General features: G+C 35.2%; 2 protein-coding genes and 2 long non-coding RNA genes across 8 annotated transcripts in view; 2 read left to right on the forward strand and 2 right to left on the reverse strand.

Moving 5' to 3' along the window:
- ppil2 (peptidylprolyl isomerase (cyclophilin)-like 2) overlaps window positions 1-6,162 on the forward strand; it is a 72,276-nt gene extending 66,114 nt beyond the window's left edge. The window contains 3 exon segments of the mRNA NM_200991.2: window positions 1,290-1,352; window positions 1,442-1,584; window positions 5,840-6,162. Of these exon segments, the coding sequence (NP_957285.2) occupies window positions 1,290-1,352; window positions 1,442-1,584; window positions 5,840-5,939 (306 nt within the window). The 3' untranslated portion in view covers window positions 5,940-6,162.
- Window positions 6,163-20,729: 14,567 nt separating this feature from the next.
- Window positions 20,730-27,072, forward strand: LOC147843881 (uncharacterized). Of its 5 annotated transcripts, none has more exons than XR_015491005.1 (4): window positions 20,778-21,233; window positions 21,475-21,649; window positions 21,719-22,570; window positions 26,137-27,072. It is a non-coding gene; the product is annotated as an uncharacterized LOC147843881 (long non-coding RNA). The 5 variants fall into 5 exon arrangements; XR_015491008.1 differs by having other exon boundaries at window positions 22,007-22,570; XR_015491006.1 differs by having other exon boundaries at window positions 20,778-20,956.
- Window positions 21,929-26,267, reverse strand: LOC147843882 (uncharacterized). Its single transcript, XM_087253297.1, has 3 exons — window positions 24,470-26,267; window positions 22,625-22,714; window positions 21,929-22,513 (listed from the first exon to the last, which is right to left on the reverse strand). Exons 1-3 carry the CDS (start codon window positions 24,573-24,575, stop codon window positions 22,251-22,253), a joined length of 459 nt encoding a protein of 152 aa, XP_087109423.1. The 5' UTR covers window positions 24,576-26,267; the 3' UTR covers window positions 21,929-22,250.
- A 21,692-nt stretch (window positions 27,073-48,764) lies between the features above and the next one.
- Window positions 48,765-54,153, reverse strand: LOC141385767 (uncharacterized). The gene is made up of 3 exons (XR_015491021.1): window positions 53,911-54,153; window positions 50,254-50,635; window positions 48,765-50,168 (listed from the first exon to the last, which is right to left on the reverse strand). It is a non-coding gene; the product is annotated as an uncharacterized LOC141385767 (long non-coding RNA).
- Between the last annotated feature and the right edge of the window lie 17,936 nt (window positions 54,154-72,089).

Here is a 72,089-nt window from a genome sequence, read left to right on the forward strand (position 1 = left end):
AATTACATGAAACTCTGCAGGAAACACGGATAGCGCGGTGACGCAATGACCTTAATCTAATTATGTGCTATAACATGTTAAACGGGATCATGAAAGAAACATTCAAAAAGCAACTCATGTAAATGCCCTAATCTTAATATTGTATTAATTAGATTAAGGCAAATAATTTGAATTCTGATGTCCGTGTAAACATAGTCAGTATCTGGTGTCGAAAGAAAGGGTCTAATGTGCGCAATGTTTTAAAAAAAGATATATTTGTTACATGTTTAAATTATATTTTAAGCTAAGACAAGCATCAAAAACTACGCCAAGATTGGGCACCTGCGGAGGTGATGATAATTGAAAGCCATCGAATGAAAGCATAAAATTACTACTCTTATTAACATTAGAAGAGGTATTTGTATATGTAAGGGGTATATGTATTTGAGCAAGAGATATTAAATATTAATGCAAAAATGAAGTGCTATAAATGAAAATAGCAGTTATACTAACAAACAGAAACAAACATAAGTATTTCTAACAAAATGTCTGGTGCATTAAGACAGGAGGAGTGTATCCTTCAGGTGGTTTGTCTAGCCCACTCATCTGCATGCAGTACACTCATGCATACTCTTTCTATTGTAATAATCAAGGAACTTTGCAGCTGTACTTTTGCTGCAGCAGCGTCAATGATATTGCACAGTGCCTGAAAACAGCGCCCAACAAGGTAACAGTGCTGTGTAATATCATTGTGCCTGCTGGAGCCATGGTACGGCATCAACGTTCCTTCATTATTATGCAGAGTATAGTTCTTAGCCATATCGGCCTAGAAAAATAGCAATTCTTCATTTACTGTCGGTCATAGTAATTACAGAAGAGCAAAGCTTAACAGGAAAATCATTGAAACTCCTTTTTTATATTTTTGACTGAGATGCTAATGGTCTAATCCTATTTAATGGTTTATGCTACGCTAAGCTAAAAGTCATCCCGCCATCCCGGAGATTAGCTTTCTTGAATTTTTTGGGTTCAAAAATGTGAAACTCAACTGTTTACCTCTAGGAGAATTGTAAAATGAGTGTAGAAATTTAGTTTAAAGTCATCTACTTCTTCAAAAAGGCCTAAGACAAATTTGTTTTTCATTTTCATTTATTTGCATGATTTTATTTTGTTGTGCTTCATGTGAAAAACTTTATTTAATCTTGCAACATTTAGCTTGATATTTCAATGCTTTTTTTCTTAAAAGGTAACCACATGCTAATAGGTAAAGACTGTTTTCTAAGCCTGACTCTGTTTCTCTTTCACATTGTCAGTCTGAGATTAAGATACTGAGCACTTCAGTTTTTGTGGACCCGTATGAAGAAGCAGATGCCCAGGTCAGCATTTTTATGCGTGTATGTTGTCATGTTGTATTTGATGTGTTTGCATGCTGCGCAGCCGATGTAACTGTGTGTGTGTGTGTTAGATTGCAGCGGAGCGAGAGAAGGAAGCTCAGAAAGTGGAGGAAGAGAGAGCACAAACTTCTGCTCTAGTCAACAAGGCAAAAACTGAGGAAAAGCCTAAAGCCTTCAGACCAGGAGTGGGAAAATACATCAACATGACTGCTACGTGAGTTCACACATATTGGTTGTTGAATATGACAACATTGTAATAGTGCAAGACTATTGGGGTTGTTATTTACCAAGTTATTGCATTGATTAAATATTTGATCATTACTAAGGTACTATGAGTCACATTGCCAGAAGCTTTTCTGTGAGCACAGAACTGATTCACACTGAATACATGAAGTCTCGACATTTATTTTGGTAATTCTTATTTTGGTAATCCATCTTTATCAAAACAGTCTGATTATAAGCAATAGTGTTTCATTCTTTGACTTGAAAATATGAAAGTTATTTGTTGTTTATCAAAAAAGGTTATAGGATCATAGCAGTGCTATCAGATTGACTCAGAATCTAAAACATCACAGGACGAGAAATTATTAACCTGGAATTGGTTAAAAGATTCTTAAAAGCTGCAGCAGCGTCAGGAGATCTGTCGTCTGTCTTTTTAATGTTTGTGACAAAACTACCGTCACTAAAAAGACTGACTTATTAAGAATGATGGATGGATATAGGAATAGATAAATGATGGATGGATATATGGATAGATAAATAGATGGATGGATATACAAATTGATAAATGGATGGATGGATATAGGGATTGTTTAATGGATTGATAAATGGATAGAGGTATAGATTGACAAAATGATAGATGCGCCTATATATTGATAATTGGTTTAATGGATTGGTGGGCGGATGGATGTATTTATTGATAAATAGATGGATGTATGTATGGATTTAGAAGTGGATGGATGGATAGATATAGAATGATAAATGGATGGATGATATGTGGAATATGGAATGTATGGATGGATGGATAATCCTATAGATAGATAGATTGATAAATGGATGGATATAGGGTTTGATAAATGGATGGATGTATACAGATTGATGGATTGATAAATGGATGGATGGATGGGTGGATGGATGAATGATATATGGGTTGATAAATGGATGGATGGATGGATATACAGATTGATGGATGGATAGATGGATATATGGATTGATAAATGGATAGATAGGTGAATGGATATAGGGATTGATGAATGGGTAAATATAGGAATTAATGGACGGGTGGATATATAGTTTAACAAAATGATAGATGGATATGTACATTTATAAATGGTTTAATGGATTGGTGGATTGATGGATGGATTGATTTGTTGATAAATGGATGGATATGTAGATTGATAAGCAAAAGGATGGACATGGAATGATAAATGGATTGATGATTATTTGGATTGATAAGTGGATGGATGGATATGTGGATTGATGGATGTATTGATTTATTAATAAATGGATGGAAATGGATTGATAGCTGTATAGATGGATGCATGGATGTGTGTGTGCGTGCGTGCGTGCGTGCGTGCGTGCGTGCGTGCGTGTGTGTATATATATATATACATATATATATATATATATATATAGATAGATAGATAGATAGATAGATAGATAGATAGATAGATAGATAGATAGATAGATAGATAGATAGATAGATAGATAGATAGAATGATTAATAGATAGAAAGACAGACAGATAGAATAATAGATAAAATAGATAGATTGATAGATAGATAGAACAATAGAAAGAATGATAGATAGAACAATTAAGAGATAGAACGACAGATAGAATGAGACAAACAGAAAGATATACGGATGGATAAACAGATGAATAGATGTACAGACGGATATTTTGGTAAATACAGGTGGATGCATCTTTACAGTGTTGACCATATTTATGCTGGATTTAATTCTGGTAATGGCAAATAAGTGTTTGTGGGTGTCAGTTGTGAGGGTTTGTCCTGCACCACAGCAGGGCTCAGGATATGAGCATAGTTTACTGTGAGCAACAGGAGATCGTTCTAATTATCCCTCACAACCCCACTGATTTTCACACGCACACACACTCATCCCCAACACACTGACTGACTGTTAAAGAGACGAGCACACACATGCACAGTAATTTGAACACCTGCTGCTCACACCCAAGGTCTGGATCTCTCTCTCTCTCTCTCTCTCTCTCTCTCTCTCGCACACACAAACACACAGTCACTGCTACCTGATGGGAACAGATCCATCTCTCACATGCACACACTTCATTTGTTTTTATGGCAAAAAATACAATTTTTATATATTTTTTGGACTTATTGTTTATTTGCAAGCACAGGGTTTAATTAAATAAATGATCTGAAATTCTCAGCATAATTGAGTACACCTCCTTTTGAAAATGAATATTTTGGTGCATTTCTCGGTAAATATAACCAATATATTTGGTGCACTTAAACAAATCCTAATTAGTAAGCTGTTATATCCATTAAGAATTTGGTAATTAGGAATAGAAATGTAATATATTTTAAAAAACTGAAAAAAAAACAAAGAATTTAAACACATTTAAATGTTTTTACGTTTCTATCGATTTTTCAACTTTATAAACAATTTGTATATTTTTCTCTAACTTATACTTTTTATTATATTAATTTTTAGACAGTGATCTTAAGTTATTTTTTTAGATTAGTTCTAGTTTTGGCTTTGGTACTGAATAATGTATATATGAGCAATATCACACAAGTAGCAGTCGATATACAGCCACATCACACTGCTACTTGTATGATATTGAGTTTATACAACAGTTCGACAGCATAATCGTGTGTATAAAAAAGAACATCAAACACGAAGACTCTAAAATCCCTTTTGTAAGAGGAACTACTTTCTTCTGCCATTCCTTAACATCTGCAGCTGACGTCAGAACAGAAGAAACCATTGCTCATCCACCAATGTCACTTTAGAGCTAGTGTTTGAATGATTCTCTAGCATAATGTATAAAGTGATGACAAAACAGGTGATTTTGCTCACATTTTAAGATTATAAAGCAAAGAGCATGAATCAGTCTACAGAGATTTCCCAGTATTTCTCTGTTGCAATCGAGAAATCACAATAACTAATCCTGAAAAAGCCAAAGCAGGGCAATCACTACCAGATTACTGTTGTGTTTGCGATAAAGAAAAACGCTAAACACATGCGGGCATTTCTTTTTTCTTTCTTTTTACTGAACTTGTCTGGGCTAATGAAAACAGGAGACGCATTAGAAACAAACAGATGGCCAACAAAAAAGTAACTCAGGGTTATACAAAGAGTGGCTAACACAAAATACACGCGTTCCGCATATGAGTCCCATCTTACACTCAGTACACTACAATTACTATGGTATAAATACAGAACAACAACATACAAAAGAGAGAGCTCGACTTAGAATGTCACATACCAGTTTTATAATGATTTGATCAGCTGTAGTTTGAAATTATGCATAGCTTTTCTCCCCTAAGGACTTAATATACTGTCTCTGTTGCCATCTTGTGGATGTACAGTGTCAACTGTCTTTGCTCTGCTCAGTATGCAGGCTCATGGATGCCGACGTGCTGTCTCTCCAAAATTATAAATATTTAAAAATAGGCACTAACCTTATAAATAAACTGCATGGATGCAATCTAAACAACTACATTCTCCTCTAAAAAAGCCTCAAACACATATTATGTTGTCCAACAGCAGCAATATTTGTCAAACTGTAGTTTAAAGTAGAGTTTGTTGATCTGCTGTCACTATGTGGGCGAAGTAATACAGAATTGTTAAGAGGCTGTACAAGTTCTGATATTGCAGAATATTGCACGGCTATCAGCCAATCAGATTTGAGAACCAGACAGAACTGTTGTATAAACTCAGATATATTAATGTATATCTTCCTAAAGAAAATAATACTTTAAAAGAGAGATCTGTGAGAGGTGTACTCATTTTTGCTTGGTATTATGTATGTATGCATGTTCGTAATGACATTATTATCATATATATGACAATTCTTTAAAAAAAAAGTAACCTAAATAAAAAAGGAGTAATGACTTCTTAAAATGTAGGATTTTATTAATTAAAATTAAATTAAATATTTTGGTTCCATTTATGACCTCTAAACATTGATGCTTTTGCCAGTGTACTGTCAAGACCTCTATATAAACATGTAAAGAGCTTCTATTGTGATGAGCTGACTGGTTTGTGTTTGATGGCAGTAATAATGTTAATGTGGATGCAGATTTGCTGCTTTTTCTTTAATATCAGCAGATACTGCAAAACTGCATTTACATTTTGGCAGATTCAAAAACGTTATGCTTTGAAAGGTGGCAAACAAACTGCTGAGGTCAGCCTCGCATAATCATTAGTGAATCAATTACACAAACCTAATTAACACTGAATGTCTCATTCACTCTCTTTCATCAGGAAACATTCCCATCCTGATGCAGAGAAACCCTCCACTAGTGAAGCTCCGGCCAAAAAACCTAAAGGCAGAACTGGTTTTGGAGACTTCAGCTCCTGGTAGAACAGCTACACCATCCCTCAGCAGATTCTGGGTAACACATGAGATACTGGACTCATATTATTCTGTTTTTTTCCCTTATGTTTCGTCTAAAAGCTTTGTTACTTTTTTCAAGATAAGTGTTGTGTTGTTAGTTTCACATAGCTTCAACAAGTCTATCTCTGTAAATAAGCCCCTATTTTTGCAAATTCAGTGATTTAATCTTGGTGCTAATAAATGTTTTTTTGCTAAAAATGATAATGCTTCACTAATTTTTGTTTTTGTACTTTGTTAAAAAATGTTGCATCGTTAAATTATTTTAGTTGAATCAAACAAACTTTTCTAGTCATCTCAGCATACATTTATCAAACTGGCTAAACATATCAAGTTAACTTAAAAATGCTGTTGAAACCTGATTAACTTATTAAATTAAGTTAAAGAAGCATAAAAACATTTGTTATTACTTTTTGTCATATCATTTGTACAGTGTATCATATGGCTGCTGCACAATATATCATTTGAGCATCGATATCGCAATGTGTGTCCGCAATAGTCACTTCGCAAGATATGCTGTGTTGAGTTGGGATTTATAGATGAGCAGGAGGTCAAAACACATGAGATTTGTGGAGACTCTGCAGAACTTAAGCACAATAGAGTGAAAGTTAATCATCTGCATGTTTCTTTAAGACCTGTGACTGTAAGCATTTTAAAAGGGTTCAAAGCATTTTAATAAAGCATAAATACGTTTAATAAAGATTTATTTTTATTGAATAATTTATATGATGAAGTCTGCATTGTTAATTTACATTTGACTACTCAATTTTTGTACCCGAATACTGTTAGACTTTCTCCATAAAACTATAAATCTGTGTTGATTCCACTTTAATATTTGCTCTATTGTGTTTATGACTCTATTCTGTTTATTATATGTATATTATAAATTACAAAAAATATATATTAATTTTTCTCTTCCCTATAAATTAATCTCAATCAATGTAAAGTCATTGTAAAAAGAGATGATCAGCTGTCTTTGCTAAAATAGATATATCTAAATATCCCTAAAAAATATCCCAATGTATCCCAATATTATGCAGCCCTAGTGTATGGTCATGTGAACTATCATTAAATGTAAATAAATAAATAAAAAGTCCATTTATTTACCTTTTTGTTTTTCCAAGTCTTAATGACTGACCATTGCACTAAAAAATGTTTTAATGTGAAATATAGACATCTTTTTAAAGCGCCCCTGTTATTTTATTTAAAGGTTCCTACGTTTGTTTTGGTCTCCTATATGATATAGGTTTTTAAATCGGCAAAGTAAAAATAAATCAACTAATATGTTCATCAACACATGCTTTCTCATGGCAAACATACTTGAGTACTCAAATATACTATCAAATACCAGATATACTTAATAATCAAACTGTTAAAGCAGTGTCATCTGTTAACATGAAGCTGGTGAGATACAGAACTTATTATAACATGCATTTCTGAATTAGTTGCTAGTTGTTAAAATTAATGGCTCATGCCTATGTAACGATGAATGACTTTTTTATTTAATTTATTTGCTAAAGCACAAATAAACACAAAAATCTTTGACTGCTGTGCTGGAGAAAAATATAAATAAGTATTTTTAAAAATGCATTTTTCGAACTAAATCTTATTTAATCAGATCACAAATGTCTTGCTGCCTTTCCAAGTTTTAGAAACAACAAATAATAATTTGACTTCTAGTTGATCATTTGTCATCAGAAGTGGCTTCTATGAAAGGCAAAGGTCTCTAGATTACGCTTATTTCACCAGAATAAAATACGATCATATCATGATTTTTAATTATTTAATTGGGACAGTAAGCTCTTTCTTTGCTTGGACAAAAGTTTTATTACTTAACAGAAACAATGTACAGTATAGAATATAAAGTCATACTGCAGTGGAAAAAGAGTTAGTATCATGTATGACTCCCATGAGCTTAGAGGACTGCATCCATACATCTGTGCAATGACTTAAATAAGTCATTAATAAAGTCATCTGTTAAGGCAAAGAAAGCATTCTTGCAGGACTCCCAGAGTTCATCAAAATTCTTTGGACTCGTTTTCAATGCCGCCTCCATCTTACCCCACACATGCTCAATAACGTTCAAGTGTGGTGACTGGGGTGGCCAATCCTGGAGTACCTCAACCTTCTTTCCTTTCAGGAAGTTTGACGTGGAGGCTGAAGTATGAGAATTCCAATCCTGCTGAAGAATTTGCCCTCTCCTTTGGTTTGTAATGTAATGTAATCCACTCTGCAGATCTCTTGCACGCCCCCATACTAAATGTAACTCCAAACCATGATTTTTCCTTCACCAGACTTGACTGATTTCTATGAGAATCTTGTGTCCATGTGGGTTCCAATAGGTCTTCTGCAGTATTTGTGGTGATTGGGATGCACTGGGATGGGATTGTGATCAACAGATGATTCATCTAAAAAATCTACCTTTTCCAAATAATCAACTAGAAGTCAAGTTATTTGTTGCTTTTACTACTGGGATCGACGACACATCAGATAGTGTAGAGTTGTCATGTTTGCAGGTATTGTGGGATTGTTTTTGTTTGTCACAGGACTCTTCCAATGGGACATTCTGTTTCGATTCATCCAGCAACTTCCAGAAAGTTGCATGGAAAGTGTTTGTAGTCTCCACAATAGAGCATTTCTGTGTTTGTGTCTGTGGTTTTTCATGTCTTTTCCTGAAAGGAAGTTTCCTGTGTTTTCTTGCTTTGTCCTTGGCTGTTTTTGCTGAGTGTGTGAGGTTTTGGTATTATTTTTTTCTCTCTGTTATGACCCAAGTGTGTTTCATTTGACCCTAGGGGCCAATTACACAAGCTCACGGTTTTCTGAGAGTTACGGCCGCTTTCACTTCCTTCTGTAGCCAAATGAGGATGTAACTCACAGAAGCAGTCAGGTGGAGCACAAAGTTCACCTCACAATAACTTTTGAATTAACTTTATTTTTTGGTAAGATTAGCAACCCTTTAAAATAAGGGTCCATTAGTTAATGCACTTACTAACCTGAACTAAGTATGAACAATGTTGTGCAGCATTTATTATTTGTTGTTGAACATTTACTTATACATTAATATTATTCAGCTATTGTGCTTGCTTACATTAATGGGTCACTTTAGACCAGGGATGGGCAAACTTGATCCTCGAGGGCCGGTGTCCCTGCAGAGTTTTGTTCCAACACTAGTCAAACACACCTGAACAAACTAATCAGTGTCTTCAAGATCACTTGAACTCTATAATGAGGTCTGTTTGAATAGGGTTGGAGCTAAATGCAGGACACTGGCCCTCCAGGATCAAGTTTGCCCACACCTGCTTTAGACCCATGTAGTGCATCAAAGGGTTAAAGCTGAATTTTCAGAATCATTACTCCAACCTTAAGTGAAACATGAATCATGATCCTCCAGAAAAGTCATCATATGATAATCAGCTGATCAATAAATATTTATTATTGTTATTATTATTATTATTATCATCATCATCTTTAATTTTGAAAGCTGTTGAGCTGCTGCTTTTTTCATAAATTACATACATTTATCATAAATGCAATAGAGTATAATTTAAAATGCGTTTACTTTTCAGACACCTTAACTCTTTCATTCAAGTAAAGACGTTTATATTATTTATAATGTATAGGGACCGTTCATTCAAAATTGAACATTTACTAATCATTTACTCACCCATTACTTGTTCTAAACCTATTTTAGTTTTTTTTTCTTGTAAACAGACAAGAATATTATTGGGGTGGAAAAGGTATCTAGCATCCATTGACTTCCATAGTATTTTTTTTCTTTACTATAGAAGTCAAAGGTTTCCATCAATTAGCATTTCTCAAAATATTTTCTTATGTGAGAAACTTTTAAAGGGTTAAAACCACATGAGGGAGAGTAAATGATGAGGTGATTTTTGTGTTTGGGTGAACTGTCTCTTTAAGCCCGAATCCCTCGCTGTGGTGTGTCTGTGTTATGGCAGATGAGGTTTGGGTGTGTAAGTGATACCGGCAGGTGATGTGATCAACAACTTGTTGATCCGTCAGTGGTTTTGCTCCTCGAGCCATTACATAACCTGCATCTGTCTGCTGCCTGACCTGCTCCAGTGTCTGTAGAAGTGATCAGGACTCATTTCTGTCCACTGTGTGTGTGTGTGTGTGTGTGTGTGTGTGTGTTTGTGTGTTTGTCATGGCACAGATGGCAGCTTTACAGCATCGCTTTAGTCTCTTTAGTGTCCGAGTACAGGAGGAAACACACAGAAATCTGTCACTGTTTACCCAAACCTGCCAATGGATTCTTGTTTAAATAATGTGCTCCTCTGACCTCCACAATCCTGCTAAATCATTTTTAGTGTCCTTTGTTTCCCCACAAACTATTTGTGTAATAATGCGCTTTTTGTGTTTTGTTTGAGATTGTCAAAATTTTAATTAAAATGCACATTTCAAAGTCATTCACAGGACCTTTAATGATATTATCTAATGGATATTGAAAAAGATGAAATGGCCAAGCATCCAGCCTGAAATATACTATCTCATTGAAGCTACAAGTGTTTTTACAATAGAGAAGTTAAAGGCCTACAAGTCTTTGAATGCCTACAATTTTGTTCTGTGTGGTCATGTGCGAGAAATAATGTTCCATGATTACCAGATTCAAAACTATGGAGTGCTAAAAACCAAGGTTCTCCCTAGCCAAGGACAAGGAAAGAAGACGTAACTGTACAATTCCTAGGTAATCATCAACAGGCAAAACAACTGCATTCTGACAGTGAACTACACCTGTACGGCAGGGTATGTGAACTTACACTTTTACATTTCATTCTTAGCATTTAGTGTCTGCAGTCTAATTAACTATATTTAACTGCTGAAATCATTGCTGCAATCAAAAATGAGTAATGTGTATGATTCAGCATAGCGTGAACTTTCCTAATATGAAATAAGAAATGCAGAGTCAAGCGATTTTAATTAGGTCCTCACTCCATTCAGCTCCCTGTTACCCAAAGACGTCTGTGGTTAACATGAAAAGCAGTGTGGTGTACGGTAAAATTTAAGTCTTTTTAAGTTTTTATAAGTAATTATTATTATTCAGACGCTAATTTCATCCTCACTGTTAAAATCAAGTGCTTACTCTTTTTCTTTTTTCTTGGCCTTTCTGAAAACTATTAGTTTTAAGCATAGGCGTTTGAGCATAATTGCGTTATGCATAAATACAGTTATATTACTCTACCCAACTCAATATGTGCCGTAATAAAGTTTATGCAGTCTCCTATGAGAATATGCGTTTCTGAATGAACATTATGAGTTGGCATATGGCTCATATTTTCTTCAATTTACTGTAAATGTGTTGTACTCTGTTTGGTTGAAAGTTGATGGGTGAGCAAAAGGCAGCTGTTTAATATGCAGCAGTAGATTTCAGATGATGAAGAACTGTATTAAATGTGTTTAATTGCACATTTTAAGGCATCAGTATATGATTGCTTTGAGGATGGCCAGTGTGGTGAGAGAATCAACTGTGTTTTTCAGAATAACAAGAGAAACATGATGCACATCAACTTTAGATGAATGGATAGATAGTTAGATGTATGGATGGATAAATAACATTGATGGATAGATAGACATTTGGATGGATGGACTGACGGATGGGTTGTTTATAAACAATGGATGGATGGATGGATGGATGGATAAAACAAGGAATTGATGCATAGACCAATCGATGGACGGATAAATGGATGGCCTGACGGATGGATGGATGGATTTATAAACAACAGATGGGTGGATGGATTGAAGGATAAATAGACATATGGATGGATGGGTGCATGGATGGATGGATAGACCAATGGATGTATAGAACAATGAATGGATGCATAGAACGATGGATAGATAGATAGACATGTTGGTGGCTGGATGGATAGACCAAAGGATGGATATATAGACATGGATGGATTGATGGATAGATGAATAGATAGACATATGGATGGATTTACATGTGGATGGATGGATTAATGAATGGATAATTAGACGAATAGATGGGTGGATAGACTGACGGATGTATAGATAAACATGTTGGTGGATGGATGGATAGATGGATAGGCCGAAGGATGAATAGACTGATAGATGGATGGATGGATAGACCAATGGATGGACAAGTGGATAAATGACATCGGAGAAAGATAGATAGATAGATAGATAGATAGATAGATAGATAGATAGATAGATAGATAGATAGATAGATAGATAGATAGATAGATAGATAGATAGATAGATAGATAGATAGATAGATAGATAGATAGATAGATAGATAGATGATTAGACCGATGGATGGATAGACTGATGGTTGTATAGATAGACGTGGGTGGATGGATGGATAAAGACTAGTGCATGGATAGATAGATAGATAGATAGATAGATAGATAGATAGATGGATGGATGGATGGATGGATGGATGGATGGATGGATGGATGGATGGATGGATGTATGGGTAACATCGGTTACAGATGGATAGATGGATGGGTAGATAGACCAATGGATGAACAAGTGGATAAATGACATTGTATACAGATGAATGGATGGGTTGATTGGCAGACCTATGGATGGATTGATACAGATGGATGGATAGACAGACAGATGGGTAGATGGATAGATAGACAGTTGCATAGATGGATGGATAGTATTTGGTTAAAACTAGATTGATAGATCAGTTGATGCATAGAGTGATAGATGTATGGATAGACATAGATGGATGGATGAATGGATAAACCAATGGATGGATGAGTGGTTGGATGACATCGGATAAAGATGGATGCATGGATGGATGGATGGATGGATAGATACAGATGCATGGAAGGATAGATGGATGGATGCATGGATGGATAGATAGACATTTGCATGGATGGATTAATGGTATTTGGTGAAAACCTAATATAAAGCAAAATTATAGTACATTCAATGGTTGAATCAATTTTGACAAAATGATAATTGCTCAAATGATAATAGCTTGAAGTGTCTATCAGTTGTATTTTTAAAAATCAGAAGTGGGCAGTTTTGAATGTTATGCTACTTCAATATGGCGGCCATGATTTTTTTCACTCCGAAGTGTCCTTCAGAGGGCATTTTTATACCATTCGAAACACACTGATTATATGAAGCAGTTGCTTGTTTTATCTGTGACTCATCATCTTGTTCAATCATACCCCTAAAGGTCCCATGAAATTAAAATTAAGTATTTTAGATATTAGTATCAGTATGTTAGTTTTTAGCATCTATAAGCTAGTGCGCACCAAACCAGTGACAAAATTCACGCTTAGAAAATATAAAACTGACATAAATATGTAAAGCTTGTAGTTTGTCACGTCCGCCAAAATTGATAAACGGTTTTATTAACGTCACTTCATACTTCAGTTTCTCATCAAATTTTCTTACCTATCAAACGCTCTCTAGTGTCGACATGCCCCGCCCCCTTCAACACATTTCTCATTGGCTTTTCATTTGATAGACCTGAGCTCAACCACTCTCACTGGCAGAGCTGTAATAAAACAACGCTATTGGTTGCTTTTTTAAAAGAGGAGGAGCTACTCTGTCCTGCCCTCTCTTCAGGTTTTGATTGAGATTACGTCAAACATTGAATAAAAATGCACATTTCAAAGCACTTCCCTGGACCTGTAAGATGGTCACAGTTTGAGTTTCTCAGTGAAAGGTTGAAGATTATATTGTCTCTTAGTTCTATAATTCTGCTGCGCAACGTTTAGTTGTGATTTCTATGATCATGGTGTGTTTATTCCTATAAGACTCTCTTAAAGAGCTTTGAGCTCAGCATTAACCATCTGCTCATCTGAGTATCCAGGAACAGGTCATGTTTTCAGTCATTTCTCTAATGTCTGAATGCCAGAGTCTCTGGATTATGTCTGAACTGTGATGATGGACGGCATGTGACTTGACTTTGGCATTAAGGCAAGTGATTTCACTGATTTAAGGCAGAAACAGCCTTATTGCAGCTTTGAATATATAGTCTTTATGATCTGAAGTGTTGGTTATGCTGTACGGGAAGTGTTAAAAACATTTGATGGCTTAATACACACTTCTTTTTCTTTTTTTTTAAGTCCACTGATTATACATTTTAGTTCGAAGTTCTGTAAGATTAAATTATACTTTTGAATAATATTAATAACAATAAATCCTTATATTTATATAGCATTTTTAGACACTCAAAGTGCTTCACACAATGGGGTGGATCTCCTCATTTACCACCATTTTGCAGCATCCACCTGGATAATGCGATGGCAGCCATATTGCGCCAGACCACACGCGCACACCAGCTGATTAGTGGAGAGGACACAGAGTGATGAAGCCAATTACCAATTATGACCAATTATGATATGGGGATGGTTTGAAGGCCCTAATGGATGGAGGCCAGTGGGCAAATTTGGCCAGGATGCTGGGGTTTATCCCCTACCCTTTTTTTCAAAGCATATTCTGGGATTTTAATGACCACAGAGAGTCGTGACCTTGGTCAATATAGACCAAAAACTCTGAGGAATGTTTCCAGAAACTTTTTGAATTAATGCCACGAAGGATTAAGGCAGTTCTGAAGGCAAAAGCCGGTCCAACCCAGTGCTAGTAAGATGTACCTAATATAGTGGCCGGTGAGTGCATATAGGAGTGTAAGTAAACATGCAACTAAATTAGTTTCATTAAATAAAACTAAAATTTAAAATCAAACATTATTAATAATACTATAAAGAACAGAAAGTGTAAAACTAAATAGTTTAAACAAAATTTCATTTAAATAAAATAAGAAAAAAATCTACAATGCATGGAAAAAGTTAATAAACAAAAATAGAATTACATGTAAATAAATTATCCCTTTTTAACTAAATGAAATAAAGATGTGGTTACTCTCTCTCGTACCCAGTGGTGTCATAATAAAAGCCTCTTCACAAACATGAAATCTGAGCTCGGACAGCAGGCGTCCCATCAGCAGCTCTTTGGCCCAAACATGTATTGTGGTGCAGTGCTGATGGGCCAGAGACTGACCTACTGTCAGCTGCTGCTCCTGCCAAACACACCTATACTGTCAGCAGAACACACATACACACACACTCCACCAATTCCCCATATCAGCTGATTCCCTTAGGTCTGCCAGAACCTACTCTCTTTATGGCAAGCCACATTAATGTTTAACCAACCTTAACATTAACCAACATCTGCAAAATTACGATGGTCAGAGTTTAAAGGGGAAAGTTTATTTGACTTATTTGCCTTCTTAAATGGATATATATTTTATTTTTTTTCTTCACTCCCATCAGGTGAAGTTTTTTTTTTCCCTCTCCGCTGTCGCCACTGCCTCGCATGTTTCAGGATTGGTAGAGCTACGCATCGATGAATTTGCTCTTCAGTGTTTGAACTCTCAGTAATGATTAAATCACACTGAACTGAGCTAAACTGAACTGAACTGAACTTAAACACTAAAACCTGAACCACACTGTTCCAGTTACTATGACCATTTATGTGAAGCTGCTTTGACACAATCTACATTGTAAAAGCGCTATACAAATAAAGCTGAATTGAATTAAATTGAATATTTATCCAAAACTGAAAATTTGACAGTATTTAGGCCCCGTTTACACTTATAGGTTTTAGTTTTGCTACGGTTATGCCATCCGTTCACACTATGCCAATTTTCTAGCACCAAAAACGTAGCGTTTTGGAAACACTGAAGTGTGTGTTTTTATTCTGAAACGCAGCTGCTCTGTGATTGGATGGGGGAAACGGAGACATCTGAAAAAGGAGACAAGGCTGCAGACATTCGCCTCTCTGATTGGGGCTTTTTCCTCAATATTAAGTAGCCTACACACAGTTCAGTCTTGCATCGTCTCCTTGTAAGTTCAAACTTCGCAAATTTGATATGGAAAACAAACTCCCGAGGACACGTCGGGTAAATCTTTAAAGCGAACAATGTACTGTATAACCTCATTCACATCATCCAGCTGTAGATCCTTGATGAACTCACCTGAAACCCTTTTCTTAATCTTTCTGAATGAAATGCCTACTTTACTGCATCCATTCAGCTCGCAGCAGAAAAAACAAGCCACGCCCACTCTTTTCTCTTTTTAGAAACTTTAAAGGTTGACGAAACCCTCGAGTACTTTTTTGAGATTTTAACAGATTTGTGTGTGTTGAGCATTACTTAGGGCAATGTTAGCACATGTCAGCTTTAATTGTGGGAAAACTGGATAATTTTGAGCTTTTGTCAGCTAAATTCAGCTTCCGAGTTTAAAATGATTTTTGGGGCGGGATCAAAATCGTCAACGTATCGCAAATATGCAAGTGCAAAGATGACGCGTCATTTTCTCCTTATTATTCATAGCTGAGTTTTCTTATCCTATGAGAAGAGCTGGCTTCTTAATTATTCATGACTGCATAAGCTTTCTGAAGACAAGGCAGACCGGCCAGTGCCAAGCTGTGAGACCCTATGATGATGACTGAGTGAGTAAGACCCCGTCCACAGGTCCACTGCACACAGTATTTAGCTGTTCATGAAGGGTCGTATGTGTTTGTTTCCATGATCCACGAGGTTTGTTGCATGTTTTTCTTCTCGATGCTGTCAGGGCCGATACAGCAAAGCTGTTTGTGTGCAGCAAGCATTTTTGTCGGGAGAGCAGTACGAGAATTGGAGAATGGCAGACGCTGTGTTTTATCAGTTGAGTTCGTTCACATTTGGACACATCGCCGTGCTGTTGTTTTTGCCTAAATCCTCCAGATTACCAACAGGGCTAATGGTTAAAATAGACAGGGCAAGATACCTGCTGCACTGAGTCTGCATTCAGACCCGGGGATCGAGGGAAAAGTCCTCATTCATTGTGTTTATATGAACACGATTACCTTTATAATGATATAAATTGTGGTTATCTGTATATGGAATTACGAACAACAAATGTAGCAGGGCATTAAATTACTGTTTATTTCTTTGTATTTTAACTTTGTAAACTATAAACTCATGCGCCTACTCATGGTTTGTGTCTCATTTTATGAGCTAACAGACAACAGTTGTTCGCTCCGCTCCTTCTCCCCTGCTCTGCTGGCCACGCCCACTCCTGCCCTTTGCTCGCATAGCTCTACGCCTATTATGATGCATCTTTTGATAAAATTTAGAGGTAGACCTGAACCGAAAGTGGGGGGTGTCATTACCCTTTAATCAATACAGTTGAAGTCAGAATTATTACCCGCTCTTTGAATTTTTTTTTCTCTTTTTTTTAAAATATTAGCCAAATTATGTTTAACAGAGCAAGGAATTTTCACAGTATGTCTGATAATATATTTTTTTTATAAAGAAAGTCTTTTTTGTTTTATTTCAGCTAAAGTAAAAGCAGTTTTTAATTTTTGAAACACCATTTTAAAGACAAAATTTTTAGCCCCTTTAGGCAATTTTTTTTCAATAGTCTACAGAACAAACCATCATTTTACAATCACTTGCCTAATTACCATAACCTGCCTAGTTAACCTAATTAACCTGCCTAAGTTGAGCCTTTAAATGTCACTTTAAGCTGTATAGAAGTGTCTTGAAAAATATCAAGTCAATCCTTTTTGAGTTTCTTTTTGCTGTTGGTCACAAAATAAGATATTTTGAAGAAAGCTGGAAATCTGCAATCATTGGCATCCATAGTTTTAGTTTTTCCCACAATGAAAGTCAATTAAATGTGAAAACAGCATGCCACAGACACACAAACATCACTGACATCTGCTGATCATTTTTCATCGATCCACTGAATGCGCATGATCTAATAAAGGCACAGATGCACTGATGACATCATCAGTCTGACACATCTGACCTGAACAACATGCTACAGAAAACCTGAGATCACCAGTGAAATACAAATGAGCTCAGCGTTTACTCTTCATGCAATTTAAAGGCACACGGATGGAAACATATAAGCTGAAACAAGGAAAAATAATGAATAATATTGCATAGATAAAGATGTGAATAAATTGCTTTTGTAGATTAGATAGACAAATTCAACAACGTACTGGAAATATTTCTTTAGAGATTTTGCTCCATATTGACATGATAGCATCACGCAGTTGCTGCACATCCATGATGCGAATCTCCCATTCCACCACATCCCAAAGGTGCTCTATTGGATGGAGATCTGGTGAATATGGAGGCCATTTAAGTACAGTGAACTCATTGTCATGTTTAAGAATCCAGTCTGAGATGATTCTCGTTCTATGACATGACGCATTATCCTGCTGTAAGTAGCCATCAGAAGATGCATACACTGTGGTCGTAAAGACATGAACATGGTCAGCAACAATACTCAGGTAGGCTGTGGCGTTGACATGATGCTCAATTGGTACTAATGGGCCCAAAGTGTGCCAAGAAAATATTCCCCACACCATTACACCACCACCACCAGCCTGAACCGTTGATACAAGGCAGGATGGATCCATGCTTTCATGTTGTTGACGCCAAATTCTGATCTTACCATTCAAATGTCGCAGCAGAAATCAAGACTCATCAGACCAGGCAATGTTTTCCAATCTTCTATTGTCTAATTTTCTTGAGCCTCTGCGAATTGTAGCCTCAGTTTCCTGTTCTTAGCTGACAGGAGTGGCACCCGGTGTGGTCTTCTGCTGCTGTAGCCCATCAAGGTTGGACGTGTTGTGTGTTTAGAGTTGCTCTTCTGCATATCTCGGTTGTAACAAGTGGTTATTTAAGTTACTGTTGCCTTTCTATCAGCTGGAACCAGTCTGGCCATTCTCCTCTGAGCTCTGGCATCAACAAGGCATTTGCGCCCACAGAACTGTCGCTCACTGGATAGTTTCTGTTTATCAGACCATTCTCTGTAAACCCTAGAGATGGTTGTGTGTGAAAAGTCCAGTAGATCAGCAGTTTTTGAAATGCCATGTGATTGGCTGATTAGAAATTTGCCTTAACGAGCGGTTGGACAGGTGTACCTAATAAAGTGGCCTGTGTGTGTGTGTATTTCTTATTTAAATGGGATTTATTGCAGGATTTATTTTTTAAGTGTTTGTAAATGTATTGCTTTATGATTTTATATTGTTAACATTTGGCTTGTATTTAGATTCTGTTTACCTTTTTATTTTTTATGAAAAACTCGATTAAATTACTGTTTACTTTATTTCCTCTTTCTCTTTTGTTGTTATTATTATTATTAGTAGTAGTAGTAGGCTCATTTAACAACTTTCCTAGAGTTAAACAATTAATATTTACCATTTTAATCAATTCAGATTAATTATTCAGATGATTTCTGGGTCATTTTTAGCTTATCTTAGCATAAATCATTGAATTGGATTAGACCATTCAAGCCTAACTCAAAAAAAGGCTCAATGGTCTTAGCTCACAAATTGACTGCAGAAGAGTCGAGCTTTAAATAGGAAAATTATCGGAACTCTTTTTGAAATATTTTGTGAGAGTCTAATGGTCTAATCCGATTCAATGATCTATGCTAAGCTAAGCTAAACGTTCTCCCGCCAGTCCCAGAGATTAATTGATTAAAAAATAGTAAAACTGAACTGATTTACTTTAGGAGAGTTGTAAATTGAGTGTAATTTTTAAAGAGAGGTGGTTTGTTTCTTTAAATCAGCCAGGTTTTTGCGACACTCACTTCTTCTGCTTCTTCTTTTTTTTTCTTTTTTTTTGAAAAAAGGCTCATTTTACATTTTACTTTTTACTAGAGTTAAAGAGTTTAGTCTTACATTTTCATAATCCATTCAGATCAACTCAGGGTTGCATTTAGCTTAGCATAAATCCTTGAATTAGATTAGACCAGGGGTCACCAAACTTGTTCCTGGAGGGCCGGTGTCCTGCAGATTTTAGCTCTAACCCTAATCAAACACACCTGGACAAGCTAATCAAGGTCTCACTAGGTACTGTATACTTGAAACATCCAGGCAGGTGTGTTGAGGCAAGTTGGAGCTAAATCCTGCAGGGACACCGACCCTCCAGGACCGAGATTGATGACCCCTGGATTAGACCATTAGCGCCTCATTTAGAAATGGCCTAGAAAATAGCAACTTTTTATTTTCGTTTAGTCTTAGTACACAAATGAACTACAGAAGAGTTAAGCTTTAAATAGGAAAAAAAAAATAAAAAATTTAAATATTTGAGCGAGAAGCTAATGGTCTAATCGATCTATGCTAAGCTAAAAGTTCTCTCGCCAGTCCCAGAGATCGGCTGAATGGATTAAAACATGGTAAAACTAAACTGTTTCACTTTAAGAGAGTTGTAAAATGTTCTTATTTAAAAAAAAAAAATAAGTGGATTGTTCATCTAAATCAGCCAGCTGTTTGGGATGAGTCACGGTATGCAAAATAGTGCGATTGTACTTGGGGAAAAAATGCTACAATTAATGTCTTGATTCTTTGGGGGAAATCGTCTCCTGAAGTGTCTGGTGATACTTCAGTGTGTTCTGTAGGAAGAGTTGTTATGGCCTTATTTCTGCATGCTCAGTTTTTCAGAGGAAAAACAGACATGATTACTCAACGGTTTATTTTCTTCTTTGTATTTTGACTTCATTTAATTGTTTTGTTATTATTACTTATTTACTCCACTGCTGAAGAGCGCTGGCAGAGCAGAGGAAAAACAAAAGGTTTCTGCTATAAAGCCAGTGATATGTACTTCATAAGCACTGTTAGATTGCAAACTATTTGATATTTTAATATAAGATTGAAAGGAAATGAAAAACTGGTGTATTTTATTTCTGTTGGAAAGGTATTGAGTATACTGCATTAACAAGGGTAAATGTTGATGTGACCTTTTTTCTCTGTTTTTAGGAAATAAAAAAAAAGTGCCTTGAACACTGGATGTTTTTGCTTTATTAGGTCTTCGCATTGATCCTATGGGCCAACCTGATAACCTGCTGGTAACCTACCCACACCTGCAGTTCTCCACGATGGACGTCCAGTGTTCTCCAGCCTCCAGCGACTAGACTGCAGTTCCGCACAAGAAGTTTGGCCAGAGGAGAAATAGTTGTGCCCAACTGAACCTGATTTCTCTCAAGGTTTTTATTTCCTTCACTTTCATCAATTGGTGAAGTTTGTTCCTCACCACTGGCTGGCTTGGTCTGGGACTTGTATAGCTGTACATCGATGGATTTGCTCCTCAGTGTTTGGACTTTTAGCAGTAAAAATTAAACCACACTGAACTGAACTTCAACTCTTAAAAACTGGACTGACATTTTCAGTTTACTATAATCTTCTATGTTAAGCTGGGTCATTGGACCTTTGGGAACAAATGAATCGCTGAACGGTCCATAAAGAAGTCGCTGGGATAATTAGGTAAAGATAAATGCTATGAAAATAAAATGTTTTTTGACCTTGCACACATATCAGCATTTTGCTGGAGACCCCTAAAGCCAAAATATGATAATTTTAATGCAAAACAGGGGTTCTTTAATCTTTAAAGGGCACCTATTTTACCCCTTTTTAAGATTTAATGTAAGTCTTTTGTGTCTCCAGATTATGTGTCTGTAAAGTTTCAGCTCAAAACACTCATCAGATTATTTATTATACCTTTTAGAATTTTATACCTTTTTAGACACACCTGGTCCAGATCCCCCATGATTGCTGAAGCTGTGAATCCTGCATTTGGATCTTGTCCAGCGTCTTCTTCACATGACAAGACTCAGCCACAACATGGATCCTTTAGATCAGCTGTGTCAGCCAAGAATCAAGCACCCTTGAGGACTGTATCTGTAAGTTTTAGGACATTTCAAATGAATCAGACCTCCCAGACTGTATACTTAGTGATTTGTTTGTATCAGGTACTAAATGAGCCATTTAAATCATGGGGGATATGGACCAGGTGTGTGAGTGAAGTGCATGATGGCCTTTGTAGTTCATCAGTGATTCTGCAAAGGCTGGACCGCTGGTGACCGTGACAAGAATCATCACCAACATGACTCCAGACACAAAATTCAACACTTTGAAAACAGACAATTGAGCAGATAAACGCAACAAGCATACAAAAGCAGTTTTTTTATACAATTGAATTCTTTTATTCTGCATTTCAAATATGTACATGATAAAAAAAGGATCCTTTTTCCTTTTAGCAAAGGTTCCTCTGCTGTGGACACTTTTCTTCATACTTTATCTCCTCCTCCTCTTCTTCATGCTGGCTTCCACCTCCTCCTTTATCTCGTCCTCTTTTGTCTCACTGTTCCTTTTTCTCCTCCACTTCTTCATTTCCTCCTTCTCAGTCTCCTTTATCACCTCAGTGTCCCTTTTCTTTTCCTCCTCTGCCCGCTTCATGTTCTCTTTCTCCTCCACCCTCCACTTCTGATTCACCTCCACCTTCTACTTCTCATACTCCTCCACCACCATCCTCTCATCCTCCTCCATCTTCTCCACCTCCATCTCTTCTCCCTCCTCCACCTCCATCTTCTCCTCCTTCACCTTTGTGTCTCCTCCCTCCGCCACCTCCATCTCCTCCTCCACTGCCATCTCCTCTTCCCTTTTCTTCATGATTTCCTTCATCATCATCACCTCTTCCTCCACCTCCTTCTTCATCCTCCTCCTCCTCTTTCTGATTTCCTCCAAAGTAATCGGAATCTCATCATCTGTTAAAGGAGAAGCGATTGCCGTTTACACAAGGGGACCTTAAGCTCCAGCTAAGGGTGAGTGAAGCTGAAGTTTCATTATAATAGATTTATGCAATAACAATCGTTCACCTTTAGAGGATCTTAAACAGCACATCTGGCACATTGATCGTAAAAAACGTGCCAGTCTGTTCTTCTTTTTGTCCTTTATGTTCACCTCATCTGGTAAAAGAAATGATTGCAGTTATTTGAGAAGAAATGAAAAATATGTATTTGTTATTTATCCTTCATGAAAACCCACCATTTTGCAATGCTAAGCTACTTTAACCATGTGATTTTGCATTGTGTTTTATTATTATTTATCGCTTTAACTGCCTGCTCTATCAAATGATTGACCATGTTTTGATTGTGTTAATCATGACTGTTAAAGTTATACCATTATTATGGTTCACACTACACTCTCAGAAATAATGGTACAAAATTGTACCAAAGAAGGTACAAACACTTGTCACTGGGGCAGTATATTTTTATGGAACAGAATTGTAACTTAGGACAAAGAAACACATTTGTAACATTGCAGTTTGTACCTTTAAGGACATGATTTGTATCATGGACAACCAAAATGTACCTTTGGTTTTTAAAACCTGCAGATACAATATTGTAATTCATCAAAGGTACAAATCTGATCCACGAAGGTGCCACTACAGTGACAAGACACTTTGTACCTTAACAGTGTCAAATGTGTTTCTTTAAGAACTATTTAAGGGCATTTTCCATATACAAAATGCGTAAATATATTTTCAGTAAATATTAAATGCATTTTAAACAATGTTTTTTTAAAAGTTTCTGTTTGTTTAAATGCACCTTTTCCATTTACAATAAGGAAGAAAAACACTAACATCAATCAAAAGATCTATTTTTTGCTAAACATTTAACAACACTTTTCAAAAAAAGTTACAGAAACGCATTCTCCCATGTACAATATAAAACTTTTTTCTCCAGTTTTCACACAATACCTTTGTAATCACTTAAAAGTTCATTTAATTGACTTAATTTTAGAATACAAATAGAATTATGCAAAAGTATTGTAATGAGATATGCACAATGTTTGATTAGCTTTGCAATAGTTTATTTTCTGCATGAACACTTTGCATATGCAGGACTTTTGCTAGCTCGCGTACATATATCAATAATGAAAATAGAAAAAAAAGTTTATTAGAAATGTCTTAAATGTTTAGTTTACAATACCTTTAGTTTTGTTTTACACTCTCAGAAATAAAGGTATGCTGTCACTGGAGTAGTACCTTTAAAAAGGTACACGTTTGTGCTTAAAAGGTTCATATTGATACCTAAAAAGTATATATTCGTACCCACAAATTTTAGGAGGAAAACAATTGTACTTTTAAGGTACTTATATGTACCCTTGAGGTATTAATATGGAGTTTTTCTGTACCATGATAGGTATTTCTTTTACAAACGCAAAATGCGATCCAAAAAAGAATGTTCTTTGTGGGGCAGTTAAAGGGTTATTAGAATTGATTATAATAATAGATTTTAATATCATTTTCATGGTGCACGAATGGCAACAAAAACATGTTCAGAGCCCTTTTATAAGTTACACAAGTGAATTCTTTATTGTAGTGAGGGATTTGAGACTAAAACTGTATCAGAAAAGCTGTAAATGGGATACAACATTCATTTACAGTTCTTAAAGAGACTAGAATTCACAATATCAGCACTGTTTCTGCTAGTCCTTAACTGTGTAGTATGGAATAAGAAAAATCACTTTGTTAAACTGCAGAGTTGAATTTTCAACATCAAAAGTGGCCAGAGCTAAAATCAACTGTAAATTAACGAGAACAGTAAATTAAAAGATTATTTACAGTGTTCAGCCTTGAAAAACTTGATGGAAAGGTGGCTTAATTCATCTCTAATTGTGAAAATGTCTGAACATTCATTCATATCACAACAACTTACCATTTGTGTCACACAAAGTCTTCACTCTTGCCCTGTGAATGCCTGGTTTTTTAGGTTTCAGACCTGGATGGTATTGGTCAACCATTATAATTGGATGTTCAGCCATAAGCCACTGAGATGTAATTACAGGGTATTTGATCAACGGTATTGAAAATAGTCGAATTAGAAATCACTGGAGAGAATAATACAAGTCACTACTACACCACTACAACAAACCAACAAAGAACTTCTCAGTTTTGCAAGGCTTAATGTTCCGTTTGGAACTACGATTAGAACACATTCTACGCATCATAGCTCATGACACAGCATGTTTTGTTTTAAATAGATGCATGAGGATGAATGCAAATGGCCTAAAAACAAATACAATTCACATGAATGATCCATTTAAAACAGCTTTTGTCTCTTAGATTAATCATACAGCCAGGATAAACGCTGTTTTAAATTGATTATTCATTTAAAATTGATGTATTTGATGTATTGATGTATATCATTTATTAAAAATCATTTATTAGAGATTAATCTGAAGTATTCTGCTTTGATACGATCCAACCAGCATAACAAACCCTGTAAAAAGTGATTAGTTACTTAAAGCGAGTAAAATAATTGCCTTAAAAGCAACAATTTGACTTCACAAAGATAATGTAAGTAAATCCATTATAATTTGAAACTTAATTTTTATAATTATGCAAATTTTACTTACTTTTTTTTTAAAGTCCACTAATAACTTTTTACAGTGTCACACTATTTTAGCATGGCTGTTTTCAAATTATCCTGGTACTTATTACAATATGACATTTTTGGTGCTTCATTAAGCCTATAAAATCTACAATTATAGCCTGTGTGGAATTTAGATGACACATCTCCACATTGTGGAGTCTGGAAGAGCAGATTTATTTTACTGGATGTAATTTTTCTAGATACAGAAAAGCTGATTTTTTATATAAAGGTGTATTGAAAAAAGAGAATTAGTTTATTATTATTTTTTTAAGAGTACATTTTGCATAATTATAAAAATTATGTCGCCATAACAGTTCCAAGTTACAATGGGTTTTCTAGACACTCAAAGCGCTTTACACACATTGGGGGAATCTTTCCCATGTGGTCTTCCATGCAGGTACTGACTGGGCACGTCCCTGCTTAGCTAAGATAACATTAAATAATTTGGTAAACAAAGACAAATCCGAGATGGACTAACCGATGAAATCTGCTCTCGTTGGGGGAGGTGATGACAGAACTGCCACTGACAAGCTGGGGGTCAGAGACTCCACATAAACTTAGGCACATCGTCAAAGATGCACTACCTTTGTGAATAAACTGCTGATTCGAGTTCAAAACAACTACAACCTCGCCAGAAAAACTCTTAAAACTTTATTTTGTGACACAGTAAAGGAGTATTAGCCATAGCCAACAGCCATAGGCATTTTATCCCCGCCGTCTTTTAAAAAAAACACACAATCTCATTTGAATTTAAAGCGACAGTCACCAATATCATTATTTGTGGTGTATTTTGAGCTAAAACTTACATGTACACTTACATACACACTCATTTCAATCTTTAAATGGAAACATAGCTGCGGCTGCACTACTCCTACATAACAGTTAAGGTAAATAGGTTATTCAGTGATAGTCAGGGGCTTAGATCTCTCTCTCTCTGTCTGTCTCCACAGGTTCAGGTATTGCTGTATTACCGCAGCATCCACCCATATGCTTCGCTTCTCCACTGACGTCTAACACACTCATCAAGCCATCCAGTTCTTCAGTACACAAGCCAACGCCATCAGAGAGAAACTGTTCATGTGCAGCCCAGAGAAGAGCTGCAGCGAGAGGACCACCTGAGAGAGCCCAACATTCACTGTCAACACACACAAATCACACACTTATCACACCGCTGTCCTGCCAAACACAAACACCACCCCCATTACCTTCCCGTTTGAAGGTTTGTATGATGGGGCGTGGGCTCAGCAGAGACACAGATGCATGCTGGGATGTCTGTGGACTCCTCTGAAGCCCAGCTCAGTGATCCCGGAGCTGGAATACTATAGTAAATTTCTCCTATTCCCCAAGAGACATTCCGGATAACATCAGCATTGACATGTTTATACACATGATTTGTTTTGTTTTGTTTCAGAAGCTTTTGTGCATGTGATATGAGCTTGTGTGTGTGTGTTGGACTGACAGATGGATGGACGGAGAGAGAGAATTGGTTTGTTGAACCTCAGCTGGCATTTTTGGTGTCAGCTGTAAAAAAACGCCAGCGGCACAAAAAGTGTGTATGCATTGTGTGTGTGTGTCACAGTGATCAGAGTCTCAGTCATTTTAACAATCGGAGCAATCTAACACTTCTCAGAAAACCTGCATATCTTAGTAATTCAGAAGAATATAAAAACAAACTGCATCTTATTATGTTTTCTCCTGTACAGTAAATGTTGTAAGCATTTTCTTTCTGCATGAAATACTAGTCTGACTTGACAGTGAGAAATCCAGACTCGGAGTTGCTGAAAGATTTGAGTTTCAGCTGACATGATGGTTGATGGATGGAGTGTTTGGAAAAACTCATTTTTATTTCTGAGTAAAAACTGTCAATAAAACTATACATTTAGTCATTTAGCAGACTCTTTCATTCAAAAGCGACTTACAAGATTATAACACTTATAGCATTTGATAATATTAATGATGTCATGTGCTGTTGTTGTTTTCCAGGTTAGAGATCAACATCCTGTCAACGTCACTGTTTTGACTTGGTAAAAACCTACAGTAATGACAGTCAATGAGAGTCAATGACGTATTTTCTATTGGATTCAAGTCAGGTGATTGGCTGGGCCATTCTTCATTCTTGATTTTCTTTCTCTGAAAGCATTTGAGAGTTTCCTTAGCTGTTTTGGATTATTGTCTTGCTGAAAAGTCCACTCTGGTTTCATCTTCATCATCCTGCTAATGTAGATGTTGAAATGAAGTAGCTAAAATTCATTTACAATGAGGAAGGGCAGAGGCTTGGTTTCTAACTACTGAGAGATTTCAGCTGCTGACTGGGCTTTCACTGCCTTTCTACACTTTTATTTTTTTATGTGTTCAATACTTTTCCCTGTGTCATTTCATTTTATTATTCATAACTTCATTTGTAAACTAATTCGATTTCTTTTCTTCGTATTTATGGATTTCTTTGGTTGTTACCAACATCTGAGGAACATGTTGGTACTTATATTCACAGCTGCATGTCTTTCTTTTTCCAGTAAGAAGATGCTTCTCTTAATTATGCATGACAGCATGCAGGATTTCTAATGAAACTTCCACTGATGAAATCAGTAAGTGATGGACAGCTCTGTCGATCAAATGTGAGTTTGTTTTTACTTTGCATGAGTTTCCGTGTGGCAGATATTATCGTCCATAATTTATCCTGAGTTTTCCATTACAAAAGCAATTTCTTCACATCTTTACAGATTATATTCTGAATCAGCACCATAAAATATTCGTAAATGTTATTAAAGATGCAGCATATAGATTCACTCATTTTCCTTCATCCTAGTCCCTCATTTATCAGGGGTCACCACAGTGGAATGAATCGCCAACTATTTCAGCATTTGTTTTATGCAGTGGATGCACTTCCAACTGCAACCCAGTATCAGGAAACACCCATATACCATTCACACATACACTGTGGTCAATTTAGCTTATTTAATTCACCTATGGCACATGTCTTTGGACTGTGGGGAAACCGGAGCACCCGGAGGAAACCCACGTAAACACGGTGAGAACATTAAAACTCGAACCAGCGACCTTCTTGTTCTGAGGTGACTGTGCTAACCACTGAGCCACCGTGCTGCCAGCATATAGATTATATACACTGTTGCGTCTACTTTTTTTTTCTCCCTTTTGACTGTCTCTCTTTTACACTTCCCTCCATGAAGCACGTTAACCACACCTACTTTTGCAAACTTTTTAAAGGGATAGGTTACTCCAAAATGTAAATAAACTTAAAATAAAATAAACTTTAGTGAAATTTCTTTCATTTGTTGAACAAAAAACAAAAGAATCTTGGGGAAAAGCAGCCACTGGCATCTGTAATAGGAACAAAAAAAGACAATGGACGTTTTTTTCTATGTTTTTCAGTACGTCTTTCTTTGTGTTCGACAGAAGAAAGAAACTCAAAACAGGTTTGGAACTAGTGGAGGATGAGTAAATTATTGCTTTAAGACCTGTGAAAACTGAGTCACAGATTAAAAAGAATGATATAATACATTTCATTATAGGGATCATCTACATTTTGTATGGTCTGATGATAAATCGACTGCTTGTTTAGGATAGGATAACATCTGATGATTGTACTCTTAAAAATAATCTTGCAATAAATCCCATTTAATCCCAATCGATAATGGCAAATAAAAACGAAACAAGAAAATGGAATAAAATATCATTGTAAAGTGCAATTACATTGTAAATAAAAGATATGCATGAAATGATATATATATATAGATAGATGGATGGACGGACGGACGGACGGACGGACGGACGGACGGACGGATAGACAGACAGATAGATAGATAGATAGACAGACAGATAGATAGATAGATAGATAGATAGATAGATAGACAGACAGACAGACAGACAGATAGATAGATAGATAGATAGATAGATAGATAGATAGATAGATAGATAGATAGATAGATAGATAGATAGATAGATAGATAGATAGATAGATAGATAGATAGATAGATAGATAGATAGATAGATAGATAGATAGATAGATAGATAGATAGATAGATAGATAGATAGATAGATAGATAGATAGATAGATAGATAGATAGATAGATAGATAGATAGATAGATAGATAGATAGATAGACAGACAGACAGACTGGATAAGATCTGGTGATCGTCAAGACACCCTAAAAATGAAAATTCTCTCGTCATTTACTCATCGTTTATTTCTTTGAGTTTTTTTATTTTTTTGAATGCAAATGTAAATATTTTGCAATATGTTGGTAATAAAATACAGCTATTGATTTCTAGAGTAGTTGCTTTTCATACACTGTAAAAAAAATCTGTTAATTAACAGTTCCTGTATTTGGTGAATCTCAAGTTTTTTCAGTTTATTTAGGGTTGTGTATTGAGCTTGAGCTCTGTTCTGTCGACTTTTGATGTTTAAAATTCAACTCTACAGTTTAACAAAGTGACATTTATTGACATTTTAATAGTTTGATATGATATTATAATGTAAAAGAAAAAATATAGAGAGAGAAATAAGTATGTAAAATAACAGAAAACATACTGGCAGTTTAGTACAAGGTTTTTGTACATTAATATAAAACACCAGCCCAGACAATCACTTTAAACTACTAAAAATGTTCATAAACGTCAGTTTTAAAGTTAAAAGTTGGAAGGAAGATCAAGGTCCAATAACGCAACTCAAAAACATAAATAAACAGGGGAAACATTTTATAAACATGAATCACAAAATACAGAAAACTGCTACTTTGCTGATTTTTTTACAGCATACTATGAATGTCAATTGCCGTTTTTTCCAACATTCTTCAGATTATCTTTTGTGTTTAACATAAATTCATAATTCCCACAACCACTTAAATGTGAGTAATTGCTAATGAAATTTACATTTTCATTGAACTTTCCATTCTAGACTGTCACTCTCTTAAATAAAGCTGAAAAAGCTGAGATACCTTTTCACTTAGGTACTAATATAAAAGAGTGGGGGTTTAACCCCAGCAAACCTGGCCAAATTTGCCCACTGGCCTCTGTCCATGGCCTCCCAACCATCCCTATATCATAATTGGCTTCATCACTCTGTCTCCTCTCCACCAATCAGCTGGTGTGTGGTCTGGCACAATATGAATGCAATTAAAGTGCTTTAAGTGTCCAGAAAATGCAAGGAATTATTTATCCACTGCCATATTGTATAACCGCCATAAATCTCTCTTTTTTTATTTACTCCAAAAAAAGGCAATATAAAAGTAAGCAATTATTATTAAATGCACTTTTAAGATGCCTTTAAATAATTGAAATGTTTTAAAAATGTTTTTAAGCTACCAATATGGGTCCTTTAAGTACAAAAGTGTATCTTTTGATTAGGGTATCATCACGTTGACAGCTTTTCTACATTTATTCAGGGTGTCCACAGGGTCTTAAAAAGTCTTAAATCTCAAAAACAACATTTTAGGCCTTAGAAAGTCTTAAATTCCCTGAAATATTGTGTTGTAGGTCTTAAATCTTTTTTAATAGGTCTTAATTTTCCTTTGTTATTGTATAGCTACCCAATCTGGCCAAAACCCATACAATCACCAACAATCTGACCTGCCTTATATTATATTATATTATATTATATTATATTATATTATATTATATTATATTATATTATATTATATTATATTATATTATATTATATTATATTATATTATATTATATTATAATTGAAGTGATGATCTTTTCTAACTGGAATATTCCCTTGTGTTTAACCCTGTATAAGTCTAAAATTTAATTCATAATAGTCTTAAAAATTTCTTAGATTTAACTTTGTTTCCGAGACTGTCAAAGTCCATGTATTTAGAGTCAGTGTGTTTAGACCTGTAACACGACACTATTCTCTAACAATAGTGTATGATGTTGTAAAAAGGATAAATGAGCTTAAATGAGGACATTAGGATAAGAGAAAGCCATTGAACACCCTGGTGTGAAGAGCACTGGCCATGTTTACGTGTCTTCAGCTGTTCTTCTGCTTCTGAAGGGATGATTCACCCTGCTGCTGTCACTCTCTGTCCGCCTGTTTGCGTGTCTCTCTTTCTCTCTCTCTGCCAGTGTACTGCTTTCTCTTTGTACGCAGACCCAGGAGAGAATCTGAGGTCAATGCATTCAACACACTTGAGTTTTGTGTATTAACAGCCGAGGCGGGTTTTGTCCTGCGTCACGGCTCTGCTTTCAGGCTCCGATAAACGTCTGAGCAGAAAGCAAAATAGACAGAAGTGAAATGGTCTCGTATGAACTGTTTGGTAACAGTCTTAACTCATTCATTTATCAAAGAGAGATACAGTTGAAGTCAGAATTATTAGCCCTCCTGAATTATTGCCCTCTGTATATTTTTGTACCCAATTTCTGTTTAACAGAGAGAAGATTTTCTCAACACATTTTTAAACATAATAGTTTTAATAACTCATTTCTAATAACTGATTTATTTATATTTATTATTTAGATTTATATCTTTGCCATGATGACAGTAAATAATATTTTACTAGATATTTTTAAGATACCAATATTCAGCTTAAAGTCTCTTTTTTGCTAAAAACATTCTTTTAAAAGGAGGTTTTTATGAAAAATAGTACATTAGTCCCCGCTCTCCCCTACCAAGGCAACTAAAAACGTCAGAGCTTTTCTTTCAAGCCTTAAGTTTAACTTGATTTGCAACATTTTGAATAGATAAAACTTACTAAAATGGCTATTTAAATTAAATGCATGCGAGAATTTAGCCTAACTTTAGCTTAAAGTGCACTTTAATAGCTTAACCAGGTTAAGTAGGGTTATCTACATTCACCGGTCACTTTATTAGGTACACCTATCCACCTGCTCATTAACACAAATTTCTAATAAGCCAATCACGAGACAGCGACTCAATGCATTTAGCCCATATAGACATGGTCAAGACGATCTTCTGCAGTTCAAACCGAGCATCAGAATATAGAAGAAAGGTGATTTAAGTGACTTTGAACGTGGCATGGTTGATAGTGCCAGATAGGCTGGTCTGAGTATTTCAGAAACTGCTGATCTACTGGGATTGTCACCTACAACCATCTCTAGGGTTTACAGAGAATGGTCTGATAAACAGAAAATATCCAGTGAGCGGCAGTTCTGTGGGTGCAAATGCCCTGTTGATGCCAGAGGTCAGAGGAGAATGGCCAGACTGGTTCGAGCTAATAGAAAGGCAACAGCAACTCAAATAACCACTTGTTACAACTGAGGTATGCAGAAGAGCATCTCTGAATGCACAACACATCCAACCTTGAGGCGGATGGCTACAGCAGCAGAAGACCACACTGGGTGCCACTCCTGTCAGTTGAGAACAGGAAACTGAGGCTACATTTCGCACAGGCTCACCAAATTTGGGCAATAGAAGATCGGAAAAGCATTGCCTGCTCTGATGAGTCTCGATTTCTGCTGCAACATTTGGATGGTAGAGTCAGAATTTGGCCTCAACAACATGAAAGCATGGATCCATCCTGCCTTGTATCAACGGTTCAGGCTGCTGGTGGTGGTGTAATGGTTTGGGGAATATTTTCTTGGCACACTTTGGGTACATTAGTTCCAATTGAGCATCATGTCAACGCCACAGCCTACCTGAGTATTGTTGCTGACCATGTCCATCTCTTTATGACCACAGTGTACTCATCTTATGGCTACTTCCAGCAGGATAACGCACAGTGTCATAAAGTGCGAATCACCTTAGACTGGTTAATTTAACATGACAATGAGTTCACTGTACTTAAATGGCCTCCACAGTCACCAGTTCTCAATCCAATAGAGCACCTTTGGGATGTGGTGGAACGGGAGATTCGCATCATGGATGTGCAGCCAACAAATCTGCAGCAACTGTGTGATGCTATTATGTCAATATGGACCAAAAACCTCTGAGGAATATTTCCAGTACCTTGTTAAATTTATGCTACAAGGGATTAAGGCAGTTCTGAAGGCAAAAGGGGGTTCGACCCGGTACTAGTAAGGTGTACCTAATAAAGTGGCCGGTGAGTATAACATATATAAAAGAAATAAGACTTTCTCCATTAGCAAAATATAATAGGAAATACTCTGAAAAACGACCTTACTCTGTTAAACCCCTCTTGGGAAATATTTTAAACAGAATTAAAACTTCACAGCAGAGCTAGTCATTTAGTCTTCAGCTGTAATTGAAACCTGTGAGGCTCTCAGACCTGTGGCTGAATATGTGCTGTTTCTCCTTTGGGTCTGTTCTGTTTTCTCTACTTTACAGTTTATCTCCACTATCAAGACGGAGACTCTGAACAACCTCTCCATTGAACAGCCCGACTGTATATTTTCTTTACTGCTACAGCAGAGACCAGTCTCCAACAGTAAGATCTCTATGGTAGAGTGTGAATGTGTGTGTGTGCTCAGACCACATGCTGCTCCTGAAATAAACACTCAGGCTAAATTTAGCATTAGCGCTGACCCCAGAGGCAGTGACTTCTAATGGATCACTAATGCAGCATTGAGACACCAGTCTGACTTCATGATGCGGGTCTGCAGAGGGAGTTGCTGGAGGTTTAGCTGCTCTGTTTTTATGCCTCCCTTTCATTTCTCTCTCTCTCTCTCTCTCTCTCTCTCTCTCTCTCTCTCTCTCTCTCTCTCTCTCTCTCTCTCTCTCTCTCTCTCTCTCTCTCTCTCTCTCTCTCTCTCTCTCTCTCTCTCTCTCTCCTGCTCTTTCAGCTAATGCAGTGAAGGTTGAGTGTGTGTGTGTTTGTGTGTGTGTGTGTGTGTGTGTGTGTGTGTGTGTGTGTGTGTGTGTTGTGGGTCTGGAATGACGCCAGTGGCTCTGCTTGACTGGATGGTGGGCCTCTGTCCTGAAGCAGACGGGGGTGGAGAGTGTTTTCTTTCTCAATCTGAGGGGGTGATAAGAGAACATGGCATAAAAAAAACAAAGTACACATGGTACAGTGATGATATCACATTGTACAACTCGGATATTTAAAAACCTACCATTCATAAGTATTTTTTTATTCATATATAATCACATCATGGCTTGAAAGCCACTTAATTGTAAATAATTTAATATAAATGTTTTTAGTTTTATTTTGTACTGTACCTGACAAAAGTATTGTCACCTATTCAAGTTTAAGGAATAACAAATAATAGCTTTTAGTTGATCATTTGGTATCAAAAGTGTCTTATATGAAATTCAAAATCTCTAGATTACGTGTATTTTACCAAAATAAAATATGATCATGCCTTGATTTTTAATTTTTTAATTAGGACAGTAAAGGCTAACTTAGACTTAGACACAGTAAAGAGTGACTTAGACAAAAGTCTTGTCACTCAACAGAAATAATGTCCAGTATAGAATATAAAGTCATGCTGCAGTGGAAAAAGAATAAATATTGTGTATGACTCCCATTAACTTGGAGGACTGCATCCATACATCTCTGCAAGTCTCAAATAACTCATTAATAAAGTCCTTTGGAATGGCAAAGAAACCATTCTTGCAGGACCCCCAGAGTTCATCAAGATTCTTTGGATTCATCTTCAATGCCTCCTCCTTCATCTTACCCCAGACATGCTCAATAATGTTCAATTCTGGTGATTAGACTGGCCAATCCTGGAGCACCTTGACATTCTTTGCTTTCAGGATCTTTGATGTGGGCTGAAGTATGAAAAGGAGTGCTATCCTGCTGAAGAATTTCCCCTCTGCTGTGGTTTTCAATAGGCTGTTGATGTTGCCACACACTGCAGATCCCTCCCACATCCCCATACTGAATGTAACCCCAAACCATGAATTTCCTTTACCAAACTTGACTGATTTCTGTGTAAATTCTTGGGTCCATGTGAGTTCCAGTTGGTCTTCTGCAGTATTTGTGCTGATTGGGATGCAGTTCAACAGATGAATCATCAGTAAAATCCACCTTCTGCCACTTTTCCAAATGATCAACTAGTAGACACTCAAAGAAATTAAAAATAAAAACACTTTTTTCAATTGTTACTAGCATTTTTTTCATGATAAAGTTTTTACATTTACAGCTTTAGGAGTTTTACTGTAAACTAAACAGATTTTTCTTTTTTTTTACAGTTTTATGATACACAAGTTGAGGCGGCATGGTGGCTCAGTGGTTAGCACTGTCGCCTTACAGCAAGAAGGTTGCTGGTTTGCATCCTGGCTGGGCCAGTTGGCATTTTTATGTGGAGTTTGCATGTTCTACCCATGTTGGCGTGGGTGCTCCGGTTTCCCCCACAGTCCAAACACATTTGCCATAGGTGGATTGAATAAACTAACTTGTCTGTAGCGTAGGAGTGTGAATGTAAGTGTATGGGTGTTTCCCAGTTCTGGGTTGCAGCTGGAAGAGCAGCCGCTGTGTAAAACATATGCTGGATAAGTTAGCAATTCAATCCTCTCTGGCGACCCCTGATGAATAAAGGGACTAAGCTGAAGGAAAATAATGATACCCAAGTTGAGTTTGGCAAACTCAACTCAACAAAAAAAAAGCTTTACAGCAAGTTGCCTTACGATTTTATGTTAATGTTTTTACAGTGCATCATTTTCTAATATCTTTTCAGTTTTGCTTTTAATAATATGGCAGATAAAGCCTCAAGTGTTTTTCATAAAGGGAACCACAACAGCAGACAGAGAAGATTAACAAGACTCTGATGCGAATGATTAATTTTGAATATGTAGATTGAACGACTGAAGTATATCAGAATCAGTTTTAACAGAATAAACAATTTGTCATACTCCAGTGAAGCCAGTGGTCTTCTTTGACCCTCGAACATTTTAGTTGGTTTGTGTTGTCAACACATCGTGTTCAGAAAAGGCCTTTATTGTAAAGACAATTCACCTATACCACATGTGTTTGGACTGCGAGGGAAAGCGCAGTACCCACGCCAACATGGGGAAAACGTGTAAACTACATACAGAAACGCCCACTGGTCCAGCCAGGACTTGAACCAGCAACCTTCTTGCTGTGAGGAGAAAGTGCTAAGCACTAAGCCATGTGCTGCCCTATTTTTATTTACTACTTTTAGCTTTCTGTCAATTACTTTAAAGTACTCACTGATTTGATTGAAGACGATTATCAGTGAATAACGATTTTTTTTTGCCAAATGAAGCTATATTTCAATTCAATTCATCTTTACTTCTATAGTGCTTTTACAATGTAGATTGTGTCAAAGCAGCTTAACAGAAGTACCCATTCATTCATTCATTTTTAGGCTTAGTCCCTATTATTAATCAGGACTCACCACAGCAGAATGAACTGCCAACATATCCAACATATGTTTTACACAGCAGATGCCATTCCAGCCGCAACCCAACACTGGGAAACGCCTATACACACTTGCATTCACACACACACACACACACACACTACAGAAAATTTAGCTTATTTAATTCACCTGTCTTTGGACTGTGGGGGAAACCGGAGCACCTGGAGGAAACCCACATGAACACTGGGAGAACATGTAAACTCCACACAGAAACACCAACTGACTCAAACCAGCGACCTTATTGTAGGCTTGTTGTTTAAATGACATTTTAATAATAATAATTAAAATGACAATACATAAAAAGGCTTTAATAAAATATACTTTTTAAAGAGTAAACGTTAGTATTAATAAATAAGTGAGTTTAAATACAAAAATATTTAAGTAAACTGTAAAAGTTGGTTAGAATAAATAGTTTTGTTAGCACTTTATTTAGATGGTCCATTTGAGTATTAGTAGACTGTCTGCTTAATATCTGTTGATGCTGCTTCTTCAACAGACATTTAACTGACTATAATTAACTTTGCAACTACATGTCAACTTAACTGACCCTAACCCCAACCTAACAATGAGAATTAGTTGGCATGCAGATGCAATGTAACTTAAATTCAACAAACAGACCATCAACATAAAGCATGACCACATTTTTATGATATAAATGTGTAAATAAATCAATTATAATCTATAAGTAATAAAATAATTATAAGCAAAATAAGTAAATTAGTAATAAATTGGTAAATAAATAAATAAATTGAGTAGAATTAAAAAATATAAAGTATAATTGGTAAAAAAAAAAAAATTATGTACATTGTAGAAAAACCCAATCATTGATTCAAAAAGTGTCATTTAAATGTAATTGGGGAAAAATAACCCAATGTTCGATTTGCCCATATTTGACCCAATGTTGCGTTATGGCAACCCAGCACTTTTTAGAGTGTTCAGTATTTACATGTATGGGATGATCATATTTGGGGATTGCTAGAGGCTATATTATTGAAAACTTGAGCTATAAACTTCAGTTTTGGTTCATCTGGAGTAAACATGAAGTCAGGTTTAGAACAGCATGAAGGTGAGTAAATAACTGATTCATCAATGAATAAAAGACGATGTGTAAAGTGTTGTCTGTGTCTTTCATCTCTCTCCTGTGTGTGTCTGTGTAGGTGGGAGGATGAGAGAGGACAGACGCCACCAGCCGCTCTTCACTTTCCCTTCTCTCTTATTCAATAACCCCACAAACTACCCGCAGTCAAACCACGTTACCCTTATGCAAGGTAATTCTGTCTCCTTTTTTCACCAAACAATCACCGGAGTCCATGTGCTCGAGGGCGAAAGCTTGAATCAAGTATGAGAGCATACAGAGCCACTGAACACTGTCACCATGGTAACAATAGATGTTGAGTGCGTAGGATTAAAGTGTGATGACATCATCGAGGAGTCCACTTCCTGCCGGTCCAAATCAATGACACACAGGGCTTAATCACTGTTGTGGAGCTCTGCTTTATCTTATCAAGTAGGATTAACACTGATTGTATGACAGTTAAAGGAACAGTCCACTTTTTTTGGAAGTGGGCTCATTTTACAACTGTCCTAGACTTATTGAGCTTTACCGTTTTTGAATCCATCTTACGGTCTGGCGGGAACACTTTTAGCTTAGCTTAGCTTAGCATAGATCATTGAATCGGATTAAACCATTAGCATCTCGTCAAAAAGTTTTGATAATTTAACTTAGCATAGATCATTGAATTGGATTAGACCATTAGCATCTTATTTAAAAGTTTTCATAATTTAGCTTAGCATAGATCATTGAATTGGATTAGACCATTAGCATCTCGTCAAAGTTTTGATAATTTAGCTTAGCGTAGATCATTGAATTGGATTAGACCATTAGCATCTTATTTAAAAGTTTTCATAATTTAGCTTAGCATAGATCATTGAATCGGATTAGACCATTAGCATCTTAACAAAAAGTTTTCATAATTTAGCTTAACATAAAATATTGAATCGAATTTAATCATTAGCATCTCATTTAAAAATTTCGATAAGCGTAGACCAATGATTCATAATAGACTATTAGCAACTCATTTAAAAGTTTTGATAATCAGGTCAGAAGTCCCCACAGCGGAATGAACCGCCAATTCATCCAGCATGTTTTACACATTGGATGCCTTACTAACTGCAACCCAGTACTGGGAAACACCCATACACACTCATTCACACACATAAACTATGGCGAGTTTATTCAATAAAAGTATTTTATGAACGTCTACCCCTCCTTTAAACCCAACCCTCACAGTAGGGTAAAAATAATAACTATTGTTCGACAATGTACAATTTTGAAACGGAGACATCGTACAACCGTACAATCCCACCCCTAGACTCAATCGTCATTGGGAATGAGCAAATCGTAGTATATTGTAAGAATGAGATCATACGAATTAGCCACTAAATCCAAACGTTACTATTTGCTTTGAGATTGTGTTGGAAATTCACACAGCACAAAAAGAAACTGCAAAATATATTAAATCAGTTTGCCACAGGACAGTTGATAGTCAAAAATCCGTTCAATTTACTGTATTTATAAAGCTCATTTAAAAACAAAATTACTTTATAAAATCTAACCATAAACAGATAAAGCAGAAATGATCAAACACGTAGTATTTTTAAGAGAAAGACCGGTAAGCTTCAGTTTGCATGGCGGTATAAAGAAACAGTGTGCATATTTAATGTTTCCAGGCCGGTGCTGATGTTAATTGTTTTAACATGTGTCAGGTTATGAGTCATGGCATCGTCGGGCTGGTTGCCGGGGCCTCCCTGTGATGTCATCAACATCCCAGAATAGCCACAGTACTAAAAGGCCTTGTTGGAGCCAAACACTCTGGACGGTTCATCTGTTCAAACACACCAGAGAGTGAAATCATAGAGCGAAGATATACAGTTAGCATAACATCCTAAAAATACCCAAGAGAGGGCCAGACAACAGGAAGAGTTCCTGGAAAATCCCATTTATTGAGAGAAAAGAGTGAATAACACTGCTCCAGCTCACTCTAAGAACTGCACACTTTCAGACTATGTAGAACTTGCCTTTTTAGTGCTCTCAAAGAAAATACTTTTTCAAGATCGTGCTCTATATGAGAGAGCACTCAAAACTGTACATTTTCATAGATATATGACTCAAAACATATGGTTTTATTTCAGTCACACTTTATTTTATGGTACAAGCCTTCTAAAAAACCAATAACTATTACAATTCAATTCACCTTTATTGACCTTATTCTCCGCGGACGAGCAGGCGCAGCTATTTAAATCTTTTTGGCACGAGACCTCCGGTCTCATTCACTTCCATTCATTTTTAGACTTTAAAAACTGCTCGTTTCGCTGTTTGATGTTGCAAACTGATATTTCCTTGTTATATTATTCTACTTGGTCTGTATAGTCATGCAAACATTTGTTTGTAGAGCAAGTAGTTTGACCGTTTTTTGCCGTTTATTATTCCTTGTCATTTCTCCCATAGGCGACTGAAACGGAAGTTCTAAGACAATCGCGAAAACAGGCGCACTTCCGCATTTTAGAATAAGGTCAATATTCTGTAGCGCTTTTACAATGTAGATTGTGTCAAAGCAGCTTCACATAGAAGATCATAGTAAACTAAAACACAGTTCAGTTTTCAGTGCTTAAGTTCAGTTCAGTTTAGCTCAGTTCAGTGTGGTTTAATATTCAATACTGAGAGTCCAAACACTGAAGAGCAATCCATCGATGCGCAGCTCTATGGGTCCCGAACCGTGCAAGCCAGTGGCGACAGCGGCGAAGGAAGACGTCATTAATTGGCAAAAGTGAAGAATTAAAAAACCTCGAGAGAGAGAGACCAGGCTCAGTTGGGTATGACCTTTTATCCTATGGCCAAACGTCTTGTGCAGAGCTGCAGTCTAGGCGCTGGAGGCTGGAGAACGCTGGGCGTCAGCAAAGACTCGTTTGTCCCTGGAGCGTCACAGGAATCATGACTATGTTAGGGGAAAATATCAAATCAAGTTTTAAAGGGCTGCTATTTTGCCCCTTTTACAAGATGTAAGATAAGTCTTTTGTGTTGAAAAGTTGAAAGTTTCAGCTCAAAACACCCATCAGATCATGTATTATACAATGCTGTATATGCCCATTTTGAGCTCAAAGCAAAGTGTAGCTGTTTTTGTAGCCTGTGCCTTTGAATTCAAATGACCTGGTCCTCCCTGCCCACCGTTTCCACGTGCCTTTCTGCTTCTCAGAAGTACCAAATATGTTTATTTGACATACTTGTGGATGAGTTTGTTCAAGCCTTTCGGAAACGATAAGTCTTGTCAAAGTAAGTCAAAGTTTCTAGCACACACACATACACACAAACACACATGTACAAACACCTTTAACTTTGCACTGTTTTTGCTCTCGTATATTATTGCTGCTTTATTGTTATACTGACACTATGCATCTGTGGTGATTCCAGCAGTTATGAAAAACAGCAATTTTACTGTGTTTTCTTCATTACTGTTTTAAAAACATATTAAACTTGTAAATCTCATCCCTGAGGTGCAGCTGATCACAGAGAGTTGACACAGATCTTTTAATCACAGTTTCTTAGTAAATCTTCTTCGGTAGAGATGTTTTTATGCATTAATATGGAGACATGTTAATACACGTCTGTCAGTTAATTTGGTGAGCGGAGAAAACCGCACTCCGATGTGCATCACGTTGTAGTGTCCTTTAAATTGAAAAAAGAGTCTTATTGTGTTTCTATCACTCCAGTATTACTGTGGACACACTATAAACACAGTTCTGCCCAAACAGCTTGCAAAAGTTGATTTTGCACCATAGATCCTCTTTAATAAACATCAAAAATCAAAAAATCAAGAGAACATTTAGTTCTGACATTTTTTAGTTTGTATATTTTTAGAATTATTAGCCCCCCCACCCCTCTTTGATTTTTATTTTTTTAATATTTCCCAAATTATGTTTAACAGAGCAAGGAAATTTTCACAGCATGTCTGATAATTTTTTTTTTCAGGAGAAGAAATTATTCTTATTTTCTTTTGTTTTGGCTAGAATAAAAAGTTTTATTTTTTTAAAAAGCCATTTTAAGAACAAAATTATTAGCCCCTTTAAGATAACTTGCCTAATTATCCTAACCTGCCTAGTTAACCTTATTAACCTAGTTTAGCCTTTAAATGTCACTTTAAGCTGTATAGAAGTGTCTTGAAAAATATCTAGTCAAATATTATTTCATGGCAATAACATCATGGCAATAAATTTGAAAAAAATCTTCTCTCCATTAAACAAAAAATGGGGAAAAAAATAAACAGGCTAATAATTCAGGGGAGCTTATATATATATCAGCTATTTTAAGATCCTATAGGACACCTGAGATACAGCTCATGTAAATGATATTCATCAGTCTAGCTGTTAAAGATTTATACTACCACACACATTATTTTTATATTGTTCATAAACCTCTGCCCTGCATGGAAAGAAGAAAAGGCTACTTGTGAGTTTAACATAACATAACAATTATATTTTGATATAATACGCACATCATAAAGTCAGTGTTAGGAGATAATAGTTACAAACTATTGCAAAATGCAAAGTCTGATTAGGAGAAACTAACAATTATTACTATTTTAGTTATGTTTTATAGTAAATTATTTCTAAGTGATTTGTGACTGAGCTTGTAAACTTGAATGTGTTTCCCAGCAGACTGATAAAACCTGTACACGTTGAATCCAACTGGTACTGCTTCCAGACCTTTTATGCCCCTTTTTACAAGATGTAAAACACGTCCATAGAGTGTTTGTGAAATTTCAGCTCAAAGTACCACACAAATAATGCTGTATTACTTTTTAAAACTGCCTCTTTTAGTATTTGATCTAAAGTGTGTCATTTTGGTGACTTTAAATTGTTAAAAAGAGGTTTAGAGGAAATGACTTTTTTTTTTGCTCAATATTTTATTTTTTGTTTGCAAAATTTTATTTTATTTATGGCCCTAGTTTGATTCCATACGGCAGGTTGACTAAAAAGCTAATCAAAATGAGCATTGCAATTGACTGGACGGGTTTTGTTTTATGGATATATTCCTGCAGGTATATACAGTATATATTATAAATGTACCATGCTGAAGTAAAAACAAATATCTGAAAGGAACAATAAATAAGTAAATAATAATAATTAAAAAAACATAATCACAAATAAAAAAAAAATCAATGCTATATGAACCATTTCTGGGCTCACAAAATTGCAAAATCCTTGGTAGCCTTTGGACAGGAATTCTGTTTTTGATGGCCTGAAAACTGAAAAGGCATTATTTACTTAATAAAAACACCCAAATATATATATATATATATATATATATATATATATATATACACACACACACACACACACAAACAGCATACATTATAGGCTACATTTGAAAATAAACACATTGCATTGAATTATTATTATTATTAGCATTATCATTATTATTTTTATTATCCCTGAAAAATCGTATGAAAACCAGCTAGGCCTACATTTATTGCTTATTTTTTAATGAACTTGGTACTGAAGTACACACAAAAACACATATTCAGTGGTTAAAGGTTTTCAGCGTTCTTTAAAATATCATTTTTTGTGATCAACAGAAAGGTTTGAAACAAATAAAGTGTGAGTAATTGAAGACAGAATTTAGATTTTTGGGTGAACTATCGCTTTAAAGCTGCAGACTGAGGATGTGCTTCAGCTAAAGAGAGTCAGAGAGACACTGAGATTAACACTAGAGTCTTCTTCATTCACAGATGCAGTCAAGCATGAGTCTCTGACCCACTTCTGAAGGCTGCAGCAGGGCATCTTCAGGAGAAAAACAACAATCATGCCTGGAAACATGCAAAAAGTGAAACTCATTTGAAAAAAATATATATTTCAGAGAGCTGGCGACACGGTGGCTCAGTCGTTAACATTGTCGCCTCACAGCAAGGTTGGTTCGAGCCCCGGCTGGGTCAGTTGGCATTTCTGTGTGGAGTTTGCATGTTCTCCCCGTGTTTGCGTGGGTTCCCTCTGGGTGCTCCCGTTTTCCCCCACAGTCCAAAGACATGCGCTATAGGTGAACTAAATTGGCTGTAGAGTATGAGTGTGAATGAGTGTGTACTGGTGTTTACCACTACTGGGTTGTTAAGTTATTCTCTTTTGGTGAACAATTAATCAGTGTAAGTTATCCAAACAAGATAATAAGATGAAGAATAAAATAATGTAAGATAAAATAAAAGAATTTAGGCGACGCAGTGGGGCAGTAGGTAGTGCTGTCGCCTCACAGCAAGAAGATCGCTGGGTTGCTGGTTCGAACCTCGGCTCAGCTGGCGTTTCTGTGTGGAGTTTGCATGTTCTCCCTGCCTTCGTGTGGGTTTCCTCCGGGCGCTCCGGTTTCCCCCACAGTCCTAAGACATCTGGTACAGGTGAATTGGGTAGGCTAAATTGTCCGTAGTGTATGAGTGTGTGTGTGTGAATGTGTGTGTGGATGTTTCCCAGAGATGGGTTGCGGTTGGAAGGGCATCCGCTGCGTAAAAACTTGCTGGATAAGTTGGCGGTTCATTCCGCTGTGGCGACCCCAGATTAATAAATGGACAAAGCCGACAAGAAAATGAATGAATGAATGAATGTTTAATTAGCATTTTTGGATGGAAACTAAAACTGGAGCAATGATTGTAAAAGCACACCTTTGAAATTACGATAATACATTTTAAAATGCATTCAGACTCAAAACAGTTATTATGGTGGCTTGAGGAAGACAGTTATGCAACTTAAACTTATTATTATTGCTTTTTCTGAGCCAAAAATTTACCAACTCCTCCTCCTAGGTTTTTAATGCTATGACCACCAAACTTCAGCCAGGTGTTCAGACTAGTCAGACTCGAGTTTCTTTATCTTTTCGAACTGATCTGGCTTTCGGTTTTCCAGAAACTGACATAGAAATCTCGGAAAAATCCCATTGACTTAACATTGGACCAAACTTTGACGCATCATAACTTCGAAAGAGAAATTCGTAGAAACGTGATCTCCCACAACTGAAGAGGCTGCCAAGCTGTGTTAATCTACATATTAAACTGGGGTTTAAGTTATATCCCTGGGGTGCAAGGGTGCCCCAAATTTGCTCGTTGACATACAATGGTGAAGAAACTTCCATTTAATTCCATAAATACTTAAAATAAAAATATAAAATACTTAAAATAAAAATATAAAACTTTAAAATATCAGTTTAATATAAAACTTTAAAATATCAGTTTTTCATATTTCACAATATTACTGACTTTGTTTTATTTTAATAAATTAATGTAGCCTTCATGAGCAAAACAAAGCCTTTAAAATGCATGGTTTTACCCTAAACCAAAATGATTTCAAAATGTGCACTCATACCCCCTGCTGTTTTTCTCCACAGGATGCTCATTTTTTCTTGTGGATCTCTTAGCCAAATGCAGCAATATTTTAGCCAAAAGTAAATCTCATTTTAGGAGATTTGTTAGCAGATTTGTCTTCACACACAGACACTGATGCAGCATTTCTGTCAGTGTGAACGAGGTCATTCAGACAAACACACACTAGCTAGTGCACACTGAGGACACGAGACGCTGCCTTCACCTAGAACTGATGAGTTCTGATGACATAATGACTTCCTCCATCACAGCAGACGTCTGGACATTTTGTCCCTGCAGAATGAGTGTCAGAGAGTATCAGGAAACCAATTATGCTAAACTGGGGACTGTTAGTTTATACAAAAAAAAAAAAAAGAAGAAGTGTTTCGAGAAGAAGCTCATCTCTTGTTTTATGAGAACAATTAGAAAAACAAAGCAAAATGTCTGTTGATCATCTGCTCTGGAAAACATTGTATACAGTACTGATTCTGAATAAAAAAGTTCTCTAATATCTGATTAGCAATTAGCTTTAAAGGGAGCCTACTTTGCAAAAATCACTTTTATAAGGGGTTTAAACACAAGTGTGTGGCCATTGTGTGTAAATATAGCCAGCCTCTAATGGTAATAATTAATTAATTAATTAATTCTATTTTTTATAATCTCACTTCGTAAAAACAGTTTGCAGAAACACTTTAATTGACATTCCCCCTTTGTACGCATCATCAGAGGGAGCAAGCCCCGCCCACTAGTGACCATCTCTCCTTCATTAGCATAAGGAACCCTAAGTATGAAGCAGCCATCCGCTATTAGAGTTTTCACCTGCTGAAGAATAATTTCAGCAATTAAGAGGCATAATAAATGTTGAATACAAATGAACACTAGTCTTCATGGACTGCCTTCTTATGAGACACTTCATATTTTTATTTTGTATTTTTTTTTACATAAGATTAGTCTTGTTTTTGATACTGCCACTTTGCTGACACATCGGCATTTGTAGCTCCGCCCTTTTTGAAAAAGACCACAATTTCTTTTTATTAAAAATATACCCGGAGGAAACCCACGCGAACGAGGGGAGAACATGCAAACTCCACACAGAAATGTCAACTAACCCAGCCGAGGCTCGAATCAGCGACCTTCTTATTGTGAGGCGATCCTTCTACCTACTGTGCCACTGGGAAGCACCATTTTAGTACCATAAAATACCTAAAATATATATAAAAAAAACATTTCTAATCTAAAATATATAATTAAAATAAAAGAGGTAATTCACGACAAAAACAAAAAACAATGTGATTTTCAAATGATATATGCCATAACTCAGGACGGAATAATATATGTTGTTTCTATAGGTCAAATAATAATAAAAAAACTTTCTCCATTCTGCTAACAAAACAGCAGTAAGTTTAACATTAATATAAAAACACTGCATTACTATGTTTTTGTAGATGTAAAACTTTTGTATGAAAATTTATTTTAAGTCATTAATGTCTAGTGCTCAGCATATATGTGTAACCCTCCCAAATCTCTCTTTTAAACTCATATTTTTTAATAAGAAGCTATACAATATTATATTTGTGCATATACATTAGATTAGTCAGTACTGAAGCCAAATCTGGAGCTTATCTAACAAAATAACTTACGAGAACACCAAAAAACTAGTACAGCCAAATGTATATGTTAGAGAAAAATAAATAAATAAATAGACTATAATAAATATATCTGGTTAATACATCTGTTTTGTTTAAATGCACAAAAATACATTGCCTATATTCACTGAGAAATGGATACAAATATTTATTTTCAAAATGGGGTGTACTCTATATATATATATATATATATATATATATATATATATATATATATATATATATTTATATATATTTATATATTTTTTTTTTTTTTCTTCTTCTTCATGCACATTTGTAACAACACTGTGAAAGCAGTGTCTCAGTGCACGTCCTCAAAGAGGCACAAACACTGGATTTCAGCACACAGTACAAGGCACTAATTAAGATCTTAATCTGAGAGGATGTGGAGGGCAAGTTTCACGAGGACAAACACACACACACGCAACATCTGAATATACACACAAATCCAGAGGAGGAAGAAAAAATGACAATGAAGAAGACACATTAAAGATGGAGAAAAGTAAAGACGCAAGCATGTCATTAAGGATCTGGTGGGTGTAGAAGAGGCCATTTTCTTTTACATTAATGGCACATGACATTTAATGCTTTAGCATAAAAGTGTATTTCTGTAGCAGTGGAAATGGGGTGGGCGTTTTTATGCATCATTCATAATGCCTGCAGTTGAGAAAATGGACTTGATGTTATTTTTGAGGACTATAAATTGTCATTTTTCAGAGAATGTCACCATTAATTCCGTCCATAAACATTTATAAAAAGTAAGACCGCGGCTTTGGTAAATCATTTGGGGCTTGTGACGCAAATACTCAAGAGGAGCTGTTAACCGTACAGGAATAGTTTTCCTTGCTATATTTGGCTTTAATTATGTATAAACAAAATACTGGTTGCTTTAACTGAATCTTATGAGTCATTTGAACTATTAAACTGACCTATAAAATTAAATTAGAAAATGATATAACTTGGTTTAATGTAACTATTAACTAAAAACATATGTTGTCGTGAGTAATTGATCATACATTTTTTTTACAATGTGTGCGTGTGTGTGTGTAGGTTGTAAGACTTTTTAAACAATATTGTGTTGATGATGGAAAATAAATATTTCTGTTATGCCAAAAACTATGCAATGCTTTGGAAAATTTATTAAAAACAGAAAATTATTTCATATTAACACTCTACACTCACCGGCCACTTTATTAGGTACACCTTACTAGTACCGGGTTGGACCCCTTTTTGCTTTCAGAACTGCCTTAATCCTTTGTGGAATAGATTCAACAAGGTACTGGAAATATTCCTCAGAGATTTTTATCCATGATGTGAATCTCCCATTCCCCCACATATGAATAGTGCTCTATTGGATTGAGCTCTGGTGACTGTGGAGGTCTTTTGAGTACAGTGAACTCATTGTCGTGTTTAAGAAACCAGTCTGAGATGATTCACGATTTATGACATTATCTTGCTGGAAGTAGCCATCAGAAGATGGTATACTGTGGTCATAAAGGGATGGACATGGTCAGCAACAATCCTCAAGTAGGCTGTGGCGTTGACCCGATGCTCAATTGGTACTAATGGGCCAAAAGTGTGCCAGGAAGATTTCTCCACCATTACACCACCACCAGACTGAACAGTTGATACAAGGCAGAATGGATCCATGCTTTCATGTTGCTGATGCCAAATCCCGACCCTACCATCCAAATGTCACAGCAGAATCAAGACTCATCAGCTCAGGCAACATTTTCCAATTTTCTTTTGTCCAATTTGGTGAGCCTGTGTGAATTGTAGCCTCAGTTTCTTGTTGTTAGTTGACAGGAGCGGCACCCGGTGTGGTCTTTTGCTGCTGTAGCAGTTGTAACAAGTGGTTATTTGAGTTACTGTTGCCCTTCTATCAGCTTGAACCAGTCTGGCCATGCTCCTCTGACCTCTGACATCAACAAGGCATTTGGGCCCACAGAACTGCCACTCACTGGATATTTTGTCTTTTTCAGACCATTCTCTGAAAATTCTACAGATGATTGTGCATGAAAATCTCAGTAGATCAGCAGTTTCTGTGATACTCAGACCAGCCCGTCTGGCACCAAAAACCATGCCACTTAAATCACCTTTCTTCCCCATTCATATGCTTAGTTTCAACTGCAGCAGATCGTCTTGACCATGTCTACATGCCTAAATGCATTGAGTTGCTGTCATGTGATTGGCTGATTAAAATTTGCGTCAACAAGCAGTTGGACTGGTGTACCTAATAAAGTGGCCAGTAAGTGTAAGTAAGATCATAACACTTCACAACTGTAACTGTTTATCACTTTACAACTATAAGAAACATATCTTACAAGTGACAGGAAAAAGGTATGAAGAGAAAATCAAATGTCACGTCAAAATCAATCAGACTCATTTTTCATAACTTTTACAATAGAGCAATGCAGTTATTTTTAAATAATTTTTTCATAATAGCAAGATGAAAAAAGATAAGTAGCTACATGTCAACTGTGTACCGCACTGGCTGAAAGTATTTTTCCCTGCAGCCTTTCTGAAAGACACACAGGTAAGAGGAACACGTGTGAGTCCCACACATGCTGTGGTTTCCACACATGTAATCTATAGGTTTACAGGAAACAGATCTATTGAGTACAGTAATGTGATGTCTGACGCAATGCTGTGCTGTTCGTGTGTGTGTGTGTGTGTGTGTGTGTGTAATGAGTGTATATGTACAATGTCAAAGCAGTATTGATGGGCAGACAATGTTTCATCGATTGTTTTTTCAGTGACCTTCAGCTCTGTCTGCTGTATCTGTTTGGGCCTCTATGAACACACACACACACACACACAAATGTTGGGTTGTCATCTGTTATGGGGACATACTGACTTTTATACTGTACAAACTGCACCCAACCCGTAAACCCAACCATAACTGAAAACATTCTGCAGTTTTACATTTATACATATTTCATTATATTTTTCTTCTTGGGGGCCAACAAAGTCAAACATTGCTGGTATTACTATACTTGTGGAGACATTTGGTCCTCAAAATGTAAGGAATACAAGGTATACACATACTAACTTACACACTTGTTTAAAGTTTTACTTCCCCAAACCCATCAGACTTTCAAGACTTAATGGAGGGTCTCAGTTGTTTTCATATCAGGCACCTCAATGTCAAAACGACAATTTGAATTTGAATTGCAAATTGATATGATGTCAACATTTTGACATCAACTTGACATCCATACATTGATACCTTTTTGACCACCAAATTAACAGCAGTTACAGGACAGTCCTGTAATTAATTTTTGACGTGTTTTTTGATGTCAATGGTAGATGTCAAATTGAGGTTGTTTTGACAGTTAGTTAATTGCTTTTTTGATATTGTTTTGACATCAAGATGCCCGTTGCGGTTTATTATCTTTATGTTCAAAGTTCATAACAGACAGATTGGTTAAACAAAATCTGCAGATTTATGCTAAATCATTTTGGGAGTATAGTAAAGTGTAATTTTGTCCCATTCATCCTGCAAACAAGTGTTAAGGCCAACAGAACAAAGTCTTTGTTGTCGCGGCTTAAAAATGCACCACACATTCTCTGTTGGAGACAGGTCGGGACTGCAGGCAGGCCAGTCAAGTACCTGTATCCTCCTACTCCGCAGCCAGGACATTGGAATGTGTGCACAGTGTAGTAACCCTGGGCATCTCTGGAAAAGAAAGCAGCATACTGTTCTCCAAAATCTCTTATGTACTTTTCAGCATTAATGGTGCCATCACTGAAGTGCACGTTACCTTTGCCAAGGGCACTGACACAACCCCATATCATGACAGACCCTGGCTTTTGGACTTGTTGCTGGTAACAGTCTAGATGATCTTTTTCTTCTTTGGTCTGGAGCACACAGTGTCCATTTCTATCCAAAAAATACTGATTCATCTGACCACAGTACACATTTCCACTGTGTGATGGTCCATCCCTGATGCCTCAGAGTCCAGAGACGTCAACGGTGCTTCTGGACACTGTTAACATAGGGCTTCTTTTTGGCACAGTAGTTTTTACTGGCCTTTGTGGATGTAACTATGTATTGTGGTACTTGACAAAGGTTTGCCAAAGCAGTCCTGAGCACATGTGATGATATCGCTTATAGATGAATGATGATTCTCAATGTAGTGCAACCTGAAGGATCAGAATCAAGGTAGTTCTGCTTAGTCTTTCACCCTTGTCCTTTACGCACTGAAATTCCTTCAGATTCCTTGAAACTTTGAACTATGTTATGCACTTTTGAAGGTGAATATTAAATGTATTCCTCTCTTTGTTTGAGGAACATTGCTTTTAAACACTTCAATAATATTTTCTCACGTATTTGTTGGCAAACTGGCGATAGTCAGTCCATCTTTGCTCCTAGAGGACTAGGCCTTTCTTGGATGCTGCTTTTGTACCAAATCATAATTACAATCACCTGTTGACATCACCGTTTCAAATCCCTATTTAACCAATTTACCTGATCACTAGCCCTAAATTGCTCCTGTCCCAACTATTTTTGGAATGTGTTGCAGGTCTGACAGGAAATGATGTATATTTACAAATGAAATGAAGCCGACCAGACAAAACATGAAATATTTTGGGTTCACATTGTCTGCAATGAAATACGTCAAAGTAAATTTGGAAATCTCTACTTTATTTATTTTCATTTTCCATACTGTTTCAACTTTCTGATTTGGGGTTGTATATTTCAACATATTTACATAATTAAATGAATAGATTGAATGACGGGCTCAAAAATCTGAGGAAATCTGCAGATTTCTGCGCACACAGATTGCATATGGGCCAACCGTTGACTTCTATAATATTGTTTTTATCTTAATATGGTTGTCAATGTTTACATTTTTCAAAATAACTTTTGTGTTCAACAGAATAAAGGAGCTCAAACTGGTTTGGAACAAGGGTGAGTAAACTATTTATCCCTTTAAAAGGACACTTCAGCCAAAAATAAACCTTCTGTTCTTTATTTACTGGCCCTCATGTTGTTCAGTCCTGTTTGACTTGCTTGTCTTTGTTCCAGAATCAGATCACCTCAGGACTGTATAGAAATAATATACTCTTTTCCTCTTTCAAAATGACGGGGAAGTTGTCATTTGTCTGTTGTGTCTTGTTGCCCAACACATTTAAGACATCTGCTACAAGAAAAACAACAACAATGCACTGAACTTGTGCCAAAAAAAAAAAAAAAAGTTTCCTCTGTTGTTTTGTGACACTGGGGCAGAAGGGGAAAAATCAGGAAGGAAAGAGCATGTGATGATGAGGACATTTTTGTTTTCTGCAACTGACGGTCATTTCTCAGATCATTACCCTTAAATTCTTTAGAAAGATATGATGACTATGAGGAGGAAAGAGAAGATGAAGAGAAATGGGAAAACCCCAGTGACATCAGAGACACAAATAATGTGACAATGGTGTTTAATAACAGGATGTCCAGTGGGATTTTTCTTTAATGCATCTGCATCATCAAAAATCACACGTAGACTAATTCTGCTACTGTTATTATGTCATGTGTTTACTGTCATTTTAACTGCAGGATTCAGTGTCATTTATCTCATTTTGAACAACAAAAAGTTTTCAAAAAAGAGTTTGAAATTTTGCAGTTTGATTTTTTGTCAAATATTTTGATATTTGAGCTGTTAATTGTGCTTTTTACATAAGTTCATTCACAAGCGAAATTTGCAATGTACAAACCACTGTCAACAATTAACAATTATATGGTTTTATTGTTTGGATCACCAGTAGTTTTCACAGATTCATTCAAGAAAAAGTCACACCAGATATGTTATACACTCACTGGCCACTTTATTAGGTACACCTTACTAGTACTGGGCTGGACCCCAATTTGCCTTCAGAACTGCCTTAAACCTTCATGGCATAGATTCAACAAGGTGCTGGAAATATTCCTCAGAGATTTTGGTCCATTTTGACATGGTAGCATCAGACAGTCGCTGCAGTTTTGTCGGCTGCGCATCCATGATGTGAATGTCCAATTCCACCACACCCCAAAAGTGCTCTATTGGATTTAGCTCTGGTGATTGTTGAGGCCATTTGAGTATGAGTATAGTGAATTCATTGTCATGTTCAAGTCTGAGATGATTTGCGCTTAATGACATGCTGTATTATCCTGCTGGAAGTAGCCATCAGAAAATGGGTATACTGTGGTCATAAAGGTCATAAATAAATGGTCAGCAACAATAATCAGTAGGCTGTGGCGTTGACATGACGCTCAATTGTTATTAATGGGCACAAAGTGTGCCAAGAAAATATCCCCCACTTATACCACCACCACCAGCCTGAACCATTGATACAAGGCAGGATAGATTTATGCTTTCATGCTGTTGATGCTAATTTCTGACGCTACCATTCGAATATTGCAAAAATCGAGACTCATCAGACCAGGCAACGTTTTTCCAATCTTCTATTGTCCAGTTTTGGTGAGCCAGTGTGAATTGTTGCCTCAACTCTTAGCTGACAGGAGTGGCACCCGGTATGGTCTTCTGCTGCTGTAGCCCATCCGCCTCAAGGTTTCACATGTTGTGCGTTCAGAAATGCTCTTCTGCATACCTCAGTTGTAACGAGGGGTTATTTGAGTTACTGTTGTCTTTCTATCAGCTCAAACCAGTCTGGCCATTCTCCTCTGACCTCTGACATCAACAAGGCATTTGGGCCCACAGAACTGCCACTCACTGGATAGTTTGCCTTTTTCAGACCATTCTCTGAAAATTCTACAGATGGTTGTGCATGATAATCCCAGTTGATCAGCAGTTTCTGAAATACTCAGACCAGTCCGTTTGGCACCAACATCCATGCCATGTTCAAAGTCACTTAAATAACCTTTCTTCCCCATTCTGATGCTCAGTTTCAACTGCAGCAGATTGTCTTGACCATGTCTACATGCTTAAATGCATTGAGTTGCTGCTATGTGATTGGCTGATTAGAAATTTGCGTTAATAAGCAGTTGGACAGGTGTACCCAATAAAGTGGCCGGTGAGTGTATAACAAAGATCAATCAACATCATATTTATGTTTCTTTACGTGTTACAATAACTTAAAATCAATTGTTTTTTTTTTTTACTTCTCAGTTTTAAATCAGTGTAAAGTTTAAATGAGTTGTACAGTCAATTGGATTAATTTAAACATTTTTAAAGTACATTTTGTTCAAATTTGCTGAATTTAAAACATTTTTGAGTTGACCAAAGACAAAGGCCAAAGTAAATTAGACAACTATAGGGATACAGATACGTTTTCAGCATAATAATAAGCATACTGAATAAACCTTGAATGATAAAACATTTTTGACTTGACACAAAATCTCTGTGATGCGTTAGTGCTGTAAAATAGGCCTACTTTAACTTTAAATATCATTTTCGAAGGTGAAGGTGACAGGTTCATCGTATTTATAAACTTACATGAATGTGTTTTACCCTAAAGCCGTAAAATTGCTGTCCCCTCTGGATTACCAAAACATTTTTGGGGCATTATTTTGGTTTTTGAAGGTTGTCAAGGAAACAGCACTCAGCGAAGCAAGGCAACACAAACCCAACGGCTGCTTTTTTCATGATGGTAAGCCAGTGTATCGTATGCTACTGCGGTCAAGCCAGCCGCGGTTCGGAAAAACACAGTCAAGCCAGCCGCGCTTTATATTTTGGTGCGCGCGTATTATTATCATTACGGTAATGATCAGCAGCCACACAGAGAGCGCTCCACAGAGCACACATTTCGCCCAGAACAGAGAGATAACAACGAAATATAAGTTTATCCCCCTTTCCTCCCACGTATGCTTTATTAAACAATTTATTAGCTTTTTTTGACTGTTGTTATTTTAAGAAATTGGTTTCTGTGCTTACCTTTAATTTCCTCAAGTCTATCTTTTTGCTTCAAATGATTTTATAGCAGATCAAACGGTCAGAATAAATATACGATTTCTAAATACCCAGAAAGCGTTTTTATTTCTCCTAGCCAACTACAGTACATTGCTAATAAGGTTGAATGCAATTTTATACAACGTGCCTAACCTCAGAAAGTGAAAATAATCATGAAGTAGTCCAACATAGCATTGTTTAAGTTACAAATATATGTTGGTTTTATTTAAAGGGGATTTAAAAATATATGCTTCTTTCAGTATATGGGATATGGGACATTACTACACTTTAGATGAATGTAAAGACCTTATTATTTGTTATAAGTAGAATAGAACAACAATAAGATCGATGCAGGAAGTCAAATACTAAGCATACATCATATGAAGCCTGTTTTACTGCAGCATTTTGGAGAAATGTACCATTAACACACTTTAAAGTGCTATAAAGAAATAAGAAGAAAAAAAACAAAGTTTGGTTCTGATACAGGATGTACATGCATACCTCATGTAAAAGACCTCATTTAAGTTAACAGAAGAAAACTATGGACAGGACATGCAATATTTTATGCATACCTCATAATAACTTACTGCAGCATTTTGGAGAAATGGGCTATTAATGAGCTAAAAAGTCTTTAAAGTGTTATAAATACATTGTTTGGAATAAGTTAAATAAAAGAGTGATCAGGTCTGATACTACATGTCCCATGCTATATGCATATATACAACACATGAATCCTTTTTACTGCAGCAATTTGGAAAAAAAATTGCTCATTTAAAAGATGTAGAAAAAAAAAACAATAGTCAGGTCTTATACAGGACATCCCATACTAAACCTCATTTAAAGACTTGTTACTGCAGCGTCTTGGAGAAATTGGGCATTAACATTACTCAAAGTGTTATGAAGACCCAATTTTCAATAAATAGACAAAAAACAATGATCAGTTCCTGTACAGAACATCACATACAATATGCATACTACATATAAACACTTCTTACTCCAGCAATCTGGAGAAGTGGGACATTAACATAATATAAAGTGTTGTAAAGACCCCATTTCGATTAAATAGAAAGAAACAATGGTCAGTTCTTATTCAGGACATCCCATACTATATGTGTACTTCACATGAAATCTTTTTTACTGCAGCGTTTTAGAGAAACTAGGTATTAACCTATTATAAAGTGATATAAAAACCCCATTTCTAATAAGTAGAAAAAAACAATGGACAGTTCTTATACAGGACATACCATACTATATATGTACTTCACATGAAGCGTTTTTACTGCAGCATTTAAAAAAAACGGGGTATTAACATAATATAAAATACTATAAAGACCACATTTTAAATAGGTAGAAAAAATCTATGGTCAGTTCTTATACAGGACATCCATACTATATCTGTACTTCACATAAAACTTTTTTACTGCAGCATTTTGGAGAAATGGGGTATTAAAATAATATAAAGTGCTATAAAGACCTCATTTCAAATAAGTAGACAAAAACAATGGTCAGTTCTAGTACAGGACATCCCATACTATGTGTGTACATTACATGAAACCTTCTTACTGCACTGTTTTGGAGAAATGAGGTATTAACACAACAAAGTGATATAAAAACCCCACTTCAAATAAGTAGAAAAAAACAATGGTCGGTTCTTATACAGGACATCCCATACTATATATGTACTTCACATGAAACCTTTTTACTGCAGCATTTTAAAGAAACGGGTTGTTAACATAGAAAAAAAGTACTATAAAGTCCCCCTTTCAAATAAGTAGAGAAAAACAATGGTCAGATCTTATACACGACACCCTTATCTCTGTGTGTACTTCACATGAAAGCTTTTTACTGCAGCATTTTAAAGACACGGGGGAATTAACATAGTATAAAGTAATATAAGGACCCCATTTTAAATAAGTAGAAATAAACAATGGTCAGTTCTTATACAGGACATCCCGTACTATATGTGTACTTCACAATAAACCTTCTTACTGCACTGTTTTGGAGAAATTGTATATTAATATGATTTAAAGTGTTACAAAGACCCCATTTTTAATAAGTAGAAAAAGACAATGGTCAGTTCTTACATAGGACATCCCATACTATGTACTTGACATGAAACTTTCTTACTGCACTGTTTTGGAGAAATGGGGTATTAACATAATATAAAGTACTATAAAGACCCCATTTCCAATAAGTAGAAAGAAACAATGGTCAGTTCTTATTCAGGACATCCCATACTATATGTGTACTTCACATAAAAACTTTTTACTGCACTGTTTTGGAGAAACGGGGTAATAACCTGATATAAAGTGCTATAAAGACCGCATTTCAAATAAGTAGAAAAAAACAATAGTCAGTTCTTATACAGGACATACCATACTGTATGTGTACTTCACATGAAACCTTTTTACTGCAGCATTTTGGAGAAAGGGGGTATTAACATAATATAAAGTGCTATAAAGACCCCATTTCAAATAAGTAGAAAAAGACAATGGTCAGTTCTTATACAGGACATCCCATACTATATCTGTACTTCACATGAAACCTATTTACTGCAGCGTTTTGGAGAAAGGGGGTATTAACATAATATAAAGTGCTATAAAGACTGCATTTCAAATAAGTAGAAAAAAACAATGGTCAGTTCTTATACAGGACATACCATACTATATGTGTACTTCACATGAAAACTTTTTACTGCAGCATTTTGGAGAAAGGGGGTATTAACATAATATAAAGTGCTTTAAAGACCCCATTTCAAATAAGTAGAAAAAAACAATGGTCAGTTCTTATACAGGACGTCCCATACTATATCTGTACTTCACATGAAACCTTTTTACTGCAGCATTTTAGAGAAAGAGGGTATTAACATAATATAAAGTGCTTTAAAGACCCTATTTCAAATAAGTAGAAAAAGACAATGGTCAGTTCTTATACATGACATACCATACTATATATGTACTTCACATGAAACCTTTTTACTGCAGCATTTTGGAGAAACGGGGTATTAGGCCAATATAAAGTGCTATAAAGACCCTATTTCAAATAAGTAGAAAAAAACAATGGTCAGTTCTTATACAGAACATACCATACTATATGTGTACTTCACATGAAACCTTTTTACTGCAGCATTTTGGAGAAAGGGGGTATTAACATAATATAAAGTGCTATAAAGACCCCATTTCAAATAAGTAGAAAAAGACAATGGTCAGTTCTTATACAGGACATCCCATACTATATCTGTACTTCACATCAAACCTATTTACTGCAGCGTTTTGGAGAAAGGGGGTATTAACATAATATAAAGTGCTATAAAGACTGCATTTCAAATAAGTAGAAAAAAACAATGGTCAGTTCTTATACAGGACATACCATACTATATGTGTACTTCACATGAAAACTTTTTACTGCAGCATTTTGAAGAAAGGGGGTATTAACATAATATAAAGTGCTTTAAAGACCCCATTTCAAATAAGTAGAAAAAGACAATGGTCAGTTCTTATACATGACATACCATACTATATATGTACTTCACATGAAACCTTTTTACTGCAGCATTTTGGAGAAAGGGGGTATTAACATCATATAAAGTGCTATAAAGACCCCATTTCAAATAAGTAGAAAAAGACAATGGTCAGTTCTTATACAGGACATCCCATACTATATCTGTACTTCACATCAAACCTATTTACTGCAGCGTTTTGGAGAAAGGGGGTATTAACATAATATAAAGTGCTATAAAGACTGCATTTCAAATAAGTAGAAAAAAACAATGGTCAGTTCTTATACAGGACATACCATACTATATGTGTACTTCACATGAAAACTTTTTACTGCAGCATTTTGGAGAAAGGGGGTATTAACATAATAGAAAGTGCTTTAAAGACCCCATTTCAAATAAGTAGAAAAAAACAATGGTCAGTTCTTATACAGGACGTCCCATACTATATCTGTACTTCACATGAAACCTTTTTACTGCAGCATTTTGGAGAAAGGGGGTATTAACATAATATAAAGTGCTTTAAAGACCCCATTTCAAATAAGTAGAAAGAAACAATGGTCAGTTCTTATTTAGGACATCCCATACTTTATGTGTACTTCACATAAAAACTTTTTACTGCACTGTTTTGGAGAATTGGGGTAATAACCTAATATAAAGTGCTATAAAGACCGCATTTCAAATAAGTAGAAAAAAACAATAGTCAGTTCTTATACAGGACATACCATACTATATGTGTACTTCACATGAAACCTTTTTACTGCAGCATTTTGGAGAAAGGGGGTATTAAGCCAATATAAAGTGCTATAAAGACCCTATTTCAAATAAGTAGAAAAAAACAATGGTCAGTTCTTATACAGGACATACCATACTATATGTGTACTTCACATGAAACCTTTTTACTGCAGCATTTTGGAGAAAGGGGGTATTAACATAATATAAAGTGCTATAAAGACCCCATTTCAAATAAGTAGAAAAAGACAATGGTCAGTTCTTATACAGGACATCCCATACTATATCTGTACTTCACATGAAACCTATTTACTGCAGCGTTTTGGAGAAAGGGGGTATTAACATAATATAAAGTGCTATAAAGACCGCATTTCAAATAAGTAGAAAAAAACAATGGTCAGTTCTTATACAGGACATCCCATACTATATGTGCACTTCACATTAAATCTTTTTTACTGCAGCATTTTGGAGTAATAGATTACTAATGTAATTCAAAACGTTATAAAGACCCCATATCAAATGAGTAGAAAAAAACAATGGTCAGTTCTTATACAGGACGTCCCATACTATATCTGTACTTCACATGAAACCTTTTTACTGCAGCATTTTGGAGAAAGGGGGTATTAACATAATATAAAGTGCTATAAAGACCCCATTTCAAATAAGTAGAAAAAGACAATGGTCACTTCTTATACATGACATCCCATACTACATATGTACTTCACATGAAACCTTTTTACTGCAGCATTTTAAAGAAACTGGGTATTAACATATTTTATAGTGCTATAAAGAGCCCATTTCCAATAAGTAGAAAAAAACAATGGTCAGTTCTTAAACAGGACATCCCATACTATGTGCCCTTCACATGAAACCTTTTTACTGCAGCATTTTGGAGAAACAGGGTATTAATATATTAAAAAGTGCTATAAGGAGCCCATTTATAATAAGTAGAAAAAACAATGGTCAGTTCTTATACAGGACATCCCATACTATATGTGCACTTCAAATTAAATATTTTTTACTGCAGCGTTTTGGAGAAACTGGGTATTAACCTATTCTAAAGTGACATAAAAACCCCATTTCTAATAAGTAGAAAAAAACAATGGTCAGTTCTTATACAGGACATCCCATACTATATGTACACTTCACATGGAATCTTTTTTACTGCAGCGTTTTGGAGAAACGGGGTATTAACTTATTATAAAGTGCTGTAAGGAGCCCATTTCCAATAAGTAGAAAAATACAATGGTCAGTTCTTATACAGGACATCCCATACTATCTGTACACTTCACATGAAATCTTTTTTACTGCAGCGTTTTGGAGAAACGGGGTATTAACATATTATAAAGTGCTATAAAGAGCCCATTTCCAATAAGTAGAAAAAACAATGGTAAGTTCTTATACAGGACATCCCATACTATATGTGTACTTCACATGAAACCTTTTTACTGCAGCATTTTGGAGAAACGGGATATTAACATTATTCATAGTGCTATAAAGACCCCAATTCAAATAAGTAGAAAAAAAGACAATGGTCAGTTCTTATACAGGACATCACATACTATATGTGCACTTCACATGAAACCTTTTTACTGCAGAGTTTCGGAAAAACAGGGTATTAACCTATTATAAAGTGCTATAAAGAGCCCATTTCCAATAAGTAGAAAAAAACAATGGTCAGTTCTTAAACAGGACGTCCCATACTATATGTGCACTTCACATGAAACCTTTTTACTGCAGCGTTTTGGAGAAACAGGGTATTAACATATTGTAAAGTGCTATAAAGAGTCCAATTCTAATAAGTAGAAAAAAACAATCGTCAGTTCTCATACAGGACATCCAATACTATATGTGCACTTCACATGAAACCTTTTTACTGCAGCGTTTTGGAAAAACAGGGTATTAACATATTAGACAGTGCTATAAAGAGCCCATTTCCAATAAGTAGAAAAAACAATGGTCAGTTCTTATACAGGACATCCCATACTATATGTGTACTTCACATGAAACCTTTTTACTAAAGCGTTTTGGAGAAACAGGTTATTAACATATTATAAAGTACTATAAAGACCGCATTTCAAATAAGTAGAAAAAAACAATGAGCAGTTCTTATACAGTACATCCCATACTATAAATTTACTTCACATGAAACCTTTTTACTGCAGCATTTTAAAGAAATGGGGTATTAACATAATATAATATAACTTATTATAACAATTTAGTCTCCACTTTCCTTGCTAATATGCAACTCCCTCTCTGACTCCTACACTAACTATTAAAAAAATACTAATGTTTTGCTTCTCACACTCTTTACACACCTGAAACTTGCCTACAGCACTTATTCATTGTTGCTCTAACAGTTGTGTTAATTGCTTCCTTGTCCTCATTTGTAAGTCGCTTTGGATAAAAGCGTCTGCTAAATGACTAAATGTAAATGTATAAAGTACTAAAAAGACCGCATTTTAAATAAGTAGAAAAAAACAATGGTCAAATCTTATACAGGACATCCTAATCAATGTGTGTACTTCACATAAAAGCTTTTTACTGCAGCATTTTAAAGAAACGGGGTATTAACATAATATAAAGTACTATAAAGACTGCATTTTAAATAAGTAGAAAAAAAAAACAATGGTCAGTTCTTATACAGGACATTCCATACTATATATGTACTTCACATAAAAACTTTTTACTGCAGCATTTTAAAGAAACGGGGGATTTAACATAATATAAAGTACTATAAAAACCCCATTTTAAATAAGTAGAAAAAAACAATGATCTGTTCTTATACAGGACATTTCATACTATACGTGTACTTCACATTAAACCTTTTTACTGCACTGTTTTGGAGAAACTGGTATTAAAATAGAAAAAAGTACTAATAAGACCCCATTTCAATTAAGTGGAAAAAATCAATGGTCAGTTCTTACATAGGACATCCCATACTATATGTGTACTTCACATGAAACCTTTTTACTGTAGCATTTTAAAGAAATGGGCTATTAATATAAAATAAAGTACTACAAAGACCGCATTTTAAATAAGTAGAAAAAAACAATTGTCAGTTGTTATACAGGACATCCCATACTATATGTGTACTTCACATGAAAACTTCTTACTGCACTGTTTTGGAGAAGCGGGGTATTAACATAATAATATAAAATGATATAAAAAAACCATTTCAAATAAGTAGAAAAAACAATGGTCAGTTCTTATACAGGACATCCCATACTATATATCTACTTCACATAAAACCTTTTTACTCCAGCATTTTAAAGAAATTGGGTATAAACATAATATAAACACAGCATTTTAAATAAGTAGAAAAAAAACATTGGTCAGTTCTTGTACAGGACATTTCATAGTATATGTGTACTTCACATGAACCTTTTTACTGCAGCATTTTGGAGAAATGGGGTATTAACCCATTATAAAGTGCTATAAAGACCACAGTTTAAATAAGTAGAAGACAACAATAGTCAGTTCTTATACAGGATATTCCATACTATATGGGTACTTCACATAAAGCCTTTTTACTTCAGTGTTTTGGAGAAACAGGGTATTAACATATTACAAAGTGCTATAAAGACCCCATTTCAAATAAGTAGAAAAAACAATGGTCAGTTCATATATAGGGCATCCCATACTATGTGTGTACTTCACATGAAACCTTTTTATTGCAGCATTTTGAAGAAATGGGGTATTAACCTATTATAAAGTGCTACAAAGACCGCATGTCAAATAAGTAGAAAAAAACATTGGTCAGTTCTTATATAGGACATCCCATACTATATGCGTACTTCACATGGAACATTCTTACTGCAGCATTTTCGAGAAATGGGATATTAACATATTACAAAGTGCTATAAAGACCCAATTTCTTATAAGTAGAAGAAAACAATTGCCAGTTTTTATACAGGGCGTCCTATACTATACACATACTTCATGTGAAGACTTCTCACCAAATAATTTTGGAGAAATTGGGAAATAACAAAATTCAAGTGTTTTAAAAACCCCATTTTTTAGAATTAGAATACAAAAATAGTCAGTTTTTGTAGAGGACATCTCATAAAATTTGCATACATCATATGAAGCCTTCTTACTACTACATTTTAGAGAAATGGGGCACTAACATAATATGAAGTACTATAAAGACCTCATTACTAATAAGTAGAAAAAACAATAGTCAGTTGTCATACAGGATGTCCTATACTTTATGCATACTTCATGTGAAAACTTATTACTGCACCATTTTCAAGAAATTGGGTATTAAACTTATAAATTGCTTTAAAGACCCCTTTTCTAAAAAGTAGAAAAAAATAACAATGCTCAGCTCTTCCTATTGCTGAATACTCGTAGTGGACATCCCATACTGTATGCATACCTAATATGAAACCTTCTTACTGCCACTTTTTGGAGAATTGGGCCATTAACATAATATAAAGTGCTTTATGGTTTTGTACAGGACGTCCCTCACTGTATGCATAATTTACATGAAACCATCCTACTGCGGCATTTTGGTGAAATAGGTATCAACTTAAAGTACTATAAAGACCTAATTTGTAATAAGTAGAAAAAAACAACGGTCAGTTCTTGTACAGGACATCCCATACTATATGTATTTATCAGATGAAGACTTGTTACTGCAGTGTTTTGGAGAATTTGGGCATAAACATTATATAAGTGCTTTAAATACCCAATGTCCAATAAGTAGAAACAATGGGCAGTTCACGTTCATGACATTCCAAAATATATGCATACTTTACATAAAACCTTGTCACTGCAGCATTTCGGAGAAATGGAGGAATAATAACATTCAAAGTGTCATAAAGACCCAATGTCTAATAAGTAGAAGAAAACAATGGTCTGTTCTTAAAAAGGACGTCCCATACTAAAGGCGTACCTCATATGAAGATTTCTTACGGCAGCGTTTTAGAGAAAAGGGACATAATTACTTTTTAGATGGCTATCAAGATCCCATTTCTAATAAGTAAAAAAAAAAAAAACGGTCAGTTCTTCAATGGACAATTCAGTGGTCAGTTAGGTTGATGGCATCATCCCAACTGTCTCAAGCTATTATTGTACCATTACAACAAAATGATATTATTGGGGATGATGAGTGGTGCTGCTCCAAATGTAGGGTACAAAGACAAAGACAAAACAAATATGTTTGGTTAATTTCATAGAGATAGTTTACCCAAAAGTGAAAATGAACGCACTATGCACTGGCAATCAAATGGTTACAAACATTTATTAGTTCCTTCTTTTGGTTGAACACAAAAGATATTTAGAATGAACTTGAAAACTGGTAACCATTGACTTCCATTTTAGAAAAAAAAACAATTACTATGGAGGTCAATAAATATAGTTCCTCAGCAGGAAGGAAACTGCAATTTTGTGTATCCCTGACACATTTGGAGTTGTGGAAAACTGTGATGTGCTGTCTGTCCTTGACACATTCGTCCTGTATCAAAACTGACCATTATTTTATTCTACTCATTCGAAATGGACACTTTATAGTCATCTGAAGAGTAATAACGCCCCATTAATCCAGATCACTGCAGTAACAAGTCTTCCTATGAGGTATGCATATAGTATGTGATGTCCTGTAAAAGAAATGACTGTTCTTTTTTCTACTTATTAGAAATGAGGTGTTTGTAGCAATCTAAAAGGTAACAATGTCCCAATTCTCCAAAACGATGCAGTAACAAGTCTTCGTCTGAGATATGCATATAGCATTGCATGTCCTGTACGACTGATCAATGTTTTCTTCTACTTAGTAGAAATTGGGTCATTATAGAACTTGCTGCAGTAAGAAGTCTTCATATGTACAAAAACTCATGATTTTATGTACTTATTAGAAATTGGGTGTTTATATCCATCTGAAAAGTAATAATGTCCCAATTCTCCAAAAAACTGAAGTAACAAGTGTTCATGTGAAGTACGCTTATAATATAGGATGTCCTGCATAAGAGCTGACCATTGTTTTCTTCTACTTACAAGAAATTGGGTCTTTGAAACACTTTAAATTATGTTAAACCTCATTTCTCAAAAACCCTGCTGTAATAAGGTTTTTATGTGAAGTACACATTTAGTATGGGAAGTCCTGTACAATAACTAATCATTGTTTTTTTTTAATACTTTTTAGAAATGGGGTCTTTATAAAATTTTGAATTATAATAATACCCAATTGTTCAGTAAAAAGGTTCCATGTGAAGTACAGATATAGTATGGGATATCATGTATAAGAACTGACATTGTTTTTTTCAACTTATTTGAATTGGGGTCTTTATAACACTTTATAATATGTTAATACCTAATTTTTCCAAAACACTGGAGTAAAAAGGTTTCAGGTCAAGTACACACATAGTATGGGATGTCCTGAATAAGAACTGACATTGTTTTTTTCAACTTATTTGAAATGCGGTCTTTATAGCACTTTATAATATTTTAATACCCAATTTCTCCAAAACGCTGCAGTAAAAAGGTTTCATGTCAAGTGCAGAAAGTATAGGATGTCCTGTATAAGAACTGACCATTGTTTTTTCTACTTATTTGAAATGGGGTTTTTATATTACTTTATATTATTATGTTAATACCCCATTTCTCCAAAACAGTGCAGTAAAAAGGTTTCATGTGAAGTACACACATAGTATGGGATGTCCTGTATAAGAACTGACCATTGTTTTTTTCTACTTATTAAAAATGGGTTTTTTATAGAACTTTATATGTTAAAACCCCGTTTCTCCAAATGATGCAGTAAAAAGGCTTTTTGTGAAGTGCACATATAGTATGGGATGTCCTGTATAAGAACTAACCATAATTTTTTTCTACTTATTTGAAATGTGGTCTTTATAGCACTTTATATTAGGTTAATACCCCGTTTCTTTAAAATGCTGCAGTAAAAAGGTTTCATGTGAAGTACATATATAGTATAGGATGTCCTGAATAAGAACTGACCAATGTTTTCTTTTTTACTTATTTAAAATTGGGTTTTTATATCACCTTATATTATGCAAATATCCCATTTCTTCTAAACAGTGCAGTGAGAAGTTTTTATGTCGAAGACGCATATAGTATGGCATGTCCTGTTTTAGAACTGACCAATGTTTTTTTTCTACTTATTTGAAATGCGGTTCTTATAGCACTTTATAATATGTTAATACCTGATTTTTTTAAATGCTGTAGTAAAAATGTTTCATGTTAAGTACACAAAGTTTAGGATGTCCTGTAAAAGAACTGACCATTGTTTTTTCTACTTATTTGAAATGAGGTTTTTATATCACTTTATAGTATGTTAATACCCCATTACTCCAAAACAGTGCCATAAGAAGGTTTAATGTGAAGTACACGTATAGTATGGGATGTCCTGTATAAGAACTGACCATTGTTTTTTTCTACTTATTTGAAATGGGGTCCTTATAGCACTTTATATTATGTTAATTCCCCATTTCTCCAAAGTGCTGCAGTATATAGGTTTTATGTGAAGTATAGGTATAGTATGGGATGTCCTGTACAAGAAATGACCATTGTTTTTTTTCTACTTATTTTAAATGTGGTCTTTATAGCACTTTATATTAGGTTATTACCCCGTTTCCCCAAAACAGTACAGTAAAAAGGTTTCATGTGAAGTACACATATAGTATGGTATGTCCTGTATAAGAACTGACCATTGTTTTTTTCTACTTATTTGAAATAGGGTCTTTATAACACTTTATATTGGCTTAATACCTCGTTTTTCCAAAATGCTGCAGTAAAAAGGTTTCATGTGAAGTACATATATAGTATGGTATGTCATGTATAAGAACTGACCATTGTCTTTTTCTACTTATTTAAAAATGGGGTCTTTAAAGCACTTTATAACATGTTAATACCCTCTTTCTCCAAAATGCTGCAGTAAAAAGGTTTCATGTGAAGTACACATATAGTATGGTATGTCCTGTATAAGAACTGACCATTGTTTTTTTCTACTTATTTGAAATAGGGTCTTTATAACACTTTATATTGGCTTAATACCTCGTTTCTCCAAAATGCTGCAGTAAAAAGGTTTCATGTGAAGTACATATATAGTATGGTATGTCATGTATAAGAACTGACCATTGTCTTTTTCTACTTATTTGAAATGGGGTCTTTAAAGCACTTTATAACATGTTAATACCCCCTTTCTCCAAAATGCTGCAGTAAAAAGGTTTCATGTGAAGTACACATATAGTATGGTATGTCCTGTATAAGAACTGACCATTGTTTTTTCTACTTATTTGAAATAGGGTCTTTATAGCACTTTATATTGGCTTAATACCCCGTTTCTCCAAAATGCTGCAGTAAAAAGGTTTCATGTGAAGTACATATATAGTATGGTATGTCATGTATAAGAACTGACCATTGTCTTTTTCTACTTATTTGAAATGGGGTCTTTAAAGCATTTTATATTATGTTAATACCCCCTTTCTCCAAAATGCTGCAGTAAGAAGGTTTCATGTGAGGTACAGATATAGTATGGTATGTCATGTATAAGAACTGACCATTGTCTTTTTCTACTTATTTGAAATGGGGTCTTTAAAGCACTTTGTATCATGTTAATACCCCCTTTCTCCAAAATGCTGCTGTAAAAAGGTTTCATGTGAAGTACATATATAGTATGGTATGTCCTGTATAAGAACTGACCATTGTTTTTTTCTACTTATTTGAAATGCGGTCTTTATAGCACTTTATATTATGTTAATACCCCCTTTCTCCAAAACGCTGCAGTAAATAGGTTTTATGTGAAGTACACATATAGTATGGTATGTCCTGTAAAAGAACTGACTATTTTTTTTCTACTTTTTTGAAATGCGGTCTTTATAGCACTTTATATTAGGTTATTACCCCATTTCTCCAAAACAGTGCAGTAAAAAGTTTTTATGTGAAGTACACAAAAAGTATGGGATGTCCTGAATAAGAACTGACCATTGTTTCTTTCTACTTATTGGAAATGGGGTCTTTATAGTACTTTATATTATGTTAATACCCCATTTCTCCAAAACAGTGCAGTAAGAAAGTTTCATGTCAAGTACATAGTATGGGATGTCATGTATAAGAACTGACCATTGTTTTTTTCTACTTATTGGAAATGGGCTCTTTATAGCACTTTATCGTATGTTAATAACCTGTTTCCCAAAAACGCTGCAGTAAAAATGTTTCATGTGAAGTGCACATATAGTATGAAATGTCCTGTATAAGAACTGACCATTGTTTTTTTCTACTTATTTAAAATAAACTCTTTATAGTATTTTATATTATGTTAATACCCCGTTTCTTTAAAATGCTGCAGTAAAAAGCTTTTATGTGAAGTACACACATAGATTAGGATGTCCTGTATAAGATCTGACCATTGTTTTTTTCTACTTATTTGAAAGGGGGTATTTATAGTACTTTTTCTATGTAATACCCTGTTTCTCCAAAATGCTGCAGTAAAAAGTTTTCATGTGAAGTACACATATAGTATGGGATGTCCTGTATAACAAATGACAATTGTTTTTTCTACTTATTTGAAATGGGGTTTTTATATCACTTTATATTATAATGTCAATACCCCGCTTCTCCAAAACAGTGCAGTAAGAAGTTTTCATGTGAGGTACACATATAGTGAGGGATGTCCTGTATAACAACTGACAAATGTTTTTTCCTTCTTATTTAAAATGCGGTCTTTATAGTACTTTATATTATGTTAATATCCCGTTTCTTTAAAATGCTGCAGCAAAAAGATTTCATGTGAAGTACACACATAGAATAGCATGTCCTGTATAAGATCTGACCACTGTTTTTTTCTACTTATTTGAAATGGGGTTTTTATACAACTTTATGTAATGTTAATACCTCATTTCTCCAAAACAGTGCAGTAAGAATGTTTCATGTGATGTACACACAAAATATGGAATGTCTTGTACAAAAACTGATCATTGTTTTTTTCTACTTATTTGAAATGGGGTCTTTATGGCACTTTATATTATCTTAATACCCCATTTCTCTAAAATGCTGCAGTAAATAGGTTTCATGTGAAGTACAGATATAGTATGGGATGTCATGTATATTAACTGACCATTGTCTTTTTCTACTTATTTGAAATGGGGTCTTTAAAGCACTTTATATTATGTTAATACCCCATTTCTCTAAAATGCTGCAGTAAATAGGTTTCATGTGAAGTACAGATATAGTATGGGATGTCATGTATATTAACTGACCATTGTTTTTTTCTACTTATTTAAATTGGGGTCTTTATAACATTTTGAATTATAATATTATACAATTTCTCCAAAACACTACAGTAATAAGGTTTCATGTGAAGTCCACACATAGTATAGGATGTCCTGTGTAAGAACTGACCATTGTTTTTTTCTACTTATTTAAAATGCGGTCTTCATATTATTTTATATTATGTTAATACCCCGTCTTTTACAATGCTGCAGTAAAAAGGTTTCTTGTGAAGTACATTTATAGTATGGGATGTCCTGTATAAGAACTGACCATTGTTTTTTTCTACTTATTTAAAATGCAGTCTTTATAGTATTTTATATTTTGTTAATACCCCGTCTCTTTAAAATGCTGCAGTAAAAAGGTTTCATGTGAAGTACATATATAGTATGGGATGTCCTGTATAAGAACTGACCATTGTTTTTTTCTACTTATTTGAAAAGGGGTCTTTATAGCACTTTATTTTATGTTAATACCCCATTTCTCTAAAATGCTGCAGTAAATAGGTTTCATGTAAAGTAGAGATATAGTATGGGATGTCCTGTATAATAACTGACCATTGTTTTTTTCTACTTATTTAAATTGGGGTCTTTATAACACTTTGAAATATAATATTAAACAATTTCTCCAAAACACTGCAGTAATAAGGTTTCATGTGAAGTCCACACATAGTATGGGATGTCCTGTGTAAGAACTGACCATTGTTTTTTTCTACTTATTTAAAATGCGGCCTTTATAATATTTTATATTATGTTAATACCCCGTCTCTTTAAAATGCTGCAGTAAAAAGGTTTCATGTGAAGTACATATATAGTATGGGATGTCCTGTGTAAGAACTGACAATTGTTTTTTTCTACTTTTTTAAAATGCGGTCTTTATAACACTTTGAAATATAATGATATACAATTTCTCCAAAACACTGCAGTAATAAGGTTTCATGTGAAGTTCACACATAGTATGGGATGTCCTGTATAAGAACTGACCATTATTTTTTTTCTACTTATAAAAAATGGGGTCTTTATAGTATTTTTTATTATGTTAATACCTTGTCTCTTTAAAATGCTGCAGTAAAAAGGTTTCATGTGAAGTACATATATAGTATGGGATGTCCTGTATAAGAACTGACTATTGTTTTTTTCTACTTATTAGAAATGGGGTCTTTATAGCACTTTATATTATGTTAATACCCCATGTCTGAAAAATGCTGCAGTAAAAAGGTTTCATGTGAAGTACACATAGAGTATGGGATGTCCTATATAAGAACTGACCATTGTTTTTTTTCTACGTATTAGAAATAGGGTCCTTATAACACTTTAAATCATATTAATACCCCATTTCTCCAAAACAGTGCAGTAAGAAGGTTTAATGTGAAGTACACACATAGTATGAAATGTCCTGTATAAGATCTGACCATTGTTTTTTTCTACTTATTTGAAAGGGGATATTTATAGTACTTTTTCTATATAATACCCTGTTTCTCCAAAATGCTGCAGTAAAAAGGTTTCATGTGAAGTACACATATAGTCTGGGATGTCCTGTATAACAACTGACAATTGTGTTTTCTACTTATTTGAAATGGGGTTTTTATATCACTTTATATTATCATGTTAATACCCCGCTTCTCCAAAACAGTGCAGTAAGAAGTTTTCATGTGAAGTACACATATAGTATGGGATGTCCTGTATAACAACTGACAATTGTTTTTTCTACTTATTTGAAATGGGGTTTTTATATCACTTTATATTATGATGTTAATACCCCTCTTCTCCAAAATGCTGCAGTAAGAAGTTTTCTTGTGAAGTACACATATAGTATGGGATGTCCTGTATAACAACTGACAATTGTTTTTTTCCTTCTTATTTAAAATGCGGTCTTTATAGTACTTTATATTATGTTAATATCCCGTTTCTTTAAAATGCTGCAGTAAAAATGTTTCATGTGAAGTACACACATAGATTAGCATGTCCTGTATAAGATCTGACCATTGTTTTTTTCTACTTATTTGAAATGGGGTTTTTATACCACTTTATGTTATGTTAATACCTCATTTCTCCAAAACAGTGCAGTAAGAATGTTTCATGTGATGTACACACATAACATGGAATGTCTTGTACAAAAACTGACCATTGTTTTTTTATACTTATTTGAAATGGGGTCTTTATAGCACTTTATATTATGTTAATACCCCATTTCTCTACAATGCTGCAGTAAATAGGTTTCATGTGAAGTACAGATATGGTATGGGATGTTGTGTATAATAACTGACCATTGTTTTTTTCTACTTATTTAAATTGGGGTCTTTATAACACTTTGAAATATAATATTATACAATTTCTCCAAAACACTGCAGTAATAAGGTTTCATGTGAAGTCCACACATAGTATGGGATGTCCTGTGTAAGAACTGACCATTGTTTTTTTCTACTTATTTAAAATGCGGTCTTTATAGTATTTTATATTATGTTAATACCCCGTCTCTTTAAAATGCTGCAGTAAAAAGGTTTTATGTGAAGTACATATATAGTATGGGATGTCCTGTATAAGAACTGACCATTGTTTTTTTCTACTTATTTAAAATGTGGTCTTTATAGTATTTTATATTATGTTAATACCCCTTCTCTTTAAAATGCTGCAGTAAAAAGGTTTCATGTGAAGTACATATATAGTATGGGATGTCCTGTATAAGAACTGACCATTGTTTTTTTCTACTTATTTAAATTGGGGTCTTTATAACACTTTGAAATATAATATTATACAATTTCTCCAAAACACTGCAGTAATAAGGTTTCATGTGAAGTCCACACATAGTATGGGATGTCCTGTGTAAGAACTGACCATTGTTTTTTTCTACTTTTTTAAAATGCGGTCTTTATAGTATCTTATATTATGTTAATACCCCGTCTCTTTAAAATGCTGCAGTAAAAAGGTTTCATGTGAAGTACATATATAGTATGGGATGTCCTGTATAAGATCTGACCATTGTTTTTTTTTCTACTTATTTGAAATGGGGACTTTATAGCACTTTATTTTATGTTAATACCCCATTTAATTAAAATGCTGCAGTAAATAGGTTTCATGTGAAGTAGAGATATAGTATGGGATGTCGTGTATAATAACTGACCATTGTTTTTTTCTACTTATTTAAATTGGGGTCTTTATAACACTTTGAAATATAATATTATACAATTTCTCCAAAACACTGCAGTAATAAGGTTTCATGTGAAGTCCACACATAGTATGGGATGTCCTGTGTAAGAACTGACCATTGTTTT

This window comes from Danio rerio, chromosome 5 (assembly GCF_052040795.2).
Source record: "Danio rerio strain M-AB ecotype USA chromosome 5, GRCz13ab, whole genome shotgun sequence".
Classification (NCBI taxonomy): Eukaryota; Metazoa; Chordata; class Actinopteri; order Cypriniformes; family Danionidae; genus Danio; species Danio rerio.

Coding starts and splice junctions, on each gene's coding strand:
- LOC147843882 (XM_087253297.1), bottom strand. CDS start 24,575: ATGGCTGAACATCCAATTATAATGGTTGACCAATACCATCCAGGTCTG. Junction 22,715..24,469: donor GACTTTGTGTGACACAAATG/GTAAGTTGTTGT, acceptor TTCTTTTACCAG/ATGAGGTGAACATAAAGGAC. Junction 22,514..22,624: donor CTGTTTAAGATCCTCTAAAG/GTGAACGATTGT, acceptor CTCCTTTAACAG/ATGATGAGATTCCGATTACT.